This window comes from Pinus tabuliformis, chromosome 1_2 (genome assembly GCF_031772625.1).
Source record: "Pinus tabuliformis cultivar Carrire ecotype Pingquan chromosome 1_2, CPIR1, whole genome shotgun sequence".
NCBI classification, from domain to species: domain Eukaryota; kingdom Viridiplantae; phylum Streptophyta; class Pinopsida; order Pinales; family Pinaceae; genus Pinus; species Pinus tabuliformis.
The window spans coordinates 168,395,800-168,467,888 of NC_142298.1; the positions used below are offsets into that span (position 1 = coordinate 168,395,800).

A 72,089-nucleotide genomic window follows, 5' to 3' on the forward strand; every position below is an offset into this window, starting at 1 on the left:
TTCCGTGCTCATTCATCAAGCGGGATCTCTGTCGTCGTTGAAAAAATCTTGTTGGCACTCGTGAAGGAACAATACCTCGAAGACTCCAGGCGCCCACCTCTAGTAAGTTAGCGTGCACTTTTTAGATTCAGGGTTTATGGGAGGTTTATAGAACTATTTGACAACATTCCTGCACTCTTTCTTGTTCGTTTGTGTTTTAGGGTTTAGGGGGTTCTAGTAATCTTGTTGCGCCATTTTTTTTCTTTGTATCTAATGGAATTTGTATTTTCTTTGTATCTAATGGAAGTTGTAGAGCCTTTCCTGTAGGTTTTCTGCACGCTTTTTTCGCTACCTGAAAGTTTTGTTTTTATGCATATTAATTTTATTACACAAAAGTTACATTTGTACTTATCCTTTTATTCTCTTGGTATAATATAAGGAGCATTTTTACACATTTTTTTTCCTGATCCGGTGTGTTATTCATTAGGGTTATGTTCTTTCATGATTTTATGAAAATGGCAGGATGGCTCAAGCAATTGTTTTGAATCATTATGCTCTATGAATCATTATGCTCTAAAATTGTTTTTTAGGATCATTATGCTCTAAAATTGTTTTTTAGGATGGCTCAAGCAATTGATTTGAATCATTATGCTCTAAAATTGTTTTTTATTTACACATTTGTGCGCATTAGAGACAGAATTTAGAGTGAGAAGGGATGAAGGAAGGGAATATCTTACCTTGTCATGGCGGAAGAAGATTTTGCGACCTTGGAAAGGATGAACATGGTGAATCCCGCCATTGATATTCTCAAGATTTCAGGTTCAGATTCTTCTTAAGGTTCAGGTTCTTCTTGTACATGAAGAACTAATTGAAAATTATTTGTTGTTGTTGTGCCCCTCTTTTGTTGTAATTTAGGACAAATGACTGCGCTCTGTCACCAAGAAGCGGTGGTAAGCGCTGGCAAGTGTAGGAACAATGGTGAGCCATGTGTATGTATGTTTAGACATGTTGGCAAGTGTAGGAATAATGGGTAAGTTTGTCTATATCACCAAGAACAAATCCAGATCACCAAGTGGCTGGCAAAGCAAAGCAGTGGCGGTGCAGCTGTCCGTGGCCTTTGTGTGACAGCAAAGGAAAGGACACGAGAGGTGTCAACACAGTGGTAATAGCATGCCAACAACAAAAGTTTTATGCCAACAACAAAAATTTTTTAGTACAAAATTTAAGTTCAAAATGTAATGTGAGAGGAGTAGCATGGAACAATCTTAGTATTATTTCAATCTGCACACATTTGAATGAAATAATGTTCTTTAACCAAAGAAATTTTGGAGATTTGATACAGCATGTGCCTCTTCCTCTAGAAAAGAGGCCAAATAAGATGTCAAAGAAAAGAGGCCAAATAAGATGTCAAAGAAAAGAGGCCAAATAAGATGTCAAAGCCCATGTGCCTTTTTCTCTAGAAAAGAGGCCAAATAAGATGTCAAAGCCTCTCATTGGTCAATAAAGGCTAACAAAATGCATTGTCACTATTCAATAAGGTAGAGAAGGCTAACAAAATGCATTGTCACTATTCAATAAGGTAGAGAAAAAGTATTTGACTTGAAACTTTGGGTTTAAGCTTTAAATTTTTGTTTTAATATTTGTGGCAACACAGATAACAAATCATATAATCAGCAAACCAGCTATCTTCTCTCACATCCTTTGATATAAATCAAAGCACACCATTTCCAACTACCCCAAACCTCCTATCCCATAGTAAGCAATGCCAACAACACACAAAGTAAATCCAATAGTAAGCAATATTGCCAACAAGCAATGCCAACAACACACAAAGTAAATCCAATAGTAAGCAATAACGCCAACCAATCCTGACATCAACCAACCAGCTATCTTCTCTCACATGCTTTAATATAAATCAAAGCATACCATTTCCAACTACCCCAAACCTCCTATAAACAGACAAAGTAAATCCCATAGTAAATCCCATAGTAAGCAATCCTGACATCAAACAACTAACCAGCTATCTTCTCTCACATGCTTTGATATAAATCAAAGCATACCATTTCCAACTGCCCCAAACCTCTTATAAACAGACAAATTAAATCCCATAGTAAGCAATCCTGACATCAAACAACCAGCTATCTTCTCTCACATGCTTTGATATAAATCAAAGCATACCATTTCCAACTACCCCAAACCTCCTATAAACAGACAAAGTAAATCCCATAGTAAGCAATGCCCCAAACCTCCTATAAACAAACAAAGTAAATCCCATAGTAAGCAATGCGGACAACAGACAAAGTAAATCCAAAAATAAGCAATGTTGCCAACCGACTATCTTCTCTCACATGCTTTGATATAAATCACCATACCATTTCCAACTACCCCAAACCTCCAAACCTCCTATAAACAGACAAAGTAAATCTCATAGTAAGCAACCCAAACCTCCTATACACAGACAAAGTAAATCCCATAGTAAGCAATGCCGACAATACCTCCAAACCTCCTATAAACAGACAAAGTAAATCTCATAGTAAGCAACCCAAACCTCCTATAAACAGACAAAGTAAATCCCATAGTAAGCAATGCCGACAATAGAGAAAGTAAATTCTATAAACAGACAAAGACAAAGTAAATCTCATAGTAAGCAACCCAAACCTCCTATAAACAGACAAAGTAAATCCCATAGTAAGCAATGCCGACAATAGAGAAAGTAAATTCTATAAACAGACAAAGTAAATCCCATAGTAAGCAATGCCGACAATAGACAAAGTAAATCCAATAGTAAGCAATGTTGCCAACCAGATATCTTCTCTCACATTCTTTGATATAAATCACCCTACCATTTCCAACTACCCCAAACCTCCTATTCATCTTCTCTCACATGCTTTGATATAAATCACTATACCATTTCCAACTACCCCAAACCTTCTCTCACATGCTTGATATAAATCACAGTACCATTTCCTACTACCCCAAACCTCTTATCCATCTTCTCTCACATGCTTTGATAGAAATCACCATACCATTTCTAACTACCCCAAACCTCCTATCCATCTTCTCTCACATGCTTTGATATAAATCATACCATTTCCAACTACCCAAAACCTCGTACCATTTCCTACTACCCCAAACCTCCTATCCATCTTCTCTCACATGCTTTGATATAAATCACCATACCATTTCTAACGACCCCAAACCTCCTGTCCATCTTCTCTCACATAAATCATACCATTTCCAACTACCCCAAACCTCCTATCCATCTTCTCTCACATAAATCATACCATTTCCAACTACCCCAAACAATCATACCATTTCCAACTACCCCAAACCTCCTATCGAATAGTAAGCAAACCTCCTATCCATCTTCTCTCACATGCTTTGACATAAATCATACCATTTCCCACTACTCCAAACCTCCATTTCTAACTACCCCAAACCTCCTATCCATCTTCTCTCACATGCTTTGACATAAATCATACCATTTCCCACTGCCCCAAACCTCCTATCGAATAGTAAGCAATGCCGACAACAGACAAAGTAAATCCAATAGTAAACAATGTCAATCCAATAGTAAGCAATGATGCTCCATTTCTAATTACCACAAACCTCCTATCCATCTTCTCCATCTTCTCTCACATGCTTTGACATAAATCATACCATTTCCCACTGCCCCAAACCTCCTATCGAATAGTAAGGAATGCCGACAACAGTCCAATAGTAAACAATGCCAATCCAATAGTAAGCAATGATGCTCCATTTCTAATTACCACAAACCTCCTATCCATCTTCTCCATCTTCTCTCACATGCTTTGACATAAATCATACCATTTCCCACTGCCCCAAACCTCCTATCGAATAGTAAGGAATGCCGACAACAGACAAAGTAAATCCAATAGTAAACAATGTCAATCCAATAGTAAGCAATGTCAACATCAGACAAAGTGTACACTGAATGATTATAACCACGTATTTGACTTTCAATTTACATTCCAAATCAATTAGCAGACAGAGCAGCCAATCAATGGATTGTTCGCCTTCAATCATAACTTTTTGTCCTCAAAAACTTATTTTGAGTACCTTCCAGATCCGTCGATCGCAGCAATGTGGTATTGATCAGTGTTCACACCAAAGATTTCTGAGAGTTGTCCACAAGGAAGTATGAGCCATTGAAGAATTTGAGGGTTGTATATGATAAGCTGAGAAAAAACTATTGCAAAATTTCATCCACAAGTGTAGGTCACATGTTCGATTCTCGAATCGTCTTTCACCCACCGGTTTGCATACATTGCTTGTGTGATTGTATTAATTACCTCACTGAAAAAAAAATGTAGACATCAGATGATGGTGTGCACTTATCCAACCATTCATGATATTTCACAGACTTCCACAAATTTCTACCTACTCGAATTTTGTAAGATTAAAGCCATTAACAAAAAAACCAATATTTCCTCCCTGTATTTTTACACCCGGAAAATATTGGCGTATTTCTTTTTTCAGTGGAAAAAATCAGAATGTATTATATTAAGGTGATATAATGATCGTCATTACAGTTGTCTCAGAGGAGACATGTCACTGATTGTGTGCATATAAAAGATGTTATCCCCATGAAGGTGGACAGAGAAATCATATAATTGGACCCCCGGAGGCCGCATGATAGCAAACTGGAAACATCAATCTAATCAGAAGAGATATATATGCCATATTAAAAACCATGTTTGGAAACCATATATGAGTCGTGTAAACAGAAGGATGAAAAAAGAGCCAGCCTGTTGTGAAAAATGTGCTATGCCGTGGAGGGCATGAACCCCAAAATGGAAATCAAGATGGAATGCAGAGGTTTGTGGGAATTCTGGAAGAGGCGTTGGTTCCTCCAATTCCAGATGAACCAGCATGTTAGCATGAAGAGTGCGCGCCAGGAGGGCCGCTGAGAGCTCCACCATAGGAAGCCGTCCAGAACAGAAGGAAAGGATCGATGCTGGAAACCATAAATGAGTGAGAGCTCATACCAGATTGTAGAAGAGGCAGCACATTCGAAGAACATATGGAAGTTTGATTCATGATGTGCTGTGCATAGAAAACACCTGCTCGGACCATACCATCCTTTTTTTTGGAGAACCTCCCAAGTAAGGTTCTTATTGGCGAAGAGGAGCCAAGAGAAGAGGATCGCTTTTAGGGGGCAGGGAGCTTTCCAGAGCTTGGTGGGGAAGATAGGGAGAGAAGGCGGGAGAGTAGATGATAGGAGAGAGTAGATATTTTTGACAGTGAGAGGAAGGGAAGGTTTGTGAAAGGACCATACCAGCTCATCATTGGCGCCCGATTGTATGAATCCGATGTGAGAAAAGCTGTTAATAGCAGAGTGCCAGAGGGGATGGAGGGGAGGGGGTAAAGCTAGTTGGTGATGATTTTTCCAAATAGGCTGATTGGAGGGCCATGAATCTATTAGCTTGTTCCAGGTGAAGAGGCCAATTGAGTGGAAGAAGGCGAGGAGAGCTGGGGGAATGAAAGATTCAAGCCTGTGCTGGGTGGGGTCGATGCATATGAGGACTTTCTCACCTGTAACAATGGACCATCTTAAGTTCTGTAAGAAAAAAGATTGTATCTTCCTGAAGTTCAACCAGATTGTGGAGCCTTTTCTGATGCCAATAGAGGAGCGCCTGTGCCAGAATGATATATTCCGCCCTTTGAGGTATTTCTGTCTGATAAAGGAGCTCCAAGGATTGTTGCCGAAAATTCCTCGATGAAGGGATTTGCAGAGAAGCGCTATGCCGAAGGACCTTATGTGTAAAAGGCCCCAACCGCCAGATTTCCTTGGTCTGGTGATGGAATCCATTTTGACAAGGTGGAGCTTTGTATGATGTGAGCGTCCGCCCCACATATAGTTTGCAGCAAGAGACTTCATTTTGTTTGTGATTGATGCGGGCAGGAGGAAGAGATGACTCCAAAAAACAGCAAGTTGTGAGAGCACTGATTGTACCAAAATAAATCTAACAAAAATCAACATAATTATGGCTTGACAATCTCCCACCAAAATGTAAGATACACCAGGGAAACGCCTTACGCCATAATAAAGATGATGGTACATGTTTTTTCATAGAATCAAGTTGCCTTATTGAGTGACTAATGTGATGAACGACTAAGGACAACAAATAAATACAGAGCTTTAAAAAACAATTTCAATAAGGTATGTAAAAATTGAATGTTATGGGATAGATATTTTTGTGTTTTATTTAGTTTTATCTTATAAAAAAATATTTTTATTAAAAATTGTTGGTAGAAATGAAAGTCTATTTCGTTAGAGATTACCAATGGGTAATTTTAGGTGGCTTAGTTTTCCTTGAATAATAGTGATGAGTCAACCTATATTGGAAAATAACAATCAGTGATGATTGTCCCCACTACTGATTTGACAACTAAATTATGATAGGTTTTCACAATATATAAATATGCTATTACAAAACTTTCTAAATAACACTCCTAACTTTTTAAGTTTTTTGTATACTCCTCTTCACAACAACAAAAGTTTATATTAAACTTACACAAAATGACAATTCAATCCCAATTAATGTCGTAACTACCTGTGTAAGAGCTATTTTTAATGTCATAACTACCTGGGTAAGAGCTATTTTTAACATGTCCTAGTTTCAATTAAAAAAAAAATTCTTATTAGTTGTGTGTTGTTCAAATTTCAAGTTAGTTTTACTCATAAGATTTACCCCAGTACTCATGTCACCTGACTACTAAGTATACTCTGCCTAATATGTGGAGTAACAGTTATATATTATTATGGACTAAGTATTTGTCCAAATGTTTTTTTTTTCTATTCCTTTCGTGAAAATATTTTGCAAAGTATTCAACGGTCGTCTAAATGCTTGTTTCCATTTTACAATTTCAATAACCTGGGTAATAATGGTAATACTATCTTTTCTCAATGGTGACTTGAGAATGTCTAACTTTAGCATGTTCAATGCAGAAGCACAAATGTAAGAAGCAGCATAGGTAAAAGTTAGTTGTGTCTATGTAGCATTTAATACTTTCAGTAACATGTGTAATAACTGTAGTAGTATCTTGTCTCAATGGTGACTTGAGATTGTCCAACTCTAGTATGTTCAATGCATGAGAAGTTTCAGATGCTTTTTATCAATCTCAATAATATGTGCAACAATGTACTATGTAGTGGCAATGGTGACTTGAGAATGTCTAACAACTTTAAATTGCTCAATGTGCAAGAATGTATTATGTTGTTGTAATGGTGACTTGAGAATGTCTAACATTTTTTATTGTTTAATGGACGAAAAGTTTCAAATGTGCTTATTTGCTTATTTTTATTTATCCAGTGGGTTTTAAAAAAAAATTGTATCAAGTTGTTATCTTAGTGGGTTAAATCTTTTTGATCCGGAACAATGGTTTTTGGAAATAACGGGGGGCTTGCTGTTTTTTAAGGGACATTTTGAATCATCTCTTTTAGTATAGTCTAAATGTACCATGTTTCTTACTTTTTTGGCATATTTTTTGGATAATTTTTATCTAGGGGATCTAGTTGGAAATTCTAAAATAACAGATTTTAGTTGTTGAAACTGCAAAATTCAACTGTCATAAAAGTATCTGGGGACACTTAATTTATTTATGCATTCAAAAGTATAATTTAAACAATGTAATATAAAAATTTATCCAACAAATACATCATCTAAGTGCAGTCAATAAAGAAAGTAAAAAATTAGAATATTTAAAGTAGTTTTTTTAGCTTAATCTAAGCGTTCTAAAAAGTAAAAAACTTAAAACATTTATACTAGTCTCGTTTTAGCTTTTAGACATTCTAAAATTTTTAGACACATATTCTAGATAAGTTTTTGTCCAAAATCCAGTTAGAAATTCTAAAATCTCAAGCTTTAATTATTAAGATTGCAAAACTCTATTTCATGGGATTTATGTATTTAAAAATATGATTTTAAGCCCTATAAAATAATAATTTAGCCAACAATTATATAATTAGATTTTGATGTGATCGTTGGAAAAGCAAAAAATTAAAAAAAAAATTTCTCATCCCTTTTCAACGTAGTCTAAAGGTTCTACGTTTCTTAACTTTTTGAGGGCACATTTAAGAAATAAGCTTTGTCCAAAATCAAATATGAAATTCTGAAATCCCAGATTTTAGTTGGTTAAGACTGCAAAATTTGAGTGACGGGAGGGTATTTGAAGAAGTTGAATTGAATTATGCATTTAAAGAGATGATTAGGCCATCTAAAATAAAAATTTAGACAAGGTTTCCTATTTGTTCGCTTAAAAGAGAGAAAAGTGTAGAATGTTTATACTTATTTTTTTAAACTGTAGTATAAATGTTTTATTGTTTTTTAATGTACATTTTCAAAATTAGTTAGGTTCAAAGTATGGTTTCAAATTCTCAAATTGTAAGTTTTAGAGTGTAAAATTTATGTGTCCTGTGGGTATTTGAAGATATTTAATCAAATTTATGTATTTAAAAACATTATTTAAATAATGTAAAATAATAATTTAGCTAACAATTTTATAGTTAGATTTTTATGTGTTTGTTAGAAAAAGTAAAAACCACAATACATTTAGACTTATCATTCACATTCTAAGTTTCTCACTTTTTCTTGGCTTTGTTTACAGAGGTGATGGTTAAATTCTCTCCGAAATTGGTTGAAAAAAATTCAAGAAATCCAACTCTGAGAGTGTTTGAATTATTTTTTTTTAATGGTGGAAATAGATCCAGTCCAATCAGGAACACCTGGGCACCCACAATTCTGAAACTTGACCACCTTAACAAAGATTTTAGAAATTTCTCATAGAATTTTCATTGTTTTCCCAACAAAATTATAGTGGCCTCGACCTTTTTCAAGATACCTTTTCTACATGAGTTTTACCCAAAAACTAACTGGAATTTTTAATTTTTAAAATCAAATCTTGATTGTTAAAAAACTAAATACTGTGGAAGTATTTGAAAACTTTAAATCAATTTAAAACATTAAAAAATATAATTTAAACAACATTAAAAAAAAAATTAAAACATAAAGAACTTCGATTTATCTTATAACCATTATACCATTTCCAACTACGCACAAAGTTCTTATTCCAAATCCAATAATAACCAACACCATCGTTAGATAAACTCATCATACTACTTCGCAACCAAGCATTTGACTTTTGATTTGCAGTGCAAATCAATTAGCAAACAGAGCGACTGATGAATGGATTGCTTGACTTCAGTCATAACTCTTCGTCCTCCTTAAAAACTTAAAATGTACCTTTCAGATCTGTCTTTTCTTTTTATAGCTTTAATAGCTTTTTGTTATTCTTAAGAATTAGAAAAGTACAAAAATAGGAGTTGGCACAACTCTTTTACAACAGGAAAGAAGAGCTACCAAGAAAAAGTAGTTGCCTTGGCTGTTGCTAATATGTGCAACGCAGCAACTGAATACAACTAAAAACTACAAGAAAAGGTAACATTATAGCTTGTTCTGTTGCCTGATACATACAAAAAAACATCAGCAAAGTATATAAATTCCTATAGACAACATGACAGACAGGAAAAGTAAGATATAAACAACATTTACAATGCAATAGCTACCTAGAAACCAACCGCAAACATCTGCATGATTGAGAAAATACCGAGGACAAGGAAAAAAACTGAATAATTTCATAGCAATAAAAACTTGAGACCGATGTCTTCAAACTGATAAGATGAAAACTTGAAAGAGGAATTTGACTGACACTGGTAATTTTGGAAATGTTGGAGCTCAATTTAATTTATGAATGATATGGGTGAGACCGATGTTTTCAAATTGATCAGACGAAAACTTGAAAGATAAATTTGTATTGCTGATTGACTGACACTGGTAATGTTGGAGCTCAATTTACTTCATGAATGCTATGGGGTGAGACTGATGTCTTCAAACTGATAAGATGAAAACTTGAAAGAGAAATTTGTATTGCTGATTCACTGACACTGGTAATGTTGGAGTTCAATTTAATTCATGAATGCTATGGGGATGGATCCACTACCTTGTAAATTGTTGTCTATGTATTCTTCATATAAAATGATGTTGGGGTCCAGGAATAATGCTCTTTTAGATAACTTATTTGTTGTTTTATTATATTCCCTGTCTATGTATTGAAATGTGATGACCTGAAGACTATCTCTGTATCTGTAAGACTGTCTTCCAGACCTTTTGGACAACAAGGCAGTTTATTAGTAAATGATCAACTGATTCTTCTTGCTGACTACATAATACACATCCATTTGGAACCACAAAGCCCCCTTTTTGAAGGTTGTCCCAAGTTAAAATTTTGTTATGTAGGACCAACCAAACAAAGCATTTTAATTTGTTGGGGATAGGCCATTTCCAAATGAGCTTATTCCACCAATTTTCATTTTATGTTATCTCAGAATGGACTATTGCTTCATATGCTGAACTGGATTTGATCTTCCTTACCATGAAATCCCAGCATCAAACCAAGGAATCACTAGAATTGAGAAGTCTTACCTCATTAAGATTTAACTCTGTAGTGAAGGAGTTCCATTCCTCTACAAGAGTTTTAGGCAGTCCAAGCTCCATTGAGGACAACCAATAGTTGTTGGGGATCTAGGAAGGAATTGCATTCATGATATTGTGCTGGTAAAAAAGTCCTTTAGAATATAAACAATGTCTTATTTCAGAGGACAATTTATATACTCTTCCACCACCTGTGAAGGGATCCTTGCCAAGGATGACTTGCTTTCCATCTCCCACTTTCCACACCAGCCATTTGTAAGAGTAGGAAAAGCGTCCATGAGGGCTTTGTTGAAAATGCAACAAGAAAATCTTAATCTAATTTTGTCCTTGAATTAATTTAGGAATAAAATTGTAATTCCATAACACTACGAGTTAACTAAGTCAAATTGACTTAGTTGGATCAGTTTGAGTTGAGGGTCTAACTTGAGTCATGTAGAGTGTCTCCTACTTTATAGGAGCCTTTTGAGTTTATTTTGAGTTGTAATTAATTAATTTAGTTTAACTGAGTTAAAGTCTGTTAAACTAGTTCCAGCTAATGGAGGAACTAATAGGAGGTCATACAGTGGGGTTTTGTTTCATGTGTTCAACCAGTTACTTGATGATTCACTCATAAATAACTCATGCATGTCAGATCTCAGAGTTACTCAGTTGAGATTGGAGTTCAGGGACAGTGTACTATCAGTTGTATAATCATCCAAATTGTACAGGTGGTGCATGTAGTCAAAGGAAGACCTATAAGGATTGTGAAATTCATATTGAGGAATTTCCCTAATTAATAGGGGGCTAATTCCCGAGGAAATAGCGCAAGGAAATAGGGACTTGGGCAAGAAAAACTTGGTTAATTATTGGCCTAGGCTTGTCTAGGAAATTGTGAGATAGATAGAGATAGTGGAGAGGTTGCTAAGGCTTGAGAAAAACATTGTAATCTTCTCATATTTTTAGACTAATGCAATATACAAATAGCAGGGGTTTTTAGTTGCCTTTCCCCAAGAAATCATTGTGTTATGTGCTGATTGAATTCTTTCTTTTGTATGCTTCGTGATTTCACGATCGTTTGATTGTTTCTGTTACTGAGTAGAGTATATTTTTTTTCTCAATTAGTCTACTCCTATATTCATACAAAAAAGTTACAGCGAGGCTGGCCTCGAGAATTCATGCCATGAGGTTGGCATTTAGCAGAAAAACTTGACATCCTGACCGTAGAACCGTCAAAATGACTTACATCAGAGAGAATAATTTCAAGGAACATTGAACAGACCAGACAGACTCAGAAAACTGACCCAAACAGTGATACCAGGCTGAGTGAAACACTACTGTTTCAAGGACCGATTTTTACATAAACATAAACATAAATAGACCCCGACCTGTATCATAAACAAAAGCCTGAGACATGCATGAACCCTGTGACTCAGAAAGCAGGTGAGCTTTGTCTTCGGAGGCAAAACCATAAAACCAGAGGCGCTGACTGGCTCAATCTTCATGAGGTGGACGGCTGTTCCTCTAAAACTCGGCACCCAAATTGACCGGAGTCCATGGAGTCAGAAGAGTGGACCGCAGAGCTTGAAGGCTCTCCTCTCATGCTTGGGCCAACATTGGCCTCAGAGTGCGTAGTGGGCATGCTTCCGGTGTCTTGGGACGGGGTGGCAATTTGACTTGCCAACCTCTGTTCCTCCGTAGCCCTCTGTTGAACTGCTCCCGGACCCGAGTTGTGCTCACACCTTTCGATAGTCACAGATATGATGAAGGAGGAATTTTCCAGTGAACAAGGAATGCGGTAGTGGGTAGTGGGATGCACGTGATGCATACAAGCGTCGCCTCTGTCATGCCCTCGACCCCGGCCTCTGCCACTTCTGGTGGCTGGATAGACCGACGCATCTTCAGAGGGGTCCAATGAGGTGGAGGAGTGCTAGGCAGTGGCTCGACCACATGAACCGTCGCGCTTGCTGATCATTCTTAGCCTTTCTTTCGGAATTTTTATGGGATGGGAACTGTTAAACGAAGTAGGGAAGGCGGATAAACGACTGAGGGGCGAATGCACCGAGAGAGCCGGAGACTGAGCCCGAGAAAAGTAGTAAGCATCAGGAACTGGAGCTAAAGGGAGGCTGGAGAAGGTAAAGGCGTATATAGCCCTGCAGAGCAAGACCAACAGGGAAGAATTCTCAGCATGCACCAGTGCCGATAGGAAGCAGGTAGGCGAACTGTCGCTCGGAGAGTCGCCCAGGACTGCGACCTTGACGGAGCCGAATGCAAACAATAGAACAACAACAATGAGAATGAAATGGAGCGTCGTCGTGCCTATAACCAGAAGCAGGGAAGGCAGAGTTAATGCTGCCATTAATGTATTTGTGCGAGGCCAGTTATCCAGGCCATGACTCATACCCCTGACGCAGATGGGCTGCCACTTGCCCATCTTGCGCGCCTCCATCGTACCTTTATAACTGTCAATCACCCGCATCCGGGAACTGAGTAGAGTATATTAGAGGCTATTGTTTTAGTAAATTGCAATTAGGAATTTGAATCTACAAGGAACTTCTACATGGCATCAGAGAAGAAATGACTCTAGAAGAGGAGAATACGAGTTTGTCTTTTGTAGGTGAAATCGAATTTGCAGTATCATTCTTCAGAGTCAGTAGGATGCCATTCTACGGATTGAGACTCGAATATGCCTTTGAGGGTAGTTCAAACTATATTTCTTGGAAGGATAGGATGGAGGCAATGTTTGAAGACAACGGGCTGAAGGAATTCATAGAGAAAGATATTCCTAAGCCTCCAACAATTGATGCTTAAGATCTGGAAGAGTGGAGGAAATGTGTTGTAAAGGTGAGAAGGATCATACTAGAAGGAGTTCGAGATCATATTGTCTTGAACCTCCACGGGAAGGAGGCTCCATATGCAATGTGGAAGGCCTTGACAGACCTGTTTCAGAACAACAGTGACCATAGGAAGCTAGCACTCAAGATGGAGAAGGGCGACACAATACCAAAGTACTTAACCAAGTTCACCCAATGTCGGGATGAGCTTGGAAGTGTTGTGTTACAGTTTTTGAAGATGATATGGTCATCCTAGCACTTCTAGGCATTACCAATAGTTGGCACAGCTACCAGGATTCAGTAAATGGGAGGGAGAAGTTACCAGAGTGGAAGTGCTTGTGGTCCAACTTGGTGCAAGAAGAGATTCAGCGGAACACCAGAGATGGATCCTCACCCAAGCATGATCATGAGGAGAATTGTTCCTTGGATGGAAAGACAAAGAAAGGGAATTCATCCCATTCCAAATCAGATTCTAGTCGAGCACGCAAGAAGGACTTGTCGAAGATTAAATGTTTTCACTGTCCTAAGCTGGTACATTACGCCACGAAGTGTCCACACAAGAAGGCTAGAAATAATCCCTCGAGAGGAGCGACACGTGAATCTCTTGATTCAAAATTCAAGTTGGATTTCACCCTCATTGCTTGCCTGGTGAAATTGGTGATGGGTAGTGTGTGGTATCTGGATAGTGGAGCCTCATTCCATATGACCAACAACAAAGAGATCTTTAGTGACTTGGAGGAGAAGGACCTCCAAATGCACATTGAAACGAGAGATAATGGAAGGTATAGCACGATCGACATCGCTACTGTTAGTTTTTAGAGGGATTCTGGTTCTCCTCTCACATTAAAAGATGTCATGTATGTTTCTAGTCTGAAGAAGAATTTAGTTCCAGTTTCTATGTTGCAAGACCGTGGCTATGATGTGATATTTATCAAAGGAAAGGCTTTCCTTCATCACATAGCCTCAGGGCAAGTGAAGCGGATCAAGGTTCGGGTAAAGAACCTCTACAAATTGGATGTAGAAGACTATGCTACTTTGAGCACAAAAGTAGAGAATGTGCAGAGCCAAGACATCAGTGAATTGTGGCATAGAAGATTGGGTCACTTACACCATGGAGCTTTGAAGATCATGCAACAAATTTATACAGGACTTCCCAAGGGTACACTAGAGCAAATAGATACATGCAAATGGTGTACATTGGGGAAGTACACCAAAGCCACATTTCATGATAAGGACATTTGAACGCAAGCGATCCTTGGAAGAGTTCACTAAGATGTGTGTGGACCGTTCTCGACAACCTCCACGACCAAGCACAGGTATTATGTAATATTTGTAGATGATTTATCACGTAAGTGTTGGATTTTCTTCAAGTAGAAGAAAGATCAGACGTTCTCTAAATTTTGTGAATTTAAAGCTCTTGTTGAGAAAGACACGTGCAGGAAAGTGAAGTCTCTTAGGAGTGATAACAGGAGAATATATGTCGAATGAATTCAAGAAACTATGTGCATCATAAGGCATTCGATGGGAGTTAATAGCACCACATAACCCACAATATAATGGGGTGGTTGAAAGGAAGAAAATAAGTATTGTGGGAGATGCACAGACGATGTTACAAGATCAGGGACTACCGTCTCACTTGTGGGCTGAAGCATGCAACACAGTTGTATATGTGCAGAACAAGAGTCCTCATCGAATTCTCAGGAGGAGTACACCAAAAGAAGTTTTTTCAGGTAAGAAATCAGATGTGGCTCACTTCAGGATCTTTGGTTCATTAGTTTACTATCATGTTACGAAAAATGCAAGGAAAAATATAGAACCAACAGCCGAGTTGGGCATATTTGTGGGGTACACTGATACACCTCACAACTATCGGGTGTACCTGCCATCTCACAAGATGACAATGGTTCGTAGAGATGTGAAGTTCGATGAAGAGAAGGCCATGAGATGTTCCCTTTAGAGGGAGCTTCAGTTGCATGGAGATGAGGATCTTTTAGCTCCAAATGAAGAGCCTCGGGATGATGTGGAGCAACCACATGGAGAGGAGTAGAGAGTGGAAGCACCCACTCATACAGAGACTTCCAAAGATGGAAGGAAACACACCAGAGAGGATGAAAAATTGATGCATGATGCTAGAGAGAATGTGGGAGCACCCACATCACAGCATAGGTAGAGGAGGTCACCAGATCGGTACACTGGCTACATGTCTTTGATGAGCGAGAGTGTAGAGATTGAGCCATCCTCATTTGAAGAAGTAGTGCAACAACTAGTATGGGTTGATGCCATGGTAGAGAAGTATGACTCCATTATGAGAAACAATGTTTGGGAATTGGTCCCAAGACCAACAAACAAATCAGTGGTGAGTTTCAGATGGCTTTACAAGGTGAAGCAAGTAGCAGATAGGAGTGTGGAGAAACACAAGACCAGATTTGTGGCCAAAGGGTTCTCTTAGATGGAGGGAATTTATTACGAGTAGACCTTTGATCCAGTAGCAAGGTACTCTTCAATAAGATCTATTTTGGCACTTTCGACACAAATGGGATGGAAGATACATCAAATGGATGTAAAGATAGTATTACTAACCGAAGTGATTGAGGAAGAGGTACACATCAAGCAGGAAGGATTGAGACCTTCAATGGAGAGTTGCATGTGTGCAGACTCAAGCGAGCATTGTATGGATTGAAAAAAACACCATATGATTGGTACACCAAGATTGATAGCTATTTCACTAGGTTGGGCTTAACCAAAAGTGATGTAGATACAAACCTTTACCATATTGTGATTGAAGGTAAATTATTGATTATAGCATTATATGTTGGTGATTTAATTCTAACAGGCAATGAGAAACTGGTAAAATCTTCCAAGGATGATCTTGCAAGAGAATTGGAGATGAAGGACCTAGGGCTCATGCATTATTTCCTTGGTATGGAAGTATGGCAAGGAGATGAGGAATTGTTTGTCTCCTAGGGCAAGTATGCCAATGAGATACTAAGAAGTTTCACATGGAGAGCAACAAACCCATGGAAACTCCTCTAGTAGGGAATTGGAGGAAGGAAGATGTTACTTCATGTGAAGTAGTGGAGGCTACTATACAAGTAGCTTGTGGGTTCACTAATATATTTGGTGGACACACGACTGAACATATGTTTTGCAATTAACCAGCTTAGTCAAACAATGGTTAAGCCAACCAAACTCTATTGGAAGGCAGCTAAACATGTATTGAGATACCTTAGAGGCACCACTCAGTTTGGTCTTTGGTAAAGATGGACAGAGAGAGTGAAGATGCAAGGCTTCACAGATACAGATTGGGAAAGGATTCCATCAGACAGGAAGAACACATCAAGGGGAATCTTTAGTATTGGGTTAGCAATAGTGTCTTGGTACAACAAGAAGTAGAGATCAGTTGCACTCAGTTTTTTACACAGTATTTTGTCACACTTCCTGTCCTGTATCTTGAAGTGTCAAAGTGATGAAAGTTTTCATTGTATTCACCATGAAACATATATAGAAGCTTCTCGTAAGAATAGAAGAAATTTTGCCCTGAAAGAGTTCCTTAGAAAACTTGTCAAAAACCTAGTTTTCAGGATTAATGCATTTTATACCACTAGTTACCCGTGTTGGTAATTTAGTGCACTCTTCTGACTTAGTGCGTCCAGTGCAGATTTTTATAGCAAAACCTGCGCTGAACCTCTTCAGGTAGTTTTTTCTAAATTGGAGGAGACGCTTCTCTTACTAGAAGCCTCAAGAATGTCGAGCTGGTTACATGTGAATAAGGATTAGAGTGAGATCTCACATTCTTGGTCCTTGATCCTACTCTCATGGATTTCCCCCTTGAGTTTTGGAACCTCTCCCTCTTTTTATGGATCCTTAACTCTCTCTCCTTTCCTATAAATGAGATCCCTACTATCCACAACTGGTTGGTCATTGCTTTGTTGTATTCATATGTTGAAACTATGCCTAAATGCTACCCATTTTGTTAAAGAGAAGGAGTGCTTGAAGGTCTTGCCTAGGACTTGGAAACTCATCCAATGGAGGCTTCCAACATCAAGGCTTAAGTGGTTGTATGCTTCCTTCATTTACTATTAATAAATACATTGTGTGTTTACTTTCCATAAGTGCGTAAATCATTACTCATTTAGTATGATACTCCTTGATTTTTCATATAGTTTATGTTAGAATGAATTATGCTCTATATTCCTTTGTTATTTTTGTTTGATCTTCCTTGCAGGTACTCATCCACAACTGCCTAAAGAGGATTGAACTTGGAAGTGAGAAAATCGAGGATGACATAAACAAGGGTTTAGCATGAGAGCGAGGTAGGTCATCTATCTTACTTTGTATTTTCTGATATAAACTAGGAAAGTTTGCACATGTTTGTCTAGTTTGTTGCTAGATCCTCTTATAGGACTAGAGAGATCGCTTTTGTCTGCAAAACGGATTGTCTGTAAGACAAAAGTGATCTCTCTAGCCCTATAAGAGGATCTAGAAAAAAACTAGACAAACATGTGCAAACTTTCCTAGTTTATATCAGAAAATACAAAGTAAGATAGATGACCTACCTCACTATGATACTAAATTCCCGTTGATGTCATCCTCAAACAATTCACTTCCAATTTCAATCCTCTTTACACCATTGTGGATGAATACCTGCAAGGAAGATAAAAATAAATGACGAAGGCATACTTAGCATAATTCATTCTAACATAAGCTATATGAGAGATCAAGGAGTATCATACTAAATGAGTAATGATTTACGCACTTATGGAAAGTAAACACACAATGTATTTATTAATAGTAAATGAGGGAATCATACAACCACTTAAGCCTTGATGTTGGAATCCTCCTTTGGATGAGTTTCCAAGTCATAGCCAAGACCTTCAAGAACTCCTTCTCCTTAGCAAAATGGACAACATTTAGGCATAGTTTCAACATAGGAATGCAACCAAGCAATGACCAACCATTTGTGGATAGTAGGGAAGGAGAGGGAGTTAAGGATCCATAAAAAGAGGGAGAGGTTCCACAACTCAAGGGGAAGATCCATGAGAGTAGGATTAAGGACCAAGAGTAGGAGATCTCGCTCTAATCCTTATTCACATGTAACCAGCTCGCTATTCTCAAGGCTTCTAGTAAGAGAAGCTTCTCCTTCACTTTAGAAAAAACTTCTTGAAGAGGTTCAATGTGGGTTTTCCTATAAAAATTCGCGCTGACAATGCTAAGTTAGAAGAGTGCAACAAGTTACCAGCGCGGGTAACCAGTGGTGAAAGGCATGTTGATCCTGAAAACTATGTTTTGACAAGTTTTCTCAGGAACTCTTTCAGGGAAAAATTTCTTCTATTCTTCAGGGAAACTTATATTTATGTTTCATGGTGAATACAGTGATATATTTCATCATTTTGATGCTTCAGGATACGGGAGGGAAGTGTGAAAAAATACTATGTAATAGATGCCCCCTAAAGAATGAAGGGAGAACAAGGAGTGATGGGTGAAATGCTTTATAAGTCAAGGCAAGGACCCAAAGAAAAATTGTCAAGAGACTTGCAAATCAAGCATGATACAACATATCTGACATCTCTGATATAAATATGCCTAATAATAAATATATGAATAGGCATTTAACAATACATTAATCTATGGCATGGACGCAACCATCTAAATAGAAGGGATCATATGTATGGATCCACGACATAGGCACAGACATCTGAATAAAAGGGTTCATATTTATGGACCCACGACATGGATGCAATCATCCGTATAGAAGGAATCATTTGTACAATCATGAATAACTAAGAACTCCACGCAACCTAGATTTATCATAATAAACCCAAGGTCTTTTATCTATGTCTCGACCCAACCAAAGTATGAATCCTACCACGTGAATAGATGTGTCAGAGTCAAACATGGTAGAAAGCCACATGATTACCGGTCAATGATGTGAACCGTTAACACGCACGAGAGAAACCACCAATAGTGACAATGTCTCTCAAGGTACAACAACACAATCCACAAGTGTGAATAAGGAAGCTAAAGTCGAACACTTGTAGAACCATCTGATCAAAGGCCAATGATGTGAACCTATTGTCAAAAGCAAAGAACCTGCCATTGAGGCATGCAAGATCCAAGGTACTAAAAGTGAGTTTCTAGATCATCTTCCTGGATAATGAGATGAAGTCAACAAGAAGTGATCCATTGAAGGAGGGCTATAATGTTTCCCACATCATTGACACGAAACATAGGATGTAGCAGAGTAGGTAAGAGTGATGCAAGATTGTTGGAGGAAGGTCAAACATGGTACAAATGGTTAACATTGTAGTGAGACTTCTCTTGAACATATCGGCGACACAACTCCGGAGCTTGGCAACATTTGACTCAACATAGGATCAGAGGTCATGATGACAATAGGGTACAATCAGATGAAAGGAAAATGGATTCCCAAAACCTAGGAAGGCAAGTGATAAAGTGAGGATAACCCAAACCCAACACAAGCGAATAATAAGTGTCATGTTCAAGAGTGACATGACGTTGTTATACACAATATAGGACATGTTTTCTTCCATTTTTGCCCACTATTTCTAGCGAGTACCTCATTATTTTTATCGCAAGCTTGAAGAGGATAGAAAATGCTTGTCATATAAGTTCATCCTTCAGACGAATCCATCCTAGTAAATTTAAGGAGCCCTAGGAAGGAGTAACTCGGTCTCGTCATGGTGACAAGTCCTGCATTGTTTAAGTTTTACGACTCTGATGGAGGGGTAACTTGACATATTTTTCATATTTAGAGAGTTTGAAAAAGAGGCCAAAAGAAAAATCAAAAAGCCCCTTTTCATAGATAGTCTCTTGAATCCGAAAATGTAGAAAACAATATTCAAGAGAACCTCTTAGCCATGTGTGACAAAGGTATTCCTTTTTCGTACAATATTCTATCTCAGTCTGGAAAAGGGTTAAACTTACACTGATTAGACACCATTTCATTTACTTTAACGAGTTCGAAATGACAAGGACTTGACAATCTTTTCATATTTTGAGAGTCAGAAAAGAGCTGAAAGATGACTCCTGGAGGGGGGGGGTCCTTTTCGTTATTTTTTATGAGTCCGGAAAAGTGATAAAATAAAACTCGCTAGTTCAATCAAAATCAATCACCGTCACCATGACCTGTCACCGCACAAGTGAACACACATTATTCATTTTGATAAAAATATTAAAATATAAGTAAAAATGTGCCCTAAATGGTAAAAATATCTTAATTTTTTTATATAAACTCAAAAAGTAAATTTTTTTTTACCATTTGTCATTTGGTAATTTAGAGAGAACTTTTTACCCCAAATTCCCCTGATCTTCAGGCGAGGATTGCGACCAATCCAGGACATCATTCAACAATCCGTTTGTTGCAGGTAAGATATCTATCCTTCCTCTAGAGTTTGATTGTATTTTTAAGTGATTTCATTCATAGAGTATGTGGTAAGGAGGGCTCAATTTTTTTTTTTATGTCATGGCCGATCAACGCGGGTTTTACCCATTGAACCCACACTGCTCTCCCTGAGATCAACGATGCCATCGCGCTGGAAGTGTGGAAAAATTTAGAGATAGTCACGCTGGTGCCATGGCATAATTTGTTGCAAAAGACCTCTAAGATTAATGATTGTTTTTCAAATTTTCTTCCATAGAAGCTAATAAATTTTTTGTTTATGGATGTTTTATAGGTTATTCACTGAAAAAATGGTGATTGAATGGAAGGAAAGAGGTCATGAAGCAGAAGACCATCAAGCAGCACAAGATCCAAATTGCATAAGGGCTCTTCAGGCATGTGGACTAATCAAATTCTTCCATATCCCTAGAATTAGGACCCAAATGGAATTACTGCAACATCTGGTTGGATGGTGGGATGTAGACCGTCAACTATTTATCATAAGAGACCAAGAACTTGAGATAGATATTGCAGACATCTATTTCATCACAGGTTTTTCCAGAAGGGGACAACGATTTCAGTTGTTTGGTTCTCGTACTGGGGGAGAGAGTACATATATGTTGATAGCTAGACATTTCCCAGGTAGTCCAAAAACAAAGAGTGGGAAAATAGATATTAAAAACATCAAAAATATCACATTGAAAACAATTCTTCATACCATGGATCGAATAGATGAAGCTCATGCCTTTCACGAAGTGAGCAAGTCTCACTTCCAATATGCAGTAGATTGTCTTAGTCCCACAGTATTTAATTGGTGTGAAGGGTTATTTTTCAACATGAAAGACCAACTCACTAAATGCAAGACATGAAGATTGAGACAATTTGGCTATGTATCGATATTGGTGACATTCTTCCTAGAACGTGTACCATTATTCAAGTATCAGTGGTTAGAGGTGGAGGCTCCAAGACCCAGGGATCCATGACTACAGAGGTGGGATGAGTTGATGCCTTATCATGGAGGTGGTCAGTAGATGTCTTTTCCCCCATCGTTCTTTGGATGGTTGCGACAACAACTCATTATGGTAGATGATTGGGCCTATGCCGGTACGGATTTCTAGGGAGATCCTGACCTCCAACTTCCACCTGGCACACAGGTGGAATGGTTCAGGTAAAAAACTATTTTTAAAGCTTTTCCAAGTTTTTGATGTTTTTGTTTATGTGAACCGAGACTGAGACTTATGATTTTTTGCAGATGTAAGACCAGAGAGACTTGCAAGGGTTTCTCCAATAGCGAGGAGGGTGGCATGGCAGATTGAGGATGCACCCTGTGAGGAGGGAGATGATCCCATAGTAGAGGTGGAACACAATGTAGAAGCCTTGACAAGAGGCATTCCATAGTATGCGACTATTGATGAGGTACCACTGTGGTATCAGAGGAATATCATAGGAGTATCAGCCAGACTGTGTTGGCTATTGAACCGAGTTATCAAAGTTGTTTCGTGCTATCATGAGCACCATGTCGACGGATGGCCACATCTCTAGTTTTATTTTATGCACTTATGTAGGCTCGAGAAGCCATGTGTCTCAGAACACAGATTTTGATTTTTTGATGTAATAGAAATTTTGCAAACTCTATATCTATATATACATACATGTTTTACCTGTTGTATCTAATGTTCCTAATATGTGATGGTTTTCGTTTTACATGTGTTGCAGATGTCTATCGAAAAAATGATTTTCCAATGTATCTATTAATGTATTTAGAAGTATCGAAATATGTGGATAGGTAATGTAATCAAAATTTCTTTCCAAGAGACGAACACGTAAGTACATCCTTAAAATATTAGGGTTTCTGACGGAATAATGCCTGTTTAACTGTAATACAATGATTTGTGAGTCAAGTTTAACAACTAATTCCCTTATACCGAGAGAAATAGCTTCTAAAAATAGTTCGACAATATTGTTAGTAGTACGACCTAGACATATCCCATGTAAACTCACTAAATCACCATTGGGAGCATAGAGTGCCCATGCAATGGAAGAGAGATTTTGTGTACTATGACAAGCGACATCAATGAAACTGACATGAGGAAGAAGGTTGGTCGACATCTGCAAACCAAGTGGAACATGCGGTAAGAAGGGAAAACATGTTCGCAAAATTGCAGACATTCACACCAAAACACTGAACACTAATGAAACACACACTAATGTACAAGTTATCTATGAAAAATATATGCATAATATTTTTTGAGGTAGAGCCCATTGTGGGGCTTAGACAATTGATTGCCATCATAGTCAACTAACTCGTATGCACCCTTTTGTAATACACGTTTAACGATATAGGGTCCATGCCACATAGGTTCGAATTTCCCGGCTCCTAATTTGTCATTAGCTTGATCATATAACAAGACTAAGTCACCTTTTGCATATGCACAAGGGGTCACAATTTTTTCATACTAAGTTTTAACTCGTCTTTTTTGAGTCTCAGTTACCAATGTGGCAATTCGGCGAGTCTCGTCAAGACGTTCTAAATAAAGTAACAGTTCTACCTCGCATGAAGTACCAGGGAGTAATTCGACAACTAGTTTTAAATATGGAATTTCACATTCGATAAGCAAGGTTGCTTCCAAACCATAAACCAATTGAAAATGTGTGAATCCGGTTGTTGTTTTGGCAGCGGTTCTATATACCCATAATGCCGAAAAAATCATGAGATGCTTGTCCTTTTTGTGCATCCCAATGGTTCGTTGAAGCACTGTGACCACAACTTTGTTAATAGCTTCAACTTGGCCATTAGCCTATGGGTAATATGGAGTTGAGCTATCGTGATGCAAGCCCAACTAAGCAATGAGTTATGTCATCATGCGATTTTGGAAATGGGAGCAATGATCGGTGATTATGTCTTGTGGTACACCAAACTGAGCTTTGACATGGTTGAATAGAAACAAAGCCGCAGTTTCACCATTAGCATTGTAGGTAGGCATTGCCTCAACCCATTTATTGAAATAATCAACATCAACGATGATGTTTCCATGCCCCCTGGCCGAGTGAGGGTTACAAGTCATAAAATCAATGCCCCATTTGGAAAATGGGCCAACGGTGAGAACTTGGTGTAAAGGAGTAGGTGGGGTTCACTTTTTACAGTTGTAGATCTGGCAAGCATGAAATTTTGGGACTGCTAGAATGCAATCCTTGAAAATAGAGGGCCAAAAATAACAGGCGCAAAGGATCTTTTGAGTGGTGGCATATCCTGACATATGAACGCCACAGGCTCCAGAGTGGCATTCATTTAAATATTTCTCAGCTTCCTCATGCGCCAGACACCATTGAAGGACTGAATCCACACCAAGGGGTATCCCCAATAATGCGATAGGGTTGGGACTAGTACCAGATTCGACGTCGCTTAGAGCGAGATAACTCTAATCTAAAGGTATGAGTTTGGATATATATGATGATATCTCCATACCATGGATCATGGGTGCTAATAAGGAAGAGATATTCATCAGGAATCAACTCATCAGATACAACAGTCATGTTTGCAGAGGGAAGGTCACAAATTAATTCAGCAAAAACAAGTGATTTCTTTGACTTAGCTTTAGTGAAATCTAAGTCAAACTCCTACAGGATGACAATCCATTTGGAGTATTTTCCCCCAAGCAATTGATGAGACAGAATATAAGTCATGGGGTTGCAATCGGATATCACTACAATTTTGCATAAAAGAATATAGTGACAAAAACGTTGGACAACATGAACTGTTGCCAATGCCAACTTCTCTACATGAGCATATCGAGTTTCAACATCAAAGAGGTTATGGCTCAAGTAGTATATAACATGCTCATTTCCGTCGTCGTCATCCTGAACCAACACCATACCAATGGTATTGTCAATGGCGGCCAAGTACAGGAGATAATTGCGATGGTAATTCAGAGGATGCAACAAAGGTGTGCTAATGAGTGTGGCCTTTAAAGCATCAAAGGAATTCTGAGCAATGTCATCCCAAATGAATTGGACTCCTTTCTTCAGAAGGCGAGTAAAACCCTTGGCAATCTCGGCATAATTTGCGACGAAGCGATGAAGAAAGTTTTCCTTTCCTGCAAACTCTGAAGTTGATGTAAGGAAGATGGAGGTGGTAAATTGACAATGGCCTCCACTTTGAGAGGATTAATGTGGATGCCTTCTTTGGAGACTACTAAGCCTAAGAGATGATCAAATTCAATGTGAAAGATACACTTACGAGGATTCAACCAGATATTGTAATGTTGGTAGCAAAGAAAAATCGCCTGAAGGTGAGTTGGATGGTCTTGACGTTTAAGCGAGTGTGCGGGTAATCATCAAGATATGGTTGAACGATATTTTTGATATCATCGAAAGCATAAGATATGACCTGTTGGAAGGTCGCACTAACGTTTTTCAGGCCAAAAGGAAACTTTTTATAGGTGAAAGTCCCTCAAGGATAGATAAACACAATTTTGTGTTGATCAACAAGAAGCATATTAATATGATTATATCCAGAAAATCCATCCATAACAGAAAAGAATTTACTCCCAACACATTCATCGATAATCTGGTTGATAAAAGGAGTAAGGTAATTATCCTTGGGATAGGCTTGATTAATATCTCAATACTCAACATAGACTTGTATGGGTCCCTATTTTGTAGTTACTGGAATGATATTGGAAATCCAATATGTCAGTGGTATAAGGAAAATAAAGCCATCTTTGGGAAGTTTTTCAACTTCAGCCTTAACGGCAGTTGCCTTCTTGGGTGCATCGGATGAAGACGTTGTCATACAGGTTTCGCGTCTGGGTAGGTAGGGACCTCATGTACCACAATAATTGGATCAATGCCAAGTATCTCTTCGTAAGTCCAGGCATAGACATCACAAATTATTTGAATAGGGTTGTATAGATATTAATCTCATTAGGAGAATAAGAAGCCCCTATGTGAATGTTTTCAACAATCCCAGGTTTGGTCAAGATGTCAATGGGCATGGTTGCTGAAATTTTCCCCAAATTTCCTTCAAACAACACCTCGTGAACCAAGATGGGTGTCTGAAATGGAGTAGTCATTTCAGGGGAAAGTAAAGTACCTAGACAAGTAGGAATTGATCCAAGGCTAGGAAGAAAAGAGGAACGATGATGAATATCATTCCAAGGGGTTTCTTTAAGAGACATGAATTTAGTGATGCTTTCATTAGTAAGGAATGTCTCATTCAAAGGATCTTCAAAACCAGAAGAACCAAGCCAAGGAGTTTGTATATATGAGTCTAGAAAAAATCTCAATAGATCATGAGTTTGAGATGCAGACACAGAAGCCAAAAGGATAGTTTGATAAGCTTTCTCAATTGAGCTAAGAAACATGGTGTCACAAAAAATTATGGATCTGGTCAGGACTAGGGATGATCCATGGGTCATCATTAGATAGGATCATATCAATTGAGGCAACATTGGAGGGAGGGGGAAGGGAAAAAGTTCCCATTAGGAAGAATCTTTAAAAAGACCCGCTCTGACATTTTCCTAAGGAATGTTGGTTTTCCCAACAAAAGGCACATTACCTATTAAAGAGTCAGAGGAAAAGAAGGCCAATTGATCAACTGTGACAATTTTTGGGGAAAACAAAGCACACAGAAAAGGGAAGAGACTACAAAAAACATTGCATGAGTCTGTAGTTTTAAATAGGTGAATAAGTTACTGATAAAGAAAGAAAGAAGGAATTTACTGTTATAGATTAACCAAGAAAGAAGGCAACTGACAGGAAAACTGAATGCATACACACAAGTAATAACAAAAGAGTTACGTGGTAAAACCTTGACAGGGTGTCAAGGAAACATCCACGGGGCAAGGGATTGGAATCTCTATTCAATCAATAAATGATTCTCCATACAATAGTTCGGGCATTCATCAGTTTTATATGAGCCTCCTCAGTTACATAACTGATGTTTCGGTATAAAACTAACTTGTTACTAATTAATACATTTTACCCAAATTTACATAATTAGTTGTCAAACTTCCAGCAAACTCCACCTTGACAACAATTTTCCTAATCCCTTGCCCATGCCCATTCATCATCTTTTCTGCAAGATAAGAGAAGCTAAACACCATCACAGCTTCTCTACTATAACTGGCTTTGTGAATATGTCTGCACAATTCTCCCGTGTATGGACCTTTTGAAGAGCTACTTTTCCGCCATCGATCACATGTCTCAGAAAATGATACCTTACATCAATGTGCTTGGTTCTGCTGTGATAAGCAGGATTTGTAGCCAAATGAATAGCACTTTGACTGTCACAAAGCACATTCACTTTCTCCTGCATACTTCCAATCTCATCAAGTAAACCCTTTAACCAAATTGCTTCTTTATTGGCATCTAAAACAGCTGTATATTCTGCTTTGGTAGTGGACAATGCAACTGTTCTTGAAGCTTTGACATCCTACTAATTGCTCCACTTGCAATAGTAAATACATAACCTTTAGTAGATCTTCTTTTGTCCAAATAACCTACATAATCAACATCTACATATCCGCAGACTGATCCTTCACTACCATTAAAGATGATGCAATGGTCACTTGTGCCTCTTAGATATCGAAGCACCCATTTCATTGCCCTCCAATGTTCTTCACCTGGATTTTCCATGAACCTGCTGACAACTCCAACTTCATGTGAAATTTCAGGTCTTGTAGATACCATCGCATACATTAAGTTGCCTACAACATTTGCATATGGTACATGAGACATATACTGCTTTTCTTCATCAGTTCTAGGACTCAAAACTTAAGAAAGCCTAAAATGGGAAGCTAATGGAACATTAACAGGTTTCAAATTGTTCATACAGAACTTTTCAAGTACTTTCTCCACATACTTCTGTCGTGATAACCAAAGCTTACCATTTTTCCTGTCTTTGTTTATCTCCATGCCCAAGATATGTTTTGCTGCTCCAAGATCCTTCATATCAAACGTCCTAGAGAGCTGAGCCTTTAACCCGTTGATCTCTTCCATGCTTTTGCTTGCAATAAGCATATCGTCAACATACAGAGCTAAGATAATGAATATTCCATTGAAACTTTCGAAGTATACACAATGATCATACTCACTTCGAATAAAGTTCTGGCTCACCATGAAGGAGTCAAAATTCTTGTACCATTGTCTGGGAGACTTCCTTAGACCATACAATGATTTCCCGAGCTTGCAAACTAATCTTCTGCTGCGACCTTGTACAAAACCTTCTGGTTGTTCCATATATAACTCTTTAATCAAATCACCATGTAGAAAAGTTGTTTTAACATCTAACTGTTCTAACTCAAGGTTAAGTAATGCAGTTAGTGCCAACACAGTACGAATAGAAACAAGTTTTACAACTGGTGAAAAAATCTCATGAAAGTCGATGCCTTCAACCTGAGAATAACCTTTTGCTACCAGTCTCGCCTTATACCTTTCGATACTTCCATTAACTTTCCGTTTCAGTTTGAAGACCCATTTGCATACAACAAGACTTCTCCCTTCAGGAAGTTCTACAAGATCCCAGGCTAAGGAATCCATTTATTCTTCCATAGCCATTTTCCATTTTTCGTTATCTGTATCATCTACTGATTCTTGATAACAAGAAGGTTCCCCATCTTCAGTAATCAAAGCAAAAGATGAAGCAGAATCTTCATACCTTTTGGAGTTCTTCTTTCCCTTGTAGACCTTGCTAGAGTGACTGGTTGCTGAACTGGTTCAGAAACTTGAACTGGTTCAAAAACTTCAACAGTTTCCTTTGTATCTTCAACACCTTTCCCTCCAGAAGCTTCTTCTTCCTCCAACTGAACTTGTTGATTTGGCGATACATGTTCCTGTTCAATTCTTTCAACATTTGATTTTAAAAAAGAAGATTCATCAAATGTTACAACTCTACTAATGACTATCTTCCGCAATGTAGGATCCCACAACCTGTATCCTTTCACTGCATAGTCATACCCAACAAAGACATAACATTTCGATTTTGGATCTAATTTTGAACACTGATTTTTAGGAATAAGAGAATAAGCATCACAACCAAATATCCTTAAATGTGAATAATCACAAGACTGACCTATCCAAAATTCTTCAGGAATTTTACAATTAATTTCTACTGAAGGTGATCTGTTAACTAAATAACAAGTAGTGGATACTACTTCTACCCACAACTCCTTTTGCAAGTTAGCATTGCTGATCATGCTTCTGGATATTTCCATAAGAGTCCGATTCATACGTTCAGCAACACCATTTTGCTGAGGAGTATAAACAACAGTTTTGTATCTAACAATTCCTTCATTCTTACAATATTGTTCAAATTCTATTGAAGTGAATTCACCACCATTGTCAATTCTTAAACATTTAATAGATTTGCATGTTCTTTTCTCTACCATTGCTTTAAATTTTTTAAAGACATTGAATACATCAGCTTTCTTTTTTAGCATAAAGACCCAAAATTTACGGGAGAAATCATCAATAAACATTAAAAATATAGAGCACCTCCATATGATACAACAGGAGATGGTCCCCACAGATCAGAATGAATATAGTCTAAAATATCTTTACTATTATGATTTCTAGTTTTAAATATTTGTTTACATTGTTTTCCATACACACAATGTTTACATAAATCTAACTTCAAAGATTTCAGATCGGGAAGAGATTTATGTTTCATCAGTATCTGAAGACCTTTCTTGCTCATGTGACCCAATCACTGATGCCATAGATGAGCACTTGCTTCTTCTTTTTCTGACGCAATCGCTGCTTCACTGATCTGAGTACTTCCTTTGAGTCTGTAAATATTTCCGACCTTTTCTGCTTTCATAACAACTAGGGTGCCTTTAAAGACTTTCAGCACGCCATTCTGACCTATAAACTTATAACCATCCGAATCCAACACTCCCAAAAAAATCAAATTTTTCTTCAAAGCGGGTACATGTCTAACACTAGTTAATGTTCTAACTATGTTATCATACATTTTAATCCTGATATTTCCCATCCCAATAGTCTGACATGATACATTATTACCCATAAACACAGAACTACCATTTACATTTTCATATGAAGTAAACCAATTTCTATGTGGACACATGTGATGAGAAGCACCAGAGTCTAACAGCCATCTTTCAACACCCTAAGAGACATTACATGAAGTTTCATATATCATACATAATTCTTCAGCAGATAAAACTTCGTCTATCATACTTGAATCGACCTGATTTGCTTCCTTCTTCGGGTTATCAGATTCTTTTCGTTTCCAACAGTCTTTCTTCAGGTGTCCAATTTTATTGTAGTGCCAACATTTTTCCTTACACTTCTTTCCCTTCGATTTAGATCTGGAAGACCCCCTTGTTTTTTCTCCTCTTTCCTTTGACCGTCCTCTAGCTATCATGGCTTCTGATTCAACTATTTAACTACTAGATTTTCTTCGTACTTCTTCAGACAAGAGAGCTCCCACAACTGATTCAAATGTCAAAGAATCAGCGGTGCTCATGCTGATTGAAGTTACAAAGTGGTCCCATGATTCGAGCAGAGAACACAACAAGGTTATAGCTTTTTCTTCTTCCTGAATTTTAACTTCCATATCTGTTAATTGGCATATGAGTGTATTAAAAACATTCAAATGTTCTGCAACTTTTGAACCCTCCTTCATTCGAAGACTATACAGTTGTCTTTTTAGATAAATTCTATTGGTTAATGACTTTGTCATATATAGTTTTTCAAGTTTTTCCCATAAACCTGAAGCTGTACTCTCTTCAACAATGTTGAAGAGAACTTCATCCGCCAGGCATAACTTGATGGTACTGAGAGCTCGGGTATCCAAGTCCTCCCAATCAGAATCAGTCATGGTTGCAATTTTCTTATTTGCCCCGTACAATGCCTTGTGCAACCCTTGTTGCACCAGCAAATCCCTAACTTTCAGTTTCCAAAGAGTAAAATTGCTCTTGCCGATGAATTTCTCCACCTCGAATTTTGCATTCGACAACTTGGCCATTTTTCCTCCTAGGGTTTTAGTCTTTCAACTAAGGTTTATTTATTTTTTTTGGTTTTCCTTTCTTCAAAAAATTTTTGGGATTCAAAAAATTCCCTTTTTTCAAACCAAAAAAAAACCTTCCACAAATTCCTTCAAATTAATGAAAAAACCTTTGTTTTTCTTTCCTTCAAATGAAAAAATCCTTTGATTTTTTTTCTTTCCTTCAATTTAAATGAAAAAACCTTTTGATTTTTTTCTTTCCTTCAATTTAAACAAATCCACCCCTTTGTTTTTCACAAATTTCTGGAAAATTTTTCTAGAAAAATTTCTCTCAAATTTAACAAAAATTACCCGGATCCATATATGCTGATTAGGCTCTGGAGTCCCTCCTCGACGGCTCTGGTAGCATGCAGGCTCTGCTATGGCAACACCTTTGGCAGCACGCAAGCTCCTTCACCGTGGCAGCACCTCTAACAACACGCAGGCTCCTTCACCGCAGCAGTGTTGCCCTTCACGCAGGGGCAGGAGCTTCCTTGATGGGTTCTGGTTTGGCAGCGCAGACCCCACACACGATCACCTCTAGTTCGATGGATCTTCCACGCAGAACGCAGACCACACCGCAGTTCGATGGGTCTCTAGCCAACAACACGCAGAGGACAAACTAATAACCTCTGGTTCGATGGTTCCATGCAGAACGTGGAGACCACTGTGGCAATGTGCAGTCAATGCAGCCCTTCAAGCCAGCAGCATGCAGTACACGCAGGGTCTTCAACTCCACCAGTCAGCGCTTAGCCCTCGACGTTTTCCAAACCAGCAACTGGTCCACGCAGGGCAGAGGGTTCTTCTCCAGCACGCACTTCAACGGACACGCAGAGGGTTTGTGGCTCTAGTCTTCATGGCCTACCCTCCTCACGCAGAGAATACACACACAAGTAGAGGGTTTGTGGCTCTGGTCTTCACTGTTCTAGACTCCTCCTCGTTCCACGCTTCTGAACCTTCGGCAATATGCCATGCAGACAGCAGAGTGAACTTGAATTTTAACACGCAACAATGCTCCACACTTGAATTTTAAGACGCAACAACGCTTCCACACTTGAATTTTAACACGCAACAACTCTTCCACGCTCCTCTCCTTAGTCTTTGGAAATATTTAACACGCAACAACTCAACTAACCTCGCTCTGATACCATTTGTATTTTTAAATAGGTGAATGAGTTACTGATAAAGAAAGAAAGAAGGAATTTATAGTTATAGATTAACCAAGAAAGAAGGCAACTGACAGGAAAAATGAATGCAAACACACAAGTAATGACACAGGAGTTACGTGGTAAAACCTTGACAAGGTGTCAAGGAAACATCCACAGGAAAGGGAATGGAATCTCTATTCAATCAATAAATGATTCTCCATACAATAGTTGGGGCATTCATCAGTTTTATATGAGCCTCCTCAGTTACATAACGGATGTTTCGGTATAAAACTAACTTGTTACTAATTAATACATTTTACCCAAATTTACATAACTAGTTGTCAAACTTCCAACAGAGTCTAGCTCCGACCAAGTAGAAGGTTGTAATTGAGATTATCATCAGCAATCTCTAATTATAAATTAACCGTATTTCCTTCCAACTAAATGGATAAGGATTTGAGAATACCATATGGGAAGAAACCTCGACCATCGAAAGCTTCTAAAGTGTTCAGAGATTGGTTGAGAGGAGGGAACCAATGGCTTTCCAACATGATATGGACATGGTGCATGTGGAGGATCCTTCATCAACAAAAATCCAGTGGATAGTCTTGCCCATAGCAACAACTTATATGAGAAAAACAAGTTGAGGTGGTAGGCAAGGAACATGTTTTTCAAGATCAAAAGTAATCAAAATGGAATCTGCGGGATCAATTCCTCCAATAGCGGATAACAAATCCTTTTATTGTGATGAACACATTTGAAGGACTTCCAAGGCCAACATCGTTGAGGGTGCTTGAGCTAAGTCTTCTACAATACTTTAGTGTTGGGTAGCTCATGCATTCGGATTATAGGACGATTTCTGAAGAACGCCTTTAGGGGTGGTCGAATTATGGAATCAGTGATAGGTTTCTCAATATGGAGAGGACTGGAACTGGGTAAAGTGGAGGAAGAGGGTAGATCAGTGGTATCTTTCTCTACCATAGGTTTCTTAGGAGGCAGATAATATTTTGACCTAATGGCTATGAAAATCAGTTCTGAGCCACTCATGAACACTTGAGAGCTTCCAGAGGTTTGAGCATGGGGTTGGTATACCAATTTCATTTGTTGAGATGGGAAATGTTCCTTGAGCACAACTAGTGTCCCTATGGTTCCTTTAAGAAGACCACTTACTTCAACACGTCGGTGGTAATCCTTAGTGTAATGATTTTCATCACAAATAAGACAAGGATATTTAGGCTTCCGCTTAGATGTATCATCAACTGATGGATTTGGGGAATCCTATTTAGGGGTATCTTATTTAGCTTTCCCTTTATCCTTCTTCTTGCCTTTCAAGGATTTATTCGCTGCGGTAGATTGGACAACATTTACCTTTGAGGCTTTACCAGGATTCTTAGGATTATCAATAGTATTGGAAGTTGCATTGACCAGAGGGTTAAGGTTTCAAAGAAGTAGTCGGAGTACTATTAGATCACTGAGCCATATATCCAATGATGCCATAGATAGGTGTTGAATCTTTGGGTTTGGAAGATGCAGGGCCAGCCGAAGGTCACTGGGTACCAGGTAAGAGTTCATATAATGTGCCAAATTGTGAATAAACCAAATCCAAATACTGGGCACGGGTGATGGCTTGTTCCTCAGTCACACAACCACCCATGGCTATGTCTTTAGCGATAGGAGGGATGAATGATTTAGTAAACGATTCAGTCAAAAGCTGATATGGGATATCAAATTTGATGAGACGACGCCTACACCTCCATTCATGGATATGATCAGAGATATGAGTAGAAGTCGTCTGTTGCAAAGATGTTAAGATATGGGTTCCAATTTCATAGTAGACAGACAATTGGAAATGGGTGAGGAAAGTCATGGACAAAGTATTGAAATCTTGGAAAGCACCATGAGGGAGCTCAATGTACCATTTAGCAACAATGCTCGTTAAAGTGTGATGGAAAAGATGTAATCAGATAGAATTATCGACCCAAGATTTAGAGGAACACCAAAGGTGGTAAGTCATAACGTGAACTTGGGGATCATCTCCAGATTTATCTTCGAATTTTGGGAAATAACTAGGTATTTTAGTTGGTACCAGAGACCAATACAGTGAGTGAAGTATTGGGTCATTCATAAGCCTTGACATGTCTGGCAATTCCAACATTGCCAAAAATGGAAGTTGTGGATTGTATGGGGTATAGGGTCTCTCGTATGTACCAAACTAAGTATTCCAACCTTGCTGAGTGTCTACCCCCACTGTGGTAGATTGTGTCCATAAGGTAGTTGACCATGTGGAGGTTGACCATGTGGAGGTTGACTATATGGAGTTTGACCATAAGGAAGTTGACCATAAAGAGGTTTGTCATACTGAGTCTGGTGACCATATTGGATGTATGAGGTTTCCGAAGCAAACTAACCATACTGTTGTTGGTAAGGTCCTTATTGCATCTGCTACGACTATGGAAACGATTGTTGGTAAGTTCCTTGTTGGGATTGGTAGGAAATCTATTTTTGTGGCTGTGAGTAAGGTCCCTGCTATGGTTGAATAGGAACTTGTTTATGTGGTTGCTAGTAATGTCCCTATTGGGATTAGTAGGAAACTTGCGGCTGTAGCTACGTGTAAGACACATGTGGCTGTGGCTGCGGGTAGGAAATCTGCGGCTGTGGCTGTAGGTAGGAAACTTGTGGCTGTGGCTACAGATAGGGTACCTACTACGGTTGAATAGGAATTTGTGGCTGTAGAGGAGGATTACCAGTCCCATAAGTACATTTCATTTGAGGGCCATACTGCATTTGAGGCCTCCCTGCTGATAAGGAGTTTGGAGTTGTTGAGAGCCAATAGGAATGTAAGGTTGCTGGTAGGAAGGGTGAGTCAAAGGGAATTGGTGACCTTGTAAAGGGGTCCCTATGACATTACCTGATATAGATTGAATTGGCATTCCACCTGGGTTAGAAACAACACTAATAGGTTGAATTTTCCCTGATATGGGAGGAGGGGTGGATAGTTTCCACTAGAAGCAGGAGGTATGTAGGGTGGAGGAAGTTGCCCCCCAGACAGTAGAACATATGAATTTGTAGGTTGTACACTCACATTGGGGAACACAGTTACCGTGGCTATAGTAGGAGGAGCATAAATATTAAGAGGAACGTGTGTTTCACTTACTAACATTATAGGTTGAGTAGGATTCTTTGCAGTTACCGGCATGTTTGGAAAAAACGAGCTGGTAGTAGGAGTGACACCAGAGGACCAAATGGGATTGTGAAATAGTGAATTTGTGCTAGAATTGTTTGAAAAAGCATCATGAAGAGAGTTATAACCCGATGGAACTAGGGGTGTACAATAAGTAGGAGGTGTACATGGCCCTGTCGTCATGTAGGGATCAGAAACATAAGGAAATCATTTAGGAGGAAGAATTAACAAAGGATCAATCTTCGTACTAGGAATATGAGTTCCAAACATTTCTACTAGAATACCTTGGCGTGTCGACCCTACAAATGGATTATCACATTCTGTTTCCATGATTGGGAACAACTCTTGGTTGGGAACTCGAGTCGTTCTAGGAGAAGGACTCAAAGTTACGTTGGGAGTATCAAAAGGACTATATGGATGTGGAGGCAACAAATATACAAGATAATCTGATTCAAAGAGTGGATTAGGAGGAAAAGGTAAGAAATCCGAAATAGGTTGAGGACTAGCCAGAGGAGAGTCCTAGGAGGAGCCTATCGACTCTAGAGGTGGTCGGGATGCTTAGGACAAGAGCAAGTTCAACTCCTTGGTTTTCAAGGGATTCAGGCTCAATGGTATCAAAACCTACAACTCTAGGTGAATCAGGTGCATTAGTATCTCCATAGATATACGGGGTCTTGTTTGGGACTCTTGGTGGTTCTGCCATGATGTCTTTTCAGAAAATGAATCATAAATGTGTGTTGGTGAATGCTTTGGGCTTAAATCCAATTTTACAATTAACCATTAATGTTGAGGACAAAAGGAGGTTTTCGTTTCATGGGTGATTTGTGATTCTGTGGTCGATTGATTTTATTAACAAAAAATAAATAAATCAAAAAGGTGTAAACTAGGCATGGGGGTTTGCCAAGAAACCATGAATTGCAATATACACCTTGGCGGAACCAAGGACTTAATGTGCGGCAGCCAATCTCCCAGGTTGTTTTGTTCGATGTATCATGGTATACAAGGCGGCAGAATTGGTTACCTGTAGTTGGATAAAAACCTATAGGGGGCTCCCAATATATACACAACGATATGTGGGAGTGCAGTCCATAGTAGTGTTGTCTAATGCATAACTGTTTGATGAGAGTGTTCCTTTATACTTATCATTCGTGGTGCGCTTCCGATATACTCGAATGTACTAGAGAACAGTCCTATACACTTCTATACATGGAACGATATTTCACCCTCGGAATACAACGCTGGAAAATAATTACAACTCCTACGTTTAATGACGCTAGAAGATGTCTCTAGCCTAGAACTTTAAATTTTTTTCGTTAATGACAAATGCTCCTTAGGTTAATTCAGGTAAATTTTAAGTTGATCTTCAATTAAGTTTTGGTTTTAAGGCTCAAAGACCGATGTCACTTGAACACCTATGATGCAACTAGCATGAAAAAAATGATTCTTTTCAATTCAATGAAAGCTATCTAACATAGGGAAGAAGTTCACACATTGATACAACAATCAAGTATGCAACAAACAAATTCTCCTAACTAGATCTTTCACCTTCATTATTTCAATGCACCCAAAAAAAGTAAAATGAGATTTGATTCATTAACATGCAACTACATGAATCTTTTTAGTTTTCTTTTTGAATGAATGAGAATGCATTTCTTTCAGCCTTCATAATCAAGCAATGCATTCTACGCGCAATTGCAATCCCAAAAATCACTTTCCAATGCATTTTGAAAAGTAAATCTTGAGATAAAAACTAAAACAAATGTAAACATTGTTTCTTTATGTTTTCCAAAAGAACTAATAATGCTTAATCAACAGAAAAATCAATATTCCTTTCACACACACAAGAAACAAGCAGTAAATCCAATTGACCTAAAACCGTAAGGACTCAATCAAACTTCACATCCACTACTTCAAAGAAATGGGATGGATTTTTCAAATCAACAAGAAATCAGTCAAAATATTGACAATTCCAAAGCACACAAAGCAGGAGAATACCTTAGAGGTCAAGACACACTAGACCTTTCTGACAGAAACCTTGAAAATTCTCAAGTTTCAGGGATCAACACGACTATATTAGTCAAAACCTGTGCTGACAAGGCTTTCAATGCGACTATATTAGTCAAAACCTGTGTTGACAGGGCTTTCAACACGACTATATTAGTCAAAACCTGTGCTGATAGGGCTTTCAACGCGACTCTAATTTGAAAAACCACGTTGGCAGTGCAACTATTACAGGATAAAACATGTTGGACGAGAAAGACTTGGAAAAATAAAAAAAATTTCAAAGAGAAGTCTAGACTTAACACTCCAAAGGACTGACTACTCAAAATGCAGACCCATACTGAATCTAAATTACAGATTACTAAGAGGTTGGCCAAACTAATAAAAAAGACCAAACACAAAAAGGAGGTTGGAAGGGATATAGGCTCCCCAGCGGAGTCACCATTTTTTTGTGTAGACAATCCCTTCTGCAGACAAAAGTGATCTCTCTAGTCCTATAAGAGGATCTAGCAACAAACTAGACAAACATGTGCAAACTTTCCTAGTTTATATCAGAAAATACAAAGTAAGATAGATGACCTACCTCACTCTGATGTTAAATGCCCGTTGATGTCATCCTTGATCTTTTTGCTTACAAGTTCAATCCTCTTTACACTGTTGTGGATGGGTACCTACAAGGAAGATCAAACAAAAATGACAAAGGCATACATAGAATAATTCATTCTAACATAAACTATATGACAGATCGAGTATCATACTAAATGGGTAATGATTTACGCACTTATGGAAAGTAAACACACAATGTATTTATTAATAGTAAATGAGGGACGCATACAAGCTCTTAAGCCTTGATGTTGGAAGCTTCCTGTGGATGAGTTTCCAAGTCCTAGCCAAGACTTTCAAGCACTCCAAGCAATGCCCAAACAGTTGTGGATAGTAGGGATCTCATTTATAGGGAAGAAGAGGGAGTTAAGGATCCATAAAAAGAGGAAGAGGTTCCACATCTCAAGGGGAAGATCCATGAGAGTAGGATCAAGGACCAAGAATTAGATATCTCGCTCTAATCCTTATTCACCTGTAACCAGCTCATCATTCTCGAGGCTTCTAGTAAGAGAAGCTTCTCCTCCACTTTAGGAAAACTGCCTAAAGAGGTTCATTGCGAGTTTTCCTATAAAAAGTTGCACTGGCAGTGCTAAGTCGGAAGAGTGCAATAGGTTACCATCACGAGTAACTAGTGGTGCAAAACATGTTGAACCTAAAAACTAGGGTTTTGACAAGTTTTCTTAGGAACTCTTTCCACGAATAATTTCTTCTATTCTTCAGGGAAGCTTCTATATATGTTTGGAGGTGAATACAATGACATCTTTCATCATTCTGATGCTTCAGGATATGGGATGGGAAGTGTGACAAAATATTTTGTAACACTTCAACCTTAATGCAATGTTTCACTTGTTATTTAATTTCAAATGCACACAACTTGTAAAATTTGGGAATATATAACTCACATAATATGTGATCAAAGGTTGCCTCCCATTTATACTTAGCATACCCACATTCAAATGAACTCCCTCATTAGCCTTCACATCCATTAGGTGGTCGAAGGCCCTTAATATTTGGAAAACAACAATGGATTCAAAAAATTTAGCCATGCTAAGAGATTTTTGTATCATTCTAAATATACATGTTTTAGGATAAACATGAATTATGCATTTGAAAAGTTATAAAAGTCGAGCCTCTAATCACTAACAATTATGTGATCCCTTTTATTTTGACAATGAACAATACCTAAATTAAACTTAATGCTTTTACTTGATTATTAGTCGATTTCCTAATCTCTTTACAAAACTTGTTTCAATTTTCTCTTTACAAAATTTGGTTCAACTTATCCTTTATAATTAAAAATAACCCCACCCACCAACCCTTCCTTTAAAAATTACACTCTTTAAACATTTATTTACATTGTTAAAAAAAAAAAAATTTACATTATTGATAAATTAAATATTTCTCATCATCACAATTTGATGCTCAGATAAAATTGCAAAATTTCTCTATTTTCCTATTCATAAAAAAAAAAATCTATAACGATGAAATTTATGAATTTCACACACTTTCTCATAACTGTATTGTTATTAAAAAAATAACTTGCCACAAATAGGGAAAAATCTTTAAAATGATCATATAAAATTAATAAAAAGCTAAAACCAGTTAAAATAGTAAAGTGCGGGTAATTGGACTTCATCCTTTTGCACTGTAAATTTCCTCCCATTTGAAAGCTTTCGAGTCAAAGAAAATGCAAATAAAATGCTAACTAAGAAACAGGGTTAGGAAGATATTGGATTTCTAGGGATTGGTTATGGGATATCTGAGTGAGGTATTGAGCATGGTTGATTAATCTTGGGGGCTTAAAGGATTCAATTTTTGGAACGTCCAAATTGAATTGTTGCTTCTATTTTATGATCATGGTTTCCAATAGTTTCTCCTTCTCAGTCGCACTAGTTTGGTAAATTTGTAGTGTTTAGGGCTTTGATCACACCAATTTGGTAAATTTTCAGTGTCTAGGGATAAGCCTATTCACATGATGCAACATGTTAAAGAGGTGACTCATAAAGAGGTGTAGGATTTTACTACTTTTGTAATACCGTTTTGCAAATGCATGGACACAATTGATATCCCTATAACATCTCATGTAATTGTAAGTAAATGTATATACTTGGAAAAATGTTCTGGAACAAATTCCCTAATGGTAGTAGACATTGGATCCCATAAGTGGCTTTTCACAGTATTAAGGGAGCTTGTGCATAATATTGATTGTTTCCTGGAGGTAATGGCATATATCATTGCTGAACCAGGGCCATCCACATGTGAGGATTGCCCTTTTGGGTGGGCTCCATTCCTCTTCATTCTGGAGGGTATTCGTGCCATTCATGAGATGACATGGAAGATTTTCTATCGATGGTAAGTGCATGCTGATTAGATTTAAACAATTTTATTCAACATTTACCATTGCATGATGCTCATTTTTGGCTACTTGAATATAACTCCCTTCTTGATTTTGAGTATAAGAGGTATCTTGTAATGGATATGCTTCCATAACCATAATAAGATCATGATGAACATCATGGAATTGCAGTTCATAAATCTTAACTTCTTGTGGATTCATTTGAGTCACTTTCCTATGTATAAGCGATGTTTTATAGGGAGGAATTCCTGTAGAGTTTGCAATTGGTCCAAGAGTTTTGCGGGAGTGGTTTTCATTAATATGCAGAGAAATTTTTGATCTGGAAAATTCTCTCTTTATATGTTTCCCTAAATGATCGTTGAATATTTTTTCCCAACCCTGGTGAGTGGGGAATTTATTATTCTGTTTTTAGTTAACGCACTAAATTCTACTATTTATTTCTATACAAGATGTTTGAAATATGATGTAAAGGTGCCCTTTCAATTTTATGGACTTTGTAAAAGCATTAAGTAGATATTGAGCTTAGTGAATCTTAGTGCAAGATGCAACCATGAAGGCATTCACATCCAATATGTGGTTTTGAAAGCATTTTTGTCCTTCAACAAGTTGTCCTCAATTATTAGGTGAATGATGACCTTGGAAATTTTTAGTACAGGGCATAGTTTTGAAAGCATTCATGTCCTTTAACAAGCTATCATCTATTATCATTTAATGTTCCTTTCTCAGCTTGTGTCTGATATTTTTTTTGCATAAATATGTTCCACTCTCTGATATATCCTTATTAATGAAGAAGTTTGCAATTTTTCAAGTCATGTAACAAACTATTCTCTGTGATCCAAAATTAGTGTTCCAAGATGTGTGTCAAATACAAATAAAATATTCACAAATGTGCTCTTCTTTAGAGATTGCCCTCTCTTCTCAACACATCCTGGGTTTGAAACTATCTGGTCACTCAAATATATGATCATTTTGTTCCTTCCAACTGCAACATCTAGAGTGAATCTAGGTCATCTATCCTATTTCAAATTTGTGATTATGTTATTGGTTTGGCATTAATGCATAGGGTGAAAATTGATATGGTCATAGCTCGAATGTTCTTCAACATCTACATCTCCTAGGAAGATACACAAGATATAGATCCATACTTGTATTTAAGTTGCAAGGAAATATTGGAAATGGATACAAATATTCTAGACTCGGATCTACTAGGACTCATGTATATGACAAAATTCGAAGAACTGGGTTCCCAAAAGGCCATGAAACTTTGTCAAGGAGGTAGGGACTTGGTTGTAAATACTAAATAGTAATAATTGACATTGATATGTCAAATTGTTGATTCAATGTCATTTTGTGACCCCAGTTGCAGAGCAAGTTAAATGCTTTTCCCAAGGGTTTTTTTATTTGCTTGGGAATTCAACACTACAATTTCTTCAAGATTTAGAACCTGAAGATCTGGATCTAATGTTGTATGGGAAGGGTCAATATTTATGTGTACAGGATTGGAAAGACCATATGGAGTATCATGAATACAATGAAGTTGATGATCAAATTGTTTGGTTCTGGCAGGTATTATCACTTTTGCTTTTGTTTGGCATTTGTAATGTAAGTGAAAATTCATGGATATCATGCGTATCTACAAGGGGAACTTCATTTTACTTTGATAGAAATATTGGGATTCCAATCTTCCACTTTGATTAGATTGTTGTCATTAATATATTGGAATAAATTTTGATTCTTTGCTTTCTGTATGCCATAAGTTCGTTGTATGTTGTAATATTTTATGAAATATATCATTAATTTGACTTGGAGCTAGTCACACACAGGGCACCTATAAAATTCTGCTAATTAGGTGCCCACATTCTCCATACTTTCTTGGTTGCAATTTTACTTCTCTTTGGAAATGGTTTGTCTCATTATTTGCTTAATGCTAGGTTTTCCTCCTTGGGATAGCCTTCTTGTAGGCCAAGGTTTTGATATGTTGTTGTTTCAATTATGGTTATTAGCTTACTAGTTTTCTAGTTCACTTCAATTGTTATTTATTTCTCATCTTAGTGGGGAATCTTGCCCACACACCCCACCTTTATATATGGGCTTCTCATGATGGGCCTAATCTCTAGTTCACTTGACCTCTTTTGTCTTTAGGGGAATGTCATTATATATTTCAATTTCAATTTTTCCATGGTTTGGTAGCTCACATTGGTCATGTGTGTAACAAGGAACAATCTTGGTGATTTGGGCATGGTCCAAACTTGTCATCTCTCTCAAGATGACAAATTATAGAAGTAAATAGGATTTATTTATATTAATCAATAGGAAATCAACTTTTTGTGTTTACCCTTTTAACTTTTACATGTTTGACCATCCTTGTTCTGATGAGTTCTCTAGGTCAATAATTTCTTCTAAGAATACCTTTCTTGGAGAGTCTGTTAGTTTTTTCAATCATATGATTGAATGGTTGTGTCACCATATTTGGTAGCCTAGGGTAGTGAACCTACAAAAATTCTCTACCACACTATAAACGGCTAGATTTAATCTTTTTTCATTCGAAAAAACTATTTTCAACAACTGAAAATGGTTGGGGAAGAATGAAGGCCATTACACATGGTTGAAAATAGTTCTTTTACTTGGAAAATTAAAAAGAACGAAAAATAAAATTAGACCACCACCACAAGAATTTTGAAGGGAAAGGGGGTGGAGCACATGGCCTCTGTGCGGCCAGTGGGAGTATCAACTAAGTATTTCCACTACCACCTTTGCATTAAGAGAATAAACTTGATATTCGAGTTAAAACATCACCCTTATTCAATTCGTGGAATGGGAGAATATTGAATACCATGGACAATGTGGCTCCGGAACTTATGCGAGTTTAGAAAATTCAAGTTGAGAAAATTCAATGCTTTACATACAAGAATGTATATTTCTTTTGAGTCACATTTGAAGCCGAATTATAGTTTTGAGAAATTCCAGCTTCTGACAACAATGTTTTAATACTCTCTATTGTGTATTTTGATGTACTTAATGTAGGCCTAGTTCTTATTCTTCAGGGTTCGATTTTAAACTCACTGTAGCTATTGGATAAATGTCTATTATGAAAGCTTTCCAATGACCTTTAAATTATCAAATTTGTTGAAGCGGGACTATGTTTTTTTTAGCAGTTGTCTATAATGCGACTTTTTGGAAGTCTTTCCGGTGGGTTTTTCTGGTCAAAATCCGGCAGCAATTTATTGGAATCGCAAGTTTGTTAGCTAGTTTCTGCACAATCAAAGCGTCCCAGGGGTTTTTCAGGGTGCTGAATCCAAATATGCAGTTAAAAATCCATTTTAACTGCAACAAATCAAGATTTAACCTCAATTTCTTCCGCCGAATTCAATCACCGGAATCTTCAAAAAATCGCATGTGACGGAATCTTCAAAAAATCGCATTATAGACAGCTCCGTTTTTTTATTGTTCATCTTACATGGGGAAATTAGAAATAATAGATTATTACAATCTTCCATTGCAATGTCCATTCCCATAACTTTAGACACAAACATAATCAAATTGTTATAAAAAAAAAACGAAGGGATTAATGGATAAATCCTCGTCGTCCTCTTCACAGTGGTTCAAGAGAAGGAGCAGGATCTCGTCCAGGACATTTGTGTGATTCTTTACTTTTTTGTTGTTGCAATTATGGCATTCTTGCCACCAATCTTCTTTTATTTCAGATTATAGCAGCACAACCAGGAAATCCTCTGTTCGGATGCTAATTTTGGTTCGATTTCTACCCAATAAGGCTCCTGTCTAAATTGGATTTGTAATTTACGGATTTTTCATTTGTGTCACAAAATCTGATCCCCTTTTTGCGAAATTGAGCTTTTTTTTTGAAGTGGGTTTGTAAGATAGAGGATTCCTGAAAATGAAAATGGGGTGCCAGAGATGTTGAGCATTCATGGCGTTTCCGCTAAAATTTTCAAATTTCATACAAGCTTTCATTGGAGCATTATTTATTTTGTATGAAATATGGATGCTACCGTTGGAATTCTTATGTTCACCCTCGTCCGATTACACCTGCAACCCACAATGTTGGTGGGTATAATTTACAAGAAGAATTAATGTCTTATTCTTATGTGGGGAAACAACTTGATGTTTCATTTTCAATTCCTCAAACGATGTCGAGGGAAGATCAACTTCAGTATCGGAAACTTGGACAACACTTTTGATATAGTGGCTGGAGTGGATCTGGATACTTTAAGTCTTTTGGATCCTTGGTAAGTCGTTTGTTTGTTTATTTGTTGTTTCATTTTAAAATTTTGTTTCAAAAATAATTTTATACCATAGGTGTCCATGTTTGTGAAAAATTACTAAGTGAAGGTTTCAAATTAGAGGTATTATTATGTGTGCATTCCTGCATGTTTCATTTTCCCTTACATTGAAGGCAAGCCATTAAGAGATATATTCATTAGGTCTGGAGAACTTAGTTCAATATTGTTATAGAAGTTGTCTAAGGTGTCATCTATTTGATTTTTTTTTTTAACTTTTCCATGGCAAAGTGTTTGTTTGACAACGAATTAGTAACTTTAGGTAAATGTAAATAGAGAGTTGTATACCGAATAATTAGTTATGTAACGATAGTTGGTGATATAAAACTATCGAATGCCTATGAAATAAAAACACGGAGAATCATTGTTTAATGAAGTTCAATCCAAATTCATTTCAGTTTTTCTTGGTCATTCTGTTGTGCTTTCTTCTCCTATTTTTCCTGCTATTCTTTCAACAAGTGGTATCAGAGCCTTTATCAATTAAAAATGCCCAAAAGCTTTCGTGGGGCAGGCGGTTGGAGCAGTTGAGCATTTCAACTTGCGTGGAGAGCTCTGCCTGTTGGAGTTTTTGTTTGCTGGCATGAGGAGCGTAATGGTGGCTGGAAGTCTGCGTGAACTGTTGGAGTTTTTTGTTCGCTGACATGAGGAGCATAATGGTGGCTGGAAGTCTGCGTGAACTGTTGGAGTTTTTTGTTTGCTGACATGAGGAGCGTAATGGTCGCTGGAAGTCTGCGTGAACTGTTGGAGTTTTTTGTTTGCTGGCATGAGGAGCGTAATGGTGGCTGCATGTTTGCGTGAGGGGGCAGAGATCTGAAGTCTACGTGAACTGTTCAGTCAAACCCTTGCGTGTGAAGATCTGAAGTGTTCTTTCAGCCTGCGTATTTGCCAGAGCGAAGCTGCGTGTTTTTCTGTGTGAAATGAAGATCTGAAGCCTGCGTGAGAGGAGTTTCAGTCTCTGTCAGGCATCCAGCGTGAGAGTTATCTCTGTCAGGAGGTCAGCGTTCCAGACCGGGTATCATTTTTCTTTTCAGCCATTGTTAAATAATTCTGGGCTTGTATTCAGAAAGTGTTTCAGAATTTTTTTTTTTAAAGGAATGTGTGAGTGAAATAGGAGGAATAGAAGACAGTTTTTTTTATTATTGAAGAAAAGAAAATTTTAAGGGTTTTGGAGAAATAAGGAGACAATTTTTTTTTATTATTGAAGAAAATAAAAATTTTAAGGGTTTTTTTTCTATTTGGAGAAATAAGGAGATATACTCTTTAGTTGAAGGAAAACCTAAAAAAAGAAGAAGAAGGAAATATAAAACCCTAGAAAGACTGAAACCCTAGGAAGGAGGAAAAATGGCCAAGATGTCGAATGCAAGATTCGAGGTGGAGAAATTCACCGGAAAGAGCAATTTTGCTCTTTGGAAACTGAAGGTTAAGGATCTGCTTGTGCAACAAGGGTTGCACAAGGCATTGGATGGGGTAACTAAGAAACCTACAACCATGACTACTTCAGACTGGGAGGACTTGGATGCCCGAGCTCTCAGTACCATCCGGTTATGCCTAGCAGATGAAGTTCTCTTCAACATTGTTGAAGAGACTACGGCGTCAGGATTGTGGGAAAAACTTGAAAAACTCTATATGACAAAATCATTAACCAACAGAATTTATCTAAAACGACAGTTATACAGTCTTCGAATGAAAGAAGGTTCAAATGTTGCAGAACATTTGAATGTTTTTAATACACTAATTTGTCAATTAACAGATATGGAAGTCAAAATACAGGAAGAAGATAAAGCCATAACCTTGCTGTGTTCTCTGCCTGAATCATGGGATCACTTCGTAACTTCAATTAGTTTCAGCTCTGCTGATTCTTTGAAGTTTGAATCAGTCATGGGAGCTCTTATGTCTGAAGAAGTACGAAGAAAATCCAGCACTGAAACAGCTGCATCAGAAGCCATGGTCGCTAGAGGACGCTCAAAGGAAAGAGGAGAAAAACCAAGGGGGTCTTCCAGGTCGAAATCAAAGGGCAAGAAGTGTAAGACAAAATGTTGGAACTGCGGTAAAGTTGGACACTTGAAGAAGGACTGTTGGAAACGGAAGGAATCCGAAAACCCGAAGAACGAAGCGAATCAGGCCGATTCAGGTATGGTAGACGAAGTTTTATCTGCTGAAGAATTGTGTATGATAGATGAAACTTCACTTGAATGTAATGTCTCTCAGAGTTTTGATAGATGGTTGTTAGACTCTCGTGCTTTGCATCACATGTGCCCACATAGAAATTGGTTTACTTCGTATGAAAATGTAAACGGTAGTTCTGTGTTTATGGGTAACAATATGTCATGTCAGACTGTTGGGATGGGAGATATCAGGATTAAGATGTATGATAACACAGTTAGGACATTAACTAGTGTTAGACATGTACCTGATTTGAAGAAAAATTTAATCTCTTTGGGAGTGTTGGATTCAGATGGTTATAAGTTTACAGGTCAGGATGGCGTCTTGAAAGTCTTCAAAGGAGCCCTTATGGTTATGAAGGCAGAAAAGGTCGGAAATCTTTACAGGTTAAAAGGAAGTACTCAGGTCGATGAAGCAGCGGTTGCGTCAGAAAAGGAAGAAGCAGGTACTCGTCTGTGGCATCAGCGTTTGGGTCATATGAGCGAGAAAGGTCTTCATATACTAATGAAACGTAAATCTCTTCCCGGTCTGAAATCCTTGAATTTAGATTTCTGTAAACATTGTGTGTATGGAAAACAGCGTAAACAAAGATTTAAAGTTGGCAATCATAATAGTAAAGATGTTTTAGACTACATTCATTCTAATCTGTGGGGGCCTTCCCCTGTTGTGTCATATGGAGGTGCATTGTATTTTTTAACGTTCATTGATGATTACTCTCGTAGAGTTTGGGTCTATATCCTAAAAAGGAAAGCTGATGTATTAAATGTCTTTAAACAATTTAAAGTAATGGTAGAGAAAAGAACAGGCAAATCTATTAAATGTCTAAGAACTGACAATGGTGGTGAGTTCACTTCTGTTAAATTTGAACAATACTGTAAGGATGAGGGCATTGTTAGACACAAAACTGCTGTTTATACTCCTCAGCAAAATGGTGTTGCTGAGCGTATGAATCAGACTCTTATGGAAAGAGCCAGAAGCATGATCTCCAATGCTAACTTGCAAAAGGAGTTGTGGGCAGAAGCAGTATCTACTGCTTGTTATTTAGTTAACAGATCACCTTCAGTAGCAATTGATTGTCAAATTCCTGAAGAAGTTTGGACAGGTCAGTCTTGTGACTATTCTCATTTGAGGATATTTGGCTGTGATTCTTATTCTCTTATTCCGAAAAATCAACGTTCAAAATTAGATCCAAAGTCGAAATGTTATGTCTTTGTTGGGTATGACTATGCAGTGAAATGATATAGGTTGTGGGATCCTACATTGCGGAAGATAGTCATTAGTAGAGATGTAACATTTGATGAATCCTCTTTATTAAAATCAAATGTTGAAAGAATTGAACAGGTACAGGTATCGCCGAGTCAACGAGTTCAGTTGGAGGCTAGATCTTTCGGTGACAGTCGAAACGAAGGAGAGACTTCTGGAGACAAAGGTGTTGAAGACACAAAGGAAGCCGTTGAAGCTTCTGAACCAGTGCAAGTTTCTGAACCAGTTCAGCAACTAGTCACTCTGAGAAGGTCTACAAGGGAAAGGAAAACTCCCAAAAGGTATGAAGATTCTGCTTCATCTGTTGCTTTGGTTACTGAAGATGGGGAACCTTCTTGTTATCAGGAAGCAGTAGATGATACAGATAGCGAGAAATGGAAAATGGCTATGGAAGAAGAAATGGACTCCTTAGCCAAAAACAATACCTGGGATCTTGTAGAGCTTCCTGAAGGGAGAAGTGTTGTTGGATGTAAATGGGTCTTCAAGCTGAAACGGAAAGTTGATGGTAGTATTGAAAGGTATAAGGCGCGACTGGTAGCAAAAGGGTATTCTCAGGTTGAAGGTATAGACTTTCATGAGATTTTTTCTCTAGTTGTAAAACTTGTTTCTATACGTACTGTGTTGGCACTAACTGCGTTGCTTAATCTTGAGTTAGAACAGTTAGATGTTAAAATAGCTTTTCTACATGGTGATTTGAACGAAGAGATATATATGGAACAACCAGAAGGTTTTGTACGAGGTCGCAGCAGAAGATTAGTTTGCAAGCTCAGGAAATCATTGTATGGTTTGAGGCAGTCTCCCAGACAATGGTACAAGAAGTTTGATTCCTTCATGGTAAGCCAGAACTTTATAAGAAGTGAGTATGATCATTGTGTATACTTCAAAAGTTTCAATGGCATATTCATTATCTTAGCTTTGTATGTTGACGATATGCTTATTGCAAGCAAAAGCATGGAAGAGATCAACAGGTTAAAGGCTCAACTCTCTAGGACGTTTGATATGAAGGATCTTGGAGCAGCAAAACATATCTTGGGCATGGAGATACACAGAGACAGGAAAAATGGTAAGCTTTGGTTGTCACGGCAGAAGTATGTGGAGAAGGTACTTGAAAAGTTCTCTATGAATAATGTGAAACCTGTTAATGTTCCTTTAGCTTCCCATTTTAAGCTTTCTTCGGTTTTGAGTCCTAGAGCTGATGAAGAAAAGCAGTATATGTCTCATGTACCATATGCAAACGCTGTAGGAAACTTAATGTATGCGATGGTATCTACAAGACCTGACATTTCACATGCAGTTGGAGTTGTCAGCAGGTTCATGGCAAATCCAGGTAAAGAACATTGGCAAGCAGTGAAATGGGTGCTTCGATATCTAAGAGGCACAAGTGACCATTGCATCGTCTTTAACGGTAGTGAAGGATTAGTCTGTGGATATGTAGATGCTGACTATGCAGGTGATTTGGACAAAAGAAGATCTACTACAGGTTATGTCTTTACTCTTGCAGGTGGGGCAATTAGTTGGATGTCAAAGCTTCAAGAAACAGTTGCATTGTCCACTACCGAAGCCGAATATATTGCTGCTTCAGATGCTAGTAAAGAAGCAATTTGGTTAAAGGGTCTGCTCGATGAAATTGGAAGAACGTAGGAGAAAGTGAATGTACTTTGTGACAGTCAAAGTGCTATTCACTTGGCTACAAACCCTGCCTATCACAGCAGAACCAAGCACATTGATGTAAGGTATCATTTTCTGAGACATGTGATCGATGGCGGAAAAGTAGCTCTTAAAAAGGTCCATACACGAGAAAATTGTGCAGACATATTCACAAAGCCGGTTACAGTAGAGAAGTTGCAGTGGTGTTTAGCTTCTCTTGGCTTGCAGGAAAGATGATGAATGGGAAAATTGCTGTCAAGGTGGAGTTTGTTAGTTTGACAACGAATTAGTAACTTTAGGTAAATGTAAATAGACAGTTGTATACCGAATAATTAGTTATGTAACGATAGTTGGTGATATAAAACTATCGAATGCCTATGAAATAAAAACACGGAGAATCATTGTTTAATAAAGTCCAATCCAAATTCATTTCAGTTTTTCTTGGTCATTCTGTTGTGCTTTCTTCTCCTATTTTTCCTGCTATTCTTTCAACACAAAGCTCAAGGATTAAGCATAACTCCATGCTTATCTTAGGCACCCATCTTCCAATTGGAAGGTACTCACTCGCACCTTAAGAATTTATAATCATCACATTATGTCTCTTTATTATATCGCCGATAGCAGTCCTGCTGAACTAGGGCACTCTCCAAATCACTTTTCTTAGAAGGATCTAACTGTGCTACTTGAAAGAGGGGGAGGGGATGGTTTGGACTGTAAAAAATGATACCAATCCTTGGGAACTGGGGCACTCTCCAAGTCAATTTATTAGAAGGATCCAAGTGTGTTTCTTGAAAGAGGGGGGATTGTTTGAATTCACAAAAAGAAATAATAGTCCCAGTGAACTGGGGCACTATCCAAATTAATTTTATTGAAAAGATCCATCTATGTTGCTTGAAAGAGAGCGGAAGGGAAGATGGTTTGAAGCATCAAAAGCCTATTTTTACTCCTTTATGTTCTTTGAAAGACCGAGCATGCTCTAGTATGTGCAAGTGTTTTTAATAAGTAATTACTTGTGTGCTTTTTTCTCCTTGGAATAATTTCCTTCGAGTTAAAATGATTTTGATAATGACTTTTGATCCTTTTTCTTTTCAAAATCATTTCCATAAGTTTAAAATGTTTTACTGCAAGTTGTAGGAATCATGCATGTGGCATGTTCTATTCTTGGTTGCCCCATTTTGTTGGGGTGGTATTCAAATCTGGGTTGAATGTCTCAGGATCTTATGCCTTGGATGTACTTGTCCTACCTGAATTGAAATTTATTGTTTAACCTGTAAAAGCCCATATGCATACCTTATTGCATCTTGAAAATATGGTTGGTCCTACACCTGATCACTGGATCATTTCACAAATGATGGCTTCAATGCTTTCTTCTCTTCTGGATCACTGCCTTCAGTTTAATTGATTTTGAATATAGGATACAATTTTGATTTGGTTAAACTAGAAGATGGTAGGAATTTTGGTATACATGTTCCATTCTGTTTGATCCACGTTTGTCTTGGTTTTATGGGAAATGTGGCTGACTGCCTTGGGATATTATGACTTAGATATACATGTCTACCCAAATTGAGCTCTGTTGAAATTGAAGGAAATGATTTGCAGTAATAAATAGATTGAGCCTACAACTATAACAAAGGAAACTAAAAAATGGATTGAGCCAAAGGGCAAGAAGGGATGAAGGCTTTTGTCTTCATGACCAAAATTTTAGCCTACATTGAAAATTGTCAGTATAGGATTGTGGGCCACTTCTAGGCTATCAGAGGAGAAATTTCTAATGCCTAATTCCTTGTTCAACAATATGATATATTTATATAGGACCAAACCAAACTATTCTATGTGAGTATAGTGAATTAAATATCTTTTGATAAATGCTTTATAAATAATTCAGTAGCATTTAACCCTTAAACTGTATCCTTACCAATTTTTTAACCATTTCCAATTTGTTTTGGTAACCATGATTATATTGCATTACTTTGTTTCTCTGCACACTTTCACTATTACGTACAATGTGTATTTCATTTCATTAGCTGCAAAAGAGGGATTTTATTTGATGGAAGATACTTGAGTGACGTCCCAATTTTTTTTCTACATTCAAATCAAGAATATTTTCTTTTTATTCTATAGGTGTGCACAAAAGGATATTAACATGTTAATGAATTACCAAAAATCATAGCTACCTGGTTTTTATCTCCAATGGTAAGATCCAACTTTTTTTGAAGAAAAAATGTCAAAGATAGGGAGTAATATGCAACATTTTATCTTCAAGATTATGTAGTCTCTGGAGACTTTCAACTTCCTTCGTGGGATTTATCACCCTCTCAGTGTTTGATTTTAAACAGTATCTTCTGAGGTGGCTTGAATTTCTACAAAAATATGGACATCTAGATTCTAAACCAGTCTAAACTACAACTTTTCAGGTGACAATTTTATTGTTGAGTGTTGTACAAAGTTCTCTTGCAATGCGTTTTAGAGGGGGTTAGCCACAATATAATATTTGTTGTAAATGCATTTTTTTGTATTATCAATCTGAAACAATTTTTGAATTACCATAATGCAAGGCCTAAGCCCTTAATTTTAATTCTTCGCAATTCATTTCATATCCTTAGGTGATTAATACCTTGGCACGACATGGAGGAAAGATACAACACAAAAAGAAAAGGTCTCCTTCCAAGAGAAGCTTGGCCAATGTCTGTAATTTGAAGAAAAAAAATAGACTGTTCTAAAGAAAATAAAAAACATCGCGCATAAGATAAGATCAGATCATTCTATTAATGTTCAACAATTGAAAACAAAAGAAGGTCAATAGAACTACAATAGTGCATCCAGTGCCAATGCAAAGTGGAAGTGCCATAACATCTCCTAAAGTAATTATAAAAGCAGAAGATGTTGAGATTTAAGAACAAGTAAAAATATAAGAGTTAAATGTCTAGCTAACAGATTATAAATAAGGTTCAGGAACTTAAAAAATGTTAGAAACTGAAAATCATAGTACTGAAAAAGAGAGAGAGAGGATGTCAAGGTCTACTAGAGCTGATGGTAACATGCTGGTGGAAACAAACCTTTAATTCTTTTGTAGACTTGATGAAAAAAGAATCTACTACAACTGTCTACATCCAGTGTTCCTGGGAAAGCATGAAAACATTAAAATTGATACTCTCATAACTTGATGTTTCCTTGTGCATATAAAGAGGGTACGAAGGCGAAACAAACAGATGAAACTATGGGAATTATTCATTGTCAAACCAAAGTGTTTTTCCCATTTGAATATGTCTATGTGCATTGCAGGGCTTATTGAGATACATAAGCACTGAAGGTATCCAAAATCTTCCATATTAGTGCTACCGACATTTTGTGCACCAAAGAAGCGGCTCATTCAGATGCTGGACTCTAAATATAGCATTTTTATCCTTAGCAGACTCTCACACATGCAATCTTATCTGGGAGGCCTGCTGTGTGTCTCATTGCACCACACTCGACTTCACCTTGGGGGACCATCAACTGATCTCATCTACTTGTCTTGATTTTTTACTCTATAAATCTGATAATAACCGTCCTGTTTCCTAATTTTGTTTCATCCCCATTCACATTTTGGTTGAATGGTCTGTTCCGTACATGTTTCTTCCATTTACTGCTACTGTTTATTTTCAACACATTTTCCTTAAGAATCAACATGCCGAGCTTCTCTCTCTTTAGAGGAAATCCCAGGATCTGTTGGCACTTTAGGAGATTTAAAAGCAACCTATTCACAAATGATTTCTGGTACACTCTCATTCTTAAATGGAGTGGCAGACTTGGGCTTAACTTTGATACTGTTGTTTCTCCCTCCCTCTTCCTTTTCATACTGGGGATTAAGATATGTAATTGGAGTAGACCAGTTATCATGCTCATTTTTGAACTCATGTTCTGTGAAATTGATTCCAGAAGATAACTTTCTTTTATAATTTTCTTCATTCACATTGCTTTCTTCACAATTATTTAAATTTCTTGGAGATTTTTTCTGCATACATTTTATCTTCAAGATTCTTTAGTCTCTGGAGACTTTCAATTTCCTTCGTGGGATTTATCACCCTCTCAGTTTTTTTATTTTAAACAGTATCTTCTGAGCTGGCTTGAATTTCTACAAAAATATAGACATCCAGATTCTAAACCACTCTAAACTACAACTTTTCAGGTGACAATTTTATTGTTGAGTGTTGTACAAAGTTCTTCTGCAATGCGTTTTAGAGGGGGTTAGCCACAATAGAATATTTGTTGTGGATGCATTTTTTTGTATTAACAATATTCAACAAATTTTGAATTACCATAAGGCAGGGCCTAAGGCCTTAATTATAATTCTTTGCACTTCATTTCATATCCTTAGGTGATTAATACCTTGGGCACTGCGTGCAGGAAAAATCAAGCACAAAAAGAAAAGGTCTTCTTCCAAGGGAAGCTTAGCCAATGTCTGTAATTTGAAGAAAATAAAAAATAGATTACTCTCAAGAAAACAAAAAACATCATGCATAAGATAAGATAAGATCATTCTATTAATGTTCAATTATTGACAACAAAAGCAGGTCAATAGAACTATAGTAGTACATCCAGTGCCAATGCAAAGTGCAAGTGCCATAACATCTAAAGTAATTATAAAAGTAAAAGATGTTGAGATTTAAGAAAAAGAAAAAATCTAAGAGCTAAATGTCTAGCTAACAAATTATAAATAAGGTTTTGGAACTTAAAAAATGCTAGAAACTGAAAACCTTAGTACTGAAAAAAAAGAGAGAGAGGATGTCAAGGCCTGTTGGAGTTGGTGGCGAAGGATGAGTGAGGGGGCTGATATGTAAGCTTGTTTTTGGAGTCATGCATTGTGAAAGGGTCAATTAAATAGAAGACTAATAATGATATTATTTTATTTTGGCTAATAATTTCCTAGTGAAGCATGCTCCGGAACTTAAAAAATGCTAGAAACTAAAAATATTATTACTGAAAAAAAAAGAGAGAGAGAGAATGTCAAGGCCTGCTGGAGCTGGTGGTTTTTGGCTAATAATTTCCTAGACTTTGCAATCTTGTTGGAAGAAACTGTTGCTAACTTGCTAACTGTTCCATCAATAAAACCATCCATCATATTAAAATATGGTCAGCCAGTCACTTCATTAAAAATGATGCTAGGTTTTTCTTCCTTAAATTCTTGAGCTCAGAAATCATTTCAAATGCTCAAGGTTCAGCATAGCCAGCTTCACTTTTATTGGTACTATCCTTTGAAATTGAAGCAAGATTTGTTTCATACCATATTTGTACCTTTTCAAAATTCAATATGACCATCAATAGCCATGTCGTTTATTTTAACAATACTGTGGCCTCTACAACAAGCATCTAGTTGTAAATCGTGACTAAACTTGTGATAATTTATTAGTCGTTTGTTCACACATGACCTTTGAAACCTGCAAGTTCATTATTCTTGTTTTCTTAATTGTTTTGAGAACGTCATTGTCTTCTTCCATAGACAACCTCACATGACACCCTTAAGATAAAAGTAGACATTCTTGACATTCTTATCTTAAGGTATTCTTGTTGATGATATTAATTCCTAAATCAAAGATATAATTTACATATATCATAATATAATTTTTCTTGTTTAACCAAGTTCAGAGATTTTTCATGAACTTTGAGCAACGCAATATATACAATTTACGTTTGTTCGAGATTGCTTGTGTAGGCCTCTTTGTTAATCTCAAAGTTAATCACGATGTATATTATGGTTTATGTGTATATGAAAAATGAGCTTTCAATAACATTTATTTGAGTGGATACATTCCCATAGCCCCAGGTCTTGTTGTGCAACTAGGATGTGGAACAATTTCAGGGGCACTTGGAGCAACATGTGTTTATCCTTTGCAACTTGTCAGGACACGTTAAGTTCCAAAAGATGTAATCAAGGCTTTCCATGGTTGTACTGTCTTCTTTTAGATGCTTATTTATATTGGTGCACTCTTCAGAATTTTTTTGACTTAATGAATGAACTTTTTAGATGTGCAGATTACAAGCTCAACCTATGAATTCACCTTCCAGATACGAGGGCATGTCTGATGTTTTTTGGAGAACCCTCCAGAACGAAGGGTTTACAGGTTTCTACAAGGGCCTTTTACCAAATTTGCTGAAAGTGGCTCCAACAACTAGTGTTACTTATTTAGTCTACGAGAAAATGAAAAAGGTGCTCCAGCTAGATTGAAGAACAGGTCGAAGAGGGAACTCTTGTTTTGTTTTGCTTAATAGGATAATGATGATAACATTTAGTTTTGATAAGAGTGGCAGGGTAAACAACCCTCCAAAATTATTTGTAGGTTATAATTTTATCCAGATATACCAACTGACTGGAGACGTACAACAAAAGATAAAATTTATTTCATTCATTCTCTGAGCTTTATCAAATTTGGTGTTCTCCAGTGGTTTGGGGTTGCATCTTCTAAGCTCTTTGCCATGGTAACAGGTAATTATTAATATCATTATTTTCCTTGGTGTCTCGTTGGAATGAGAAGATGTCAAGATATCAGTTTTATATGTTCACGATTTTCAAGGTCTTCAAGGTTGTTCTACCTGTGATTTACATAACAAGTCAACATGTGCAATGTCACGTGGGCAGTGCTGATTATTTTTAAACTTACTCTAAATGTTTATTTTGAATTTATTAGTATTGTCTTGTATTTGAATATCTCTGTACCATGTTTGCTATAGGATGATATGCAGGTTTGAGAAACCTAACACATGCAAGAGATTGGACTCGTGTGTATATTATTTCCAAGAAATTTTGTATTGATGGTAACATGCTGCCTTATTGATTCTTCTTTTTTCATCAATTCTGTAAAAGAATCAAAGGCCTGCTTGGTTAAAGGTTTGCCTTATCTTTCTTGGATGATGATATTGTGGTGCAGAAAGATTTGACGCCCTTGTGGTCAGTAGATCTTCATGGAAAGGTTAATGGTTCAGTGGAAACTTGTGGAGAAAGCTTTCACCGGTTTGACAAATACCTTAATTTTTCCAATCCACACATAGCTAGGCACTTTGATCCTAATGCTTGTGGTTGGGCATATGGGATGAATGTATTTGATCTCAAAGAATGGAAGAAACAAGATATAACTGGAATATATCACAAGTGGAAAAATATGAATGAGGATAGAGTGTTGTGGAAGCTTGGAACACTACCCCTTGGATTGATCATATTTTATGTCTTGACCCATCCTTTGGACAAGTCTTGGCATATGCTGGGTTTAGAATATAAACCTAGCATGGATTGTTCATTACAATGGGAACATGAAATCTTGGTTAGAGCTGGCAATGACGAAGTATAGGCCTTACTGGAAAAAATATATAAAATATGATCATCCTTTCTTACAACAGTGCAATATAAATGAGTAGTTATGAGCTAAATATTTTTACTGCATATTTTCATATGTAAAGTGTAAAGGCATTTGATTCTCGAAGTCATGTATGTCGCTATTTGTTTGATAATTCATTTGTTTCCAGAGTTCCACAACAGTTTTGTAGTTTATGGCTTAACGAGTCAGGTTTTGTTTGGTCCAATGCCCTAGCCAGTTTTGAAGATTTGCAAATTTTAAGTCCTCATTGTATTCTTTCATAGTTGAAATAAACTCCTATATAAGTATTCTCTTACATGTAAATAATAAAGGAACATTTCCCTGGCTCCTCTCATGTGAAAGATATGGAACTTAATATCAAATTCAATGTTTCCTTTTAGTTACAAAAAAAAGGAAAAAAAAAGTAAGTGTGTTAGATGAGGGGTAGGGGGTTAGAAGTGGTATCAGAGCCTAGGTTCCAACATTAGACCTCGAGGAGAAAAAAAATGAACAAACTTTTCCAAAGGTGACTTCCTTCACTCTGCCATTCTAAATCTAGATAGGGAAAACATACTAGAATCAATTGATGCAATGTCCCATTGCAGTGTGAGATAAAGAACAACAAAGGAGAAAAATGGGTTGTCCTGATTTGAATATTAAGTTATCAAAATTGGTATTCTACAGAGAAATATATTTCTACCATTTTGAATGACCTTCAATACAGGATCCTCTGTTTGGGAATTCTTAAATATTTGATCATAGGGGATCCCATTTGTCTCCAAGGAATTTTTCTCTTCTCATCAATAATTTGTGCATCATTTCATCTTTGATCCCTGCAAAATAGAGAGGACCTGTTCAATTTCATATGATTGTAGGTCCACCTACCACATGCTAGGCACTCAACGGGAAAGTGCAACAATTACTTTCCTAAAAGAGAAGCAAGTGTACATAATGGCTAGTTAGGACATATAATATCTGTTAGTCATCACACTTCTATCAGATGTGCACCTAGTAACCATGATGCCCATCTGTGTGGAAAGTTGAAGGAGACAACTTTGCGATGGGAATCACTAGCAGTGATGAACTTTTGTTCCCAGAAAAGGCTTCCAGTACCTTCTTCAATAAATATTAAAGATAGATCAGTAGGTAAGGAATTTTCACTATAATAAATTTTAGAACTCATCTATTTACGGGATACCATAGATTTTATCCATGGTGACTAAGAGCACATGATATTGAGCCTAAATAGGTCTGTGAAATGCCTAAATAGGTCTTGACACCAAATTCCATGCACCCTAGGGCCCTCAATATGCCTTCTCAACTATAGTTGGTGCATTATATTTTTAACAAATTCGAAGGCTACTACTTCAAATTTGATACTTTGAACATTTCTATATTAGATTGAAAGCACTGGACCAGTCATATTAATAAGTAGCTAGTAGATTTCTTGGCTATTAAGTACTTTCATAGTTCATTGCTCAATATTTTCCACTCTTTCTTCTTTGGTCATCTTGTTTCAAAATGACCAATAATGAAAAATGAGATTAGGTTATTGCCACACAAAACCAAACTAGAGAAACTTGGCTCAAAAGTTCACCCAAAGAATGGTGGTTGACACCTAGAGACCACTCTCACAAATTATGAGCACGTAACCCATAATAAACTAGAAAGCAATGATGGGACATAAGTCTCGAAGCATAGGTTTTGGGCTAGACAATGATGCAAAGAAGTCTCTGTCACAGGTTATGATGTCCCAAAAAAATGGAAAATTGTATGAAGCCATGCAGGTAATGTGTGTATTCTCATCTTCTTGTGTAAATATCATTATGATATCAGATCATCCATAGAAATGTGGTAAGTTTGTGTTTGTTAGAAGATATTTTTAACTAATTCCAAATCAAATATGGTCCTTTCATGGCTTATCATAATATGCCTATGCACGTCTTTTGCTGTTTTTGAAAGTAGCTTTGATGTTGTTTTTATTTATGCCCTGAGGAGGCCTCCGTCGAGACACTGCTAAAAAAATGACAAAGAACTTCCCTAGTAGGCCAAAAAACTATTTAAGGTGGTTGAGTGACATTGCCACCTTCTCTGTCCACTGCCTTGTATTGTATTTTCTAGGACAAGTTGGTCCTAAGTGTTTCATTTAATGGATGTTCAAAACAAATAGGACATCAATGAGAAACCCATATAGGGTAAATATAGTGTATTGAATATATAAATGAGGGAGAAAATTGGCTTGGTGGAGAGCCCTTTTCTTGCGAAAAGTGAGGGTTAGTTTTGTAACTTGTTTCCATGGATCTTTTCACCTTTAGTAGATACGAAAACCTACATCAGATCTAGAACTGTCATAGCTCCTATGTGTGGTAGAGGTGTTTGTAGTGACAACATAGCTTTGGTCAAGGCGCAAGAGAGGTGCAACATTCTTATAGAGGGTGATCGATCATAGGAGTGTATACACTAACATTAGGAGAATTGTTTTCTTTAGCATAGTGGCTATTTTAGTGTGTTGTTCCAGATTTAGATGTGTTCTTTTGTTAAGATTTAGTCAACTGTTGTTCTAGATTTGGATTAGGCACTAAACTTAGGAAAAAGGTTATATTTAGCATAGTATCTATCTTAGTGTGATCCCTTAATTTAGTTAATGAGTACCATGCAACTGAGGTTCATATCGAAGTTATGACAACACACTACCTTAGGATGGGTTTGTTGGAGGTTCTAGAATCCAAGTGATTGTGACTTCTGGAAATACCCAATATCTGAAGGCTGAAAACCCATCCTTGCATAGCAACACCACCCTGCTCATGAGACTTAGCACCACCTACAACAAAGTTCCAAGGCACTTCTACTCAAGTTGTGACCTATGGCAGGATTTCTGAATCTTTTCTCTAGTTGGAGGTCAGCTAGACCCTATACATTCAGTTGAATGAAATAGAATTAAGGCACACTGTGTAGTCAATTTTTTCCCATCTCTTGGACTAACGTGTGAGCTATCTAAATCATCTAGTGTAATTTGGCCTCCATAAGTTGTGAAATCGAGCCTCCCACATCTTCTTTTGCTTAAGTATTGGCTTGAAAGGCGCAAACCCAACCATTACTCTTTATCAAATTTTTGCTTATTGGTGTTGTTGTTGTTAGAGTGCACATGGTAAATTACCAAGTGTTCATTAAAAGGTGTCAAAATATCTTTAGAGTTGAGTTTCCAAGGTCTATACAATTTGTAAAATGCATGACAAATTGAGAAATATCATGGAAAAGTTGGATCTCAATTCAGTATCTATCTGTCTAGGCTCAAAGTGTCTATATTTCCTTCTCACTGTGACTTGATAGACACCAATAGTACCATTATACCCAAATTTAGGTTTTTGTTTATTATATGCTAAGTGACCAATGTCATGCAGATCAGGAGTTTTAAAAACTAGAGTATATAAACTCAGCTTGCAAACATATTGAGAAGTGCTAGATGGTTTAAATATGAACACCATTTAGTTTGAAAATTTTATAACAACTATTTACATTTTCTCATTCGAGCATAAATAAAAGTGTCATTTTATTACTTCTTGTTGATGAATATTAGTAGAGAAGTTAAAATTGCAGATTGTACTTAGTTTAAAATTCAAATTAACAATGAATTCAAATTTCAAAGGAATTGATATGGTTTCTGCGGAAGTCTCTGTGTTTTCTACAAAATTATCTATGTTGATGAGATGGATGGGCCATAGGCTTACAATTTATGGTTCACGTCCCTTGGAATTGTGGAAAACTACTTGGGTGCTATCAGAATAATTTTGAACAACCCCATCTTAATGAACTTCATTTTAGCTTTTATATTGTACCTCTTTGTATTGCTTACAACTTAACATAGATCCATCTTAACCCCAAATATGTTAAGTATTTGTATTGATGAGATGGATGGGCCATAGGACTACAATTTATGGTTTAGCTCCCCCGAAACAGTGGAAAAATATTTATGTGCTATCAAAATAACTTTGAACAACCCCATATTAATTCCCTTCCTTTCTACATTTTATATTGTGCCCCTTTGTATTGCTTTCCACTTAGGATAGATCCATCTTAACCCTAGATCTGTTAAGCATTAAAAGTGATAAAAAAAATACCCAAGTGCAAATCTTTTGAATGCTCAAGTGTTGGGGTTAGAATAGATATATATTCTAGATCTATAGGGTTGTTATTGTTTGACATTAGAGATTGGATGTTAACTTTTAATTTTTATCCAATGTTGACATTAGAAGCCATATACCAAATTTGTTCCATTTTAATTGATACACACGATGCAAAGGGACATGTGACACATCTCATCCACATGGGGTGTAGAGTGTATCGCTTCATGCAATGAAGGGAGAATGGACAAGTGCATTGTGATTTTGTTTTCGCAACCTTACTTGCGTATGCAACCACATCCCCTACAAAATCAACTTAACAGGGTATCAAATTGAATGCTTCAACCCTAGTAAAGTTCAATTCAGATGACATAGAAGTTTGGGTGCATGCCATACTAATGTGGTAATCCATTCTCTCCTAATACTTTGTATTTCTATTATTCTTTGAGTTCAGTACAAATTTGAGAGTTTGAAATTACTAGATTGAAAATATTTCTTGTGTTTTTAGCTTTCTTTTCCTTTCATGTGTATCATATGTAAATTGTACTCACATGCGATTGTGTTTACTTTCATTATGCTTGTAGTTTCGAATGCGCAAGGTGATTTATAGGAAATATGTAGGCCTATTTTTCTCCATGTGTGTGGACATAACTGATAATGAACTAGCTTATTTGGAGAGCATTTGTTTATTTGTTGAGATATTGGATATACTGATATTTCCCATTTGGCAGGTAAAGTGGCTTATGACATCTGGATTAGTTTTTTTTTTTTTTCTAAAGAATCACTCTTTGTATGATGTTAAGTTATCATGTACTAAAGTGAAATTTTGTAATAGTGATTCCTGACAATTTTGGCCATCAAGTGAATGTTTACACTAAATCTAAAGCATGGAAATTTCACCTAGATTCTTGTCCTCATGAACTCCATGACCAGCTTGAAGATCTTGCTTCCGACATCTACTGATTTTTACCTTCATTAGGTTGTTATTGAGGACTATAACAACATCCTTGACTCTACCATCATGTTGGAGAACTGAATTGTATTACAATACTACATTGGAGATCTAGCTTGCTTTGTTGACATGGATATAGTCCTTTATATCTATAAAAAATTCCTAGAGAACTACTATCAATTATTACTTTTAGGGACTTAACCTTGGAATCCATAACCACAAGCACTGAGCTTCCTGTCCTCAATCATCAATGTGATATATTATTTCCACCTTTTTCATTGTTACCCCTCATACTGCATGAGGATTGTATGTGTTGTTTTTATTAAACATTACAGGGATTTGCAAGATGATAGCTTTATGAGAAGTGATTACTCGGAGATGGTAGTTCCAATAGGTTGCTTCAGTATTTTGGATTGGATGAGATTATTTTATACCTTTGGGATCAATGGTAATCACTTATCCATTGATTCTCTATTCAAGGTGGCATACCTATGGTTGATGGATTAATATACTATTGGATATTTGGTTATGGTGCTTAAACTTTGCTTCATGTGACTATTCTTAGCATCATGTTGTTGTTATTGGTATGTTAATTATTATGTTTAGAGAGTACTACACCTATGCTTGTGTATGATGGGTCAAATTCCACAAGGGATTGGGTATGGTGGGGATGATAAATAATTGGTTGAATTTTTAGGAGGGTACACTTCACATGTTCCCCTCCTCTTATATTTCTAATCATCATTTGGCACTTGGTGAGACCTAGGTGGGGTGATATTTGATCAGTTTGTTTCTTGAGGTTCCCTATAACTTATTGATATATTTCCTATGGTCATCACATGTTGCAAGGATGGAATCACATTAGATGAAAGTGTTTGGCACATTTCCATTTGTTCTCTTAATTTATTATTGGCGCTGTATTGGCACATGTGGAAATAACATATTATTATTTTGGTGAAGGCAATCACTTTTTATACCATGGTGGGCACATACTTTACAACTTGTACTATATCTTGCACATTATATGGTATAATCCTACCCTTAATTTGAGTTTCCCATACATATGGTTGGCCCCACTCTTTGTCCACAACAAATTTGCTTACATAGAAACAATATCATATTCATTGGTGTTTTACATCACTATTTCATGGAGTTGTGAGTAAACATGCCTAGCCCATGAGTTATGAAGGATACACTATTTATCACATGGGATATCCACCTCTTAATATTATGGCGCTGCCATTGTGATGTCATGGGTCCAAGTGCTCACATATTGTCACAGTGGTGGATGCATATAGTATTCTATGAAGCTATTTTTATTTCTTGGCATATGGATCCATCATGTGATAGTTGTTCACGTGAATGGAGTTTTTGCTTTGAGCTATGGGTTGATATGTTGTGGGTTGACCTTTCCATTACTTAGCCCATGAGATTTAAGGAGGATGTGTGACACTTTAATTTAATGGAGCTGGATTTTTATTACGTTGACTGGTTGAGTTTGCATAATGATTGATTAATTTGTTGCGTGTATCAAGGGTATCACATGAATCTACCTTGAATTGGATCCATTATTTGGTTGGAGTTTTGGGTCCTTCTTCACACTCAAGTGGGTAACTATATTATTTTAACATTGTTGGTTTGTCTAATGGATTTTGTTATATAAGAAATTTTTTTAATTTGTTTTCCTTGGATATTGTATTAATTCTTCTAGGAGAATTAAGTGGATCTCAACAACTTATTTCTATTTCTAGTAAGGAAGTTGTCGAGGGGTTATTTTATTGTATTCCTTGGAGAACTAATGGATCTAAGAAAATGGTTACTTCTTTATGTTGAGATATTATTGAAGGTTAGATATTAAGTTCCAAAGGTGTTATTTTCTATGTTGACATTTTATTTTCTTTGCTTATATAGGTCATCTGGCCACATAGTGGCCACTATCGCCCAACCAAAGAAAAATTGTTCGAGTTCTTTCTTTTATGGGAAAAAATTGCATTGATATTGCTGATGTTGAGGTATATGTCATATAAATCCTTTATAGTCTACTTTATTTTATATTCTAGTCTTTATCGTCCTTCATCCCTTATAGTTTCAATTGTATCTTCTTTCATTTTCAGAGGAGGAACTCAATATTGATGGTAAAAAGTAGGAATTGAAGAAATATGAGAAAAATAACACTGGAGCGACAAATGTAGAAAGAGAGAGAGAGAGAAGAGAATTGGTCTAGTGATACCCTTAAATCCAATATCTCGTATGAGATCCAGACTGATGGTCAAGTCTTTAGAGTTGGTGAATTCCCCCGCAATGCCTTGGAAACAAAATGTTAATGTTTTGAAACGATAAAACAATATTTTATGTGTAAATTGTAGTGCAATCAATATTAAGTTGGAAACTCATATTGTAATACTTAACATTTCATATAATATAATTTATGTGTTTGAAATTATTTATAGTTGTACTTGCTATTATTTAGTATTGTCATTAACATATGTAATTTTTCGTTTTCATATTAGATGAACATGCACATTGAATGCCATTTTTTTTTTAATTTAGTTGCAAAATCATAGTAATGAATTTATGTTGATTAATAATGAACACATAAAATCAATCTAAAATTACTAAATTAGTAGTCTATATTGATTAAAGATGAACAAAAATAAAATAAATATATGACTAAATTAGTCATTTGTAATGATCATTAATGAAAGTAAATGAAATGAATATAAACTACTAAATTAGTCATTTATATAATGAATATGAAACTACTAAAAAAAGATAAATGACTATCGTAAATGATAAATTTGTGATTACAAATGACAACTAAATTTTGCATATATACGACTATTAGTAGTTAATTTACAGTATCTTATAATATGCCCAAAATTTAGTGATACTTTTTTGGTCATTAATTGATTTCAAACGATGAATAAAATTTGCATATATATGCCTGTTAGTAGCTAATTTACAGTATCTTATAATGCGATCAACTTTTTGGTCATATATCTTCGGTCATTAATTGGTTATATCTGGCGATGATATAATAATACATTTTTTGGTTTATTTGGTCATTAATTGTGGCAATTAATGACTAAATATACTTTCTCTGTAGCATGATACCTAATATAACTTGTTGCCTAATTGACCTAATATGCTTAATATGCCTAATACCTAATGCGTCCATCATATCGAAGGTCATGTTCTTCTTCACTTTTTTCAGGCTTCTTTTCATTCTTCTTTGGCACTTGCGGTAGAGATCAGAGGTAAGGTTTCAGCTAGAGATCAAATTACATCTGATGCCATGAGGATCTTTGTGGACTTGGTCTCTCCTCTTCTGTTCCCTTGTACCAAGAACTTAAGATATATCTAAATAGTTGAGGATCATACGCTAGTAATTTCTTTTGTCTTTGCTACTAGTTCTGTGGTTGGGACTTGGTTTCACTCTGGGTATCGATCAATGTATAGTTGGTTCGGGGCTATCAAATTTTGTCTTCTGACATGACCAATAAGATTGAATATGGTTTTCCCATCGAGTGGTCAAACCTGCTTGTGCATCCTATCCTTAGTGGTCGAGCCTTGCTTGCGCGACATGGTAGGCATGAAACAATCTATCCCTTATGTATGTGGTTACTCACTACCTGTACACCTTAATCCCTAGACCACTTCCTCCCAAACTGAAGCAAAATTTTTTATTCATACATTAATGGATTGGAGTATGGAATGAGTAGAAGTTATGATAAGCTGCCCTGGTCAAGGCTCCTTCGTCCTAAGTAGTTCTAGGGCGAGTGACAAACTTGCTCCCCCCAAGTAGAAGGGGCAGGGGCCCCAAAAAAGGAAGAGGCGAGTTTCTTGATGCCATTACCATACTAGTAAAAATCGTAAGCTTAAGTATCACCTTAATCTTACAATTGTTACTAGTATGGTATCTTCCTAAATGATGCCAAAATAAACTACGAAGTAAAACCCCTAAAATGAAAGAACCTTAAACCCTGAGACTTATTAGGGCTAAGTGAGAACGATGAGCTAGACTAATATAAGTTGTCCGAGAAAAATGAGAGTTTTGCCAGGATATAGACGATAAATTTGAGACAAAATTAATGACTAATCTAAATACGACTAAAAGTTGGTCGCATTATAAGACACTGTAAATTAGCCACTATTGGTCACCGACTGAAAAATTGTCGTTTATATGCAAATTTTAGTCATTTTTTTAGTAACTAATTAGCCATTTTGTACTAGTATACAATAGATATAAACACAACATCAATTGGAAGCATAGATCCATTCACAAAACAATTAGATATATTTTAGATTTGTATGTTGGTCTAGTTTATTGCTATAAGAGAATCAAGTTGTATGAATAATTTCGCAATCTCTGTGAACACATGGAGTAATGAGAGTTTTACAAGAGAATGGTGAGAGTTTTACCAGTCAGTCATCAGTTAGGCTCTTGGGATCTACTGCCTTGAATCCTCTTTCGGCTAACGTAAAATACATAGTACAATTCTACATAATCATTTGCCTAAATGATATTTATTTTTGGGTGAAATTCTTTGTGCTTTTGACTTAAAAGTATTTAAAAGAAATAGAACATGCTTTGCTAATGTGACTAGTAAGTCAGAGTTTTATTCTTAGCACTTTAGCGTTGTTTATGTCAAAGAAGATGCGGCGTTAGGGAAATAGTAATTGCTATAAAACGAATCAAGTGAATTAAATTAGTGGCAGTGATGGCACTTCTTGAATTCTCATGATGAGTGCGAGAGATGTGGCATTTTCTAACATAAGGCTCCAAAAGAACAAGAACAAGGCATCCATGCGAGCACGGAAAAGTGATCTTGATTGAGCCTACAAATGAGTGCAGTTAAGGCGACTCAACTGAGGTTTTTATTTAAACGTATCCAAGAGGCCCTCGTTTTAAACTGAGTGAACGTTATCAACACAAATAAGATGGAAATCATGCCTCTCACGGGTGACATGACGATGATATTTTCAAGTGTAGTTAGCAATTTAGAGACAGAGAAAATCCCAGGAATATCTGGTTCGAATCTATGGATATGCTCGTTCAAATGTGTTTTTTGATTGAGAATATGAGATTCAGGTATTTGAGTGAATTTCCAAGCTTGAGCACGACCCCCATCTCTTGGCTTCCTTCCCTACTGGTTCAATTGAGGAATTTATGAATGTCAGGGTAATTTCTTTAGATTTTACAACTAATGTTTTGTTGAAGATGATTTTTTTTCAATCAAGATCACTACATTTTGTTTTTTTTTTTTTTTTAATTTGTACGAGAGATTTAGACACTGTCGCCTCCTGATTTGAAAAATCCTGAAATATCTGCTAAAATAGCATCAAAGTTGTGGGAATTTCATCACCTTGACATACTTGACCCTAAGAAAACAAAGCTTTGGATGTGCCCTAGGTTTGTTCTTGGATACTCATCAAATTGCTTGTTCATAAACCTTTTCTTATTTATTGAATCCTTTGTTATTAAAACTAGAAATTTGTTAAGGATGACGTTAGCGTTATGTCCTAATGTTGAGGTTGTTGGATTCTGAGTGGATTGCATGGAAGATGAGATTAATTTTATGGAGATGTTATCAGGGGAGAGTGAAAACATTAGATTTTTCCACATTGATTTGAGAAATATTATGGCTCTATGCAGAGCGTCGTCAAAGCTGCGAACGTCCTCTATACTAGAGACGTCTTTAACACATTTCGCTTAAATCATAATCTTAATCTAAATTTGGTTTTATTTATCTTGAGTCAATATTTTAGTTAATGTATAAGACATTTGTTTTATTCTTAATACTTTGGCGGTGTTTGTGTCAAATAAGTCGAGGCATTAGGGAAATTGCAATTGCTAGAGAACAAATCAAGTGAATTGAACTAGTGGTAGTGATGACATCACTTGAATTCTCATGATGAATGTGAGAGATATGGTAGAAAGAATAAGAACAAGGCATCCATGTGAGTGCGGAAAAGTGATTATTATTATTAAACAAATACCGCACAACGAAAACACATATTATTGTTAAACAAAAATGTTCGCACTTCTGCACAACCAAAACACAAATATTATTATTAAACAAAAATGTTCACACTTCCACACAACGAAAACACAAATATTATTATTAAACAAAAATGTTCACACTTCCGCACATCGAAAATACAAATATTATTGTTAAAACAAAAATGTTCACACTTTCGCACAACTAAAGCATAAATATTATTATTAAACAAGAATGCTTACACTTCCGCACAACGAAAAAACATATCATTATTAAACAAAAATGTTCACTCTTCCACACAACAAAAACACAAATATTATTATTAAACAAATTCCACACAATGAAAACACAAATATTATTATTAAACAAAAATGTTCACACTTCCGCACAACGAAAACACAAATATTATTATTAAACAAAAATGTTCACACTTTCGCACAATGAAAACACAAATATTATTATTAAACAAAAATGTTCACACTTTCGCACAATGAAAACACAAACATTATTTTTTTTTTAACAAATTCGGTTGCTATATTAATGGCTGAAAAAAGAGGAGTCAGTTCTCCTGGAGTACAATATACTTCTAGTGATTTGGACCAAAGGAGTTACAAAATGGGATCTCTCCTTGATCCTTGTTCTACTAGTTTTACCTCTAAAGCTTCCTGAGCTGATATAGACTCTTACATAGTGAAATAACCAAAATTTACATTTGCATAACATCTTTAATCTATTTCTATGTGGCTTATCTGCCTTGCTGTAGACTCCTCCAGATTTGGGTCGGGTTCTATCTGCTTGACACTGGAGGAACTAGTTGCTGCCTTGTTCTTTTTGTCCATCATATACTGCAGTATTGCTATGGATTCCTCAGCATGGATACATCAATTCGACAAATTTCTAAATTGCTCGTGAAGAGAGGCTACCCTATGCAGAAAGAGATCTATCTCTGCTCTGTATTTATCATTGATGGTGCGATATTGATCCTCCATTCTGGTCTCCAGGTTCCTGACCTGATTCTCCAAGATGCGCTGTTGCGCCCTTACTTCCTCTAGTTCAGCTTGCAGGTCCGCACAATGTAGGCAATCCTCGGAGCGAGCCATGCTTGCTTCAGGTTTGTTGCTATCCAAAATCCCTGCAACAAAAAAAGAAACAGAACACAGAAGAACACGAGCTTGCTTGAAGGCGCAGATGGTCAAACGGGAGCAAGGAGGAGCTGTCCAGAGGTTCTGATTAACGCAGATGGAGTAGGAATAGTTTCTAAGGGAAGAGCAACAGATCGTTAAGGAAGACAAGGCAGAGCGGACCTCAGAGAACAGTCGCTCGCGGAGGTAGCAAGGAACAGAGTAATGAAAATAGCGATATGAGGGACAATAAATAGGAGGAGAATGCATAGAGCGAAGGCGGGAAGGGAGCATGCTTATCGCACTGAGGAGATAGTGTATCTGCAGAAAGGACTGGAGAAAATCCTGCAAGACTCGAGGATCGGGTCCGAGAAGACATTTACCGGCTGGGATGTTGAGACTTTCAATGCCCTTGAGTGTTTTACGAACTTCATATCTGTTCCAAATCTTTATACCATAAGCTGCTCTGCTGACGGCCGAAATCTCATGATTCATCTCAGTGATTCTGTCAGTTATGCGGTGCTTGATGTTGAGGAGATGTGACTGAGTCATGGCAAGGGTTGGAAGGACTTGCTGGAGTTACAACTCAGGTTACCGATGGGTCTTTCACATGCTTTGTTGGCACGCTCATCAACTTTCTTATTCAGTTTACAGAGAATATGAAAATATCTAATATCTTCCATTGCCTGATGAAGGATCTGGTTGCGTCTATTGATTTGCTGAAGGAGAGTATTTGGTGTGTTCTGCTGATGCACCATAAGGCGAATGACGACTGAGGAGTCCCCAAATACCTTCGCCTTTTTTATTCCTAGCTTGCTTAACTGGATTAGGCCCTGGAACAGAGCTAATGCTTCAGCTCTGTTGTTAGAGTTCTTCCCGAGACCCCATTCATAATGGAGAATACATTCTCCATTGGCATTACAAATCAGCCCTCCTGCTCCGGCTAGACCCGGGTTTGACTTGGATGCCCCGTCGAAAAATAAGTGGAAGATGTTACAGTTGCATATCCAGTTAGCAAATTCTTCTTCTTTTAATCTCAGTTTCCATGTACTGACTTCTCCTTTTGTCTGAACCTCCCTCCTGCGGGCTTCCTGAGCATTGGGATTGTTCTCCAAGATGTAACTGATTAAGTTTCGCTCCTCTATGCTATAGTTTGCTGCATCAATCTTGTCGGTGGTGTTACTTGAGATTATTTCCAGAGCGAGTGTTTTAGCTTTGTGGAAAATTTTACGAATGCTTGTGCCTTTATCCTGGAAGACTTTATGGTTTCGAGCAAGCCAGATGCGCCAGAGTAGAGTGTGTGGGAGGGTGTTCCATACTCTCTTCACCAAACTACTTCTTTTTTCTTTCCAGGGGCAATCTTTCCTCCATTTATATATTGTCTCTGCTATAGTGCGCTGGGGTTCCCAATTTGTATTTCCTATTGAGGCCATTTTCCCCCAACAGCCAACGGCAACTGGACATTCTATGAATAAATGGTGCATCGTTTCCTCTGATTTGCAATTGTTCGGACATCTGGATGGACCAATAATGCCTCTTCTTCTTAGATTTTCAGCTGTTAGTATTTTACCTTTCAGTAAGAGCTAGATGAAGAATTTTATTTTTGGAGGAGCCTCTGTTCGCCATACTATTTTCCAATGATTCCACAAGTTTGTTTGATAGATGTTATTGTAGAGGTATTGATGATCGGCTTTAACTGTATAATTTGTTCCAGTTGCATCCCATCGAAAACCATCCATTTCGCCTTCTTGAATGGGAGCCTTACTGTGAAGGAGCATCTTCAGAGAGTTGAAGCTATGTTCTAAGGCATTGGGAAGCTTAGGAAAATTCCAGCCAATCCAAACATGGGAGAGGGAGTCCCATCTTGAGATTTGAGACAAATGGTATAATCCTTTATTGTTAAGCCAATTTATAGCAGGAATGGCCTCTACATTCATGACCAGAGGTTGCTGCCCCAGAATTTTGTCTGTTCCAAACTTAATGCTGGTTCCCCCGCCAGGGACTTTCGAGATGTTTTGATGCATAAATGGAAGTGCCTTCTTGCAAAGTTTCCAGATTTTTGTTGATTCTCTGTTAGGAATGTTGGTGTCTAAGAGTTGTTGTCTTGGACAGCTCAAGTATTTTACCTCCAGTACCTTTTTCCACCACATTGTAGGCCCTGTGATCAGTCTCCATATAATTTTTGCGCCAAAGGCCAGGTTTAGGAGCTTTGGTGATCTGATGCCAAGCCCGCCTCTGTCTTGGGATTGGATTACATGCTTCCAACTAACTAAGTTGAACTTGTTCTTATCATTTTCCCCCCTTGCCAGAGGAAATGCCTAAGAGCAAATTCCATTTTATGATGAAAAATAGCCGGAGCTTGATATAAAGAAAAGCGATAGATGGGAAGAGAAGCGATACCTGATTTAAGGAGAATAAGCCTGCTTGCTGGATTAAGCCACATTGTACCCCATTGCTGCACTTTCCTCTTAATCTTGTCAAGGATTCCATTCCAGGTTTCAGCCTTCAAAGGCCCCAGGCTCACAAGCATACCTAAATAGGAGAAGTGGTTCCATTCCAGGTTGCATGTGACTCCGAATATTCTTGCAATTCTGTGTATAACATGATTTGCAATGTTCCATCCATAGATGCATCTTTTGAGCTGATTGACCTTGCTTCTGGAATATTCCATGAATTGGTCCAGGAGTTTCTTGAATCGCCTTGCTATTGTTGTAGATGCTCCCCCAATTAGCAAGGTGTCATCAGCAAACTGAGAATGGTTAATGTTTTTTGCTCCATTCCCAAATTTGACACCAGTTATGAGCCCCACTCTACGATTGTAATCTAAAGCTTGATTGAAGGATTCAGCCATGAGGATGAACAGATAAGGGGATAGGGGGAAGCCCTGTCTTAGCCCCCGAGAGGATTGGAAAGCTTCACAGGGCTTCCCGTTGATCAGAGGGGATATCCAGGGCCCATAAATGCAGGCTGCAATCATGTTGATGAAGGATGGCTCGAAGCCCATTTTGATTAAAACAACAAAAAGGAAGGAATGCCTTACTCTGTCAAAGGCATTTGCTAGATCCAGTTTTAAGACAAATCATTTTTCTTTCCTAGATAAGCTTGAGCGAATGGATTCTTGGACAAGAAGGATGGAGTCGATGATATGCCTGTTGGGAAGGAAGCCTCCTTGATTTTCAGAAATCAAGGAGGGAAGG

At 37.2% G+C, this 72,089-nt stretch overlaps 2 long non-coding RNA genes and 1 pseudogene across 2 annotated transcripts in view; all 3 read left to right on the top strand.

Annotated features, from left to right (window-relative positions):
• LOC149205016 (uncharacterized) overlaps positions 1–1,218 on the top strand; it is a 2,402-nt gene extending 1,184 nt beyond the window's left edge. The window contains exons 2-4 of the long non-coding RNA XR_016251823.1: positions 1–102; positions 671–764; positions 895–1,218. The exon at positions 1–102 is cut by the window's left edge and continues 887 nt beyond it. This is a non-coding gene — a long non-coding RNA (uncharacterized LOC149205016). The remainder of the gene's footprint in view (positions 103–670; positions 765–894) is intronic.
• Positions 1,219–39,862: 38,644 nt separating this feature from the next.
• Positions 39,863–41,695, top strand: LOC149205017 (E3 ubiquitin-protein ligase UPL5-like; annotated as a pseudogene).
• A 1,743-nt stretch (positions 41,696–43,438) lies between these two features.
• Positions 43,439–55,752, top strand: LOC149205018 (uncharacterized). The gene is made up of 2 exons (XR_016251824.1): positions 43,439–44,244; positions 55,381–55,752. It is a non-coding gene; the product is annotated as an uncharacterized LOC149205018 (long non-coding RNA).
• Positions 55,753–72,089: the final 16,337 nt, after the last annotated feature.